The 72,089-nt window shown below is 39.9% G+C and overlaps 1 non-coding gene across 1 annotated transcript; it reads right to left on the minus strand.

Annotated features, from left to right (window-relative positions):
- Nucleotides 1-46,863: 46,863 nt before the first annotated feature.
- LOC147636308 (U5 spliceosomal RNA) lies at nt 46,864-46,986 on the minus strand. Its single transcript, XR_015266573.1, has one exon. It is a non-coding gene; the product is annotated as a U5 spliceosomal RNA (small nuclear RNA).
- Between the last annotated feature and the right edge of the window lie 25,103 nt (nt 46,987-72,089).

Below are 72,089 nucleotides of genomic sequence, written 5' to 3' on the forward strand. Positions count from 1 at the left end.
TCATAGTCTACTTAACCGGTTCCAGTATTGGATCCTTTAGAGGGAGTGGTTAGAGAGGTGGTAGATGTGTCTTCATTGGAGCCACTTTGGACACACTGAATCTATCTTCTCATTTACCTACCTTCTTCTTCTTCTTCTTCTTCATTAAGACACTTTGGACACATTGACTCTATCATCACGTTTACCCACCTTCTTCTTCTTATGGGTTTTGGTGCATCCCCATTTTGACACAATAATTCCTACAATATTGTAAGTTCACGCAAAGAAGTTGCAATAACTTTTGCTTATTATACTGAGAATGTGGTGGTGATGTGGGTGGATCAATAAAACTCACCTTAGGAGCCCACATTGGACACAATTCCACCTCACACTTATCACATATCAAAGTCCTTGGCCTATTATGTGTGTATTAAACTAAACTTTCTTATGAATTTTGAAACTTTGTACAGTCCTTGACAATGGTAGCACCATAGAGGAGCTCTTTGAGATATTAAGTTGATGTCTCTACCTTGCTTGGAAAATTGGTATCAAAACTTCTTGATGAGGCCAATAATAACTTGGGAAAGAATCTTGGATTTCCTCCACATATGGTGGATTTAGTTTTAAGTCAACTTCATACTTATAATTCCTCAATTAACACTTGATTGATTTGTGTGGCCTTCTACATTGTTGTGATGTTTGAATTTGATTAGTTGTGATGAGTCCCAATGGCTTACTGTGCATATCTTACATTATCTCATGCATCTCAAATTTTGAGTTTTGGTCCCAAATTTTTCAACAATACTACAATAAGCTCATGAATTGATATCTGAGCAATTAGTTACTTCTTGGGAGACGGATAAGCTGCTTAGGTAGAAGGTCACTAAGGAGTAAATATCACCAAGTTACTTACTGTAGAAGTTTTTCCTTATGTTCTAAGTAAAAGGCCCCTAAGCAATAAATATCACCAAAAACCTCACAAAAATCTACTCCATAAACTCAAATTTTGGTTGCCCAAGAAGGTGTAAATAGACCGCAACAACCTCTCCTCAGTTGTTGGGGAAGCCACAAGAGCTGTGTGCAAGATAAGGGCAAACAAATGGTAGTCTACCCTGAATAACTATGCAACCAAAACATATACCACACCACAAGAACATGTGCACATGAGGGCAACACTTCATTCACCCATCATGACTTGACCATCGAGCCCTCTCAACCTCCCTAATATTAATAAGTACAAAAAAGATAGTAACACTGCAAGTGCTTAGAAGACTTTATCCATGTATCTAAGCAATTGTTTTAAGAGGGGGGTTGTGTGTGCGGCATCAAAGACTCTAATACTACATCACTACATAGTTATAATGGGGCATTAAACTTAAGTGTCATTGCTATGACAACATCTCAAGCCTCACGACGATAAGCTAAATCATCATGGGATTTGAATCATAGTAGCTCACCAAAAGCGTTTGTGTTTTTAAAGAAAAATGTGAAGGACATTATTCAAATGTCAAAGAAACCATTCAAATGCCAAAGAAATTAGAAAGTGATAGGAGAAAATGAAGATATAAAAAAGACAAGAAGATAAGAGAAGAGTAGTAAAGATAATAAAAATTGAGTTGGAGGATTAGAAACCAAACTTTGTACTCATTATAGCCCTACATTGTAGTAGCCTTGCACAACCTATCAAACATCTCACTACATCAACCTCATCACCTAAGTTCAACTTCATCACCCAAGTGTCAACCAACCATGGTCGTGTAGCCATTTATATGGTAGTGATGTGTGGATGTAGATATATGATGTACACTAATAATGGGCCGGACCACTTTTCCCTCCTTAGAAGGTCTTTTTCCTTCGAGCATGTGTAAACACTCTTAGGAGTGTGTGTGTGTGTAAGTGATATGATAAGTGACCTTATCATGTCACTTCACTTGTAATTCACTTATTATCAACAATCAATTTACTTTGATTGTTGTGTTTCTTTGCATCTATTCTTACTTGTTTCTCAGCTTTGATAAGGTCACTTATTATCAATCAATTTAATTTGATGTTGTGTTTCTCTGCATCTATGATAAGTGACCTTATCATGTCACTTCACATGTAATTCACTTATTATCAATCAATTTACTTTGATTGTTGTGTTTCTTTGCATCTATTCTTATTTGTTCCTCTTGGAACTTTATGAGGTACTGATGCTTGCGAGACGGTTAGAGCCACGCTTGAAGAAACGGAGGATATCTTGTCTAGAATCACAACTTCTACTTTGTCTATCACTTCCGAATTAAGCTCGTTCAAAACCAGCTAGCACATGTACATGGGAAGTGCAACTAAACACTTTCAAGTGTGCCAAATCTATTTTTTTGCAAGTAAACTTATGTCCAGGTGTCATGCCATGAATTGGATTGCTTTAGCCCAAAATAATGAGGCCTCTCTTTCTCAATCAATGCATGGATAACTTTTGTAATCTGCATGTTCTTTCTTTCTGCAATGCAATTTTGCTTTTGGGGTGTATTTGCATGTGAATTACCTCTTTATTCTATACTCTCTTAGATAATCACTGAGTTGGGGAAATATTTTCCCCCACCATGCGATCTTAGTGTAACGTACCCATCTTCACTAATAAAGAAATGTCCATGTAATTATGAGTTTTTATGGTATAAATATCAATGATTTTATTATTTGAGTCATTTCTACTTAGAATCTTCAAATTCTGAGCCCAAATTTGAAATTTGCGCGCGATTTTACCCTAATATAGGATTTTACAGCATCCAAAACGGACATCGGATCAAGCCTATACGCTAATTTCAATCATTTTAGTTAAAAAACGGCGACCTTTAAACCTTAATAAATGCACGACCGCACGTCCGATTGACGAACGGTTTGAACCCCTGCGACCAGGAGAACCTCCCTGACAAAAAAAATTTTCGCCCCCGGGGCGGTCCGGCACGCAAATCGAGGCGGGCGTCCCAAATTTGGGTACCCCGCCCCAAAATTTGGTCCGTACACACTTACTAGGGCGCCCCGTACAATGGCCGCCCAAGAACCAAAGGACAGCCGCCCACTGTATGGTCCACGCGTACCCTTAGGTGGACACCCAGCCCAGATAAGGTACATGCGTACCACTCCTTTCCCAGACAACCGACACCGTACCTTTCCCGTAGACCCATGCAGGCCACTGATCCATAGCCTTTGAAGGTACACCGTCCTTTCGTCCTTGCTTTGCGCAGCGCCCGTACCCTCACCCCTCAACTATATAAACCCCCGGGGTGCTCCTCAGTCGGCACGCATTTCTGTGTAGCGTATGCCCTGTTGTGTCGCCGTCCGTACCGCCGTATCGTACTTGCTGCAAGTACAGCCGCCCTTGCAGCCACCCCTCTCACACCCCCTCATTTGGCTCTTTTCAGATAAGCCAATTTTCCTCCATCCCCCTCTTGCTAGAGGCCAGTGTCCTTAACTCTTCTCCCCCCCCCCCCCTCGGTGTGAATAGACTTACAGAGAGGCTTGCAGCAACCCCTCCCAACCCTCTCCACGTTTTTGCCTTTGCCCTTAAGGACATCTCACAATCCCCCCCCCCCCAATTTGCGTAGACTTTAGTAAGGGATTTTTGACTCAAGCGAGGGTTCGTGCGCCATATTCTTTTGCTCGTACGGTGAGCAAACGAGCTCGGAATTCAGATCCGACTGAAGCTTTTCGATCGTAGCAGCGAGCTCTACAAGGCGACGTCTAAGATGGCCTCATCTCAGAGACGACAAAATATTGCCTCAAGAGGAACACGTAACAACGAGATGGGGGAAGATGCACCCAACGCGGCTCCAGTCCCCGCCCTTTTCAAGCCCCTCAAGGAAACGGTGGCCAGGTTAGCTTGGTTAATTTTCAAAAGAAGAGATTTTTCCTTAAATTAGTATTAATGAATGGTGTCTTTTTCTTTTAAAATGAGGACATAAAAATTTATATGAAGTTACGAATTATGTGATGTTGTATTCAATAAATTACGTTGAAATTGTCATCTTCACGAATTGTGAATGCTATATTTAGTAAATTGCATTGAAGTTGTTATCTTTAGAATTCAAGATTTTTTGGCTTCAACGCTAACTTCGTTCCGTGCTTGTGTAGCCGGGCGGCGTCGTTAGCAAAGCCCGGGAATGGCCCAAGGTATCCCTCATACCTTTGGGAGAATAAGGATTGCCGATTGAGGCGAGAGATTATGAGGCTGCCTAGTTCTGAGGGCCCAGGCTAGTGCGGTAAATAAGCCCACCCTAGTGTGCAGACATCCCTTTGAGGGGCGGGAGGATCGAGCGATGGAGCCTGAGAGGGCGTCAGGCCGGCTTGAGTCCTCGCCAGCGGCCGACGATGAGGTGTATGGTCCCGTAGGGTTTTGCCCAGCATGTAGAGGCTGGAAGGCCGAATTCTAGATCATCAGCAGAATAAGAATAAGAGAGCCAATTTGGCTTGTATGGAAATGGATTCATGTATAAACTTTTTATATAATTACATCTTGTCTTTGGTATGAGTGTATTGTGTAAGAAGGCTGTTTTAACGAACCTTGTGAAGAAGGGCCTTAATTAAGGAATATGTTTATTTATGTCAACAGTGTGGTAGTATTAATTAGAGAACAAATTGATGCGTGAGTAGGGTGGAAAGTGGGTGGATGGAATGCCCTGACGGCACCATCCTACGGACGGGTGGACCCGATTAGTCGGGTAGCTTTCCAACAGATTAAGTGAAAGCCCTACGTTAGATATTTAGGTTCTTGGGCAACTCTACTCTAGAGGACTAGGCCAGCGCCTGTGCCTTGCATAAAGATGAGGAAAAAAGCGTTGTCTCTAGAAATCAAGTCTAGTAGTTGCCCAATTTTTGATCAATTGCCCTATGGGTGATTTGATGTTTAGAAGATCACGCTCCCCCTGCAGGATAGAGCTAGGTCATACCTATAAATCGTATCCTTGAATCTCTACAGGTCAAGGTGTCGATGAATAGGAAAATTTTTCCAAGATAAGACTTAGCGGACTATCTTAAGTGTTTCTCCCATTTTTAAAGGGAGGAACCTTACAATTGGTATCAGAGCAAGTTTGGCTCCTAGGAATTGCAGTTTAAGGACTGTTTTGTAATAAATGTTTTACCTAACGTAATGCTAATTAGTAAAGACATCCTACTAAAACAAATAAGTTAAATTGATGTTTGAATGATTGTAGGAAGAGGAAGATGCCTACTCCAAATTTCTAGTTTTCCAATGCATCTTCGAGACTGCTAGTCACTCCTCGAATTTCGAGTTCCGCGACACCATGGTGCAGATATTAGAGAAGATATCCCTCCCTCATTTCTCTCGTATTCAAAGAGGATGGGGTAGAGATTTCTGGAGTCGTGGGCCGAGATACTTCATCATCCGAGCAGATCAGATTGGGAACCTCACCACCGACCTTAAGCGGATTCGTTGGATTGAGAAGCTGAAGATGATCCGCTTATTTTGGTTCATCGGTACCCCCAGGGCCGACACCTCAGTGACTATAGATGGGGTTCGCATACCTCAGGATCGTTGGGTGTATGACAAAGTGATGTAGGTCTTACCTGCTGATAGAGTAGCAGTGTTGGGACCTACCCCAATCCAGATTTTACCACCCTTACCATCAGTTTTTAGAGTCTTAGAAACTACATCGGAACTCCCATATTTCACCTATGTGGACCGCTCTACCCTTATGTCATAGTCAAGCCTAGGAATTTCCCTTCATAGCAAATAAGACTGATTATAGTCTCAGAACTTTGTAATAAAACTTGTCCTTGTAAATATTTGGAAATAAAATAATTTCAATGTTTTACTCTCCAAAAAATTAAGTGTTAAAGAATCTTGTAATCTTAAAATTGTTTTTACAATGATGGCCAGGACGACCACCCTCCACTTCCCAATGCGCTTTACACCGATACCCAGGAGAAGAAGCTCCTGCTCAAGCAAATGCAACCTCCCTCCTTTAAAGGAGAAGGTTCAAAGGTTGAGAAGGATGCTAAAGTCTGGATTGAGGCGATGGACGATTATTTCTCTGCTGCCAGTACTGGAGTAGCAAATCAGTCTATGCTCGCACGGTTTTGCCTCATTGGAGATGCTAAACTCTGGTGGAAACAGTGGTGCCGTGACAAGGAAGTCACCGAGCATTCTCAAACATGGGAAGACATCAAGCAGGCAGTGAAGGAAAGATATCTTCCTCCATCCCATGAGTCCATAAAGATGAATGAGTTTTTTAGTCTTAGACAGTGCAGCTTAACTCTTGAGGACTACTATTCCAAATTTATTACCCTTCGGAAGTATGCCCCAGCTATGACTACTTCCCAGCAAGTGGCTCGTTTCTGCCAAGGGCTAAATGAACCCCTAGATTCCCGCCTTGAAGCAATGAGGCCAAGCACATTACAGGATGCTCTCATACGAGCAAAGCCCCTTGTGAAAGAAATAAAGGCTAACAAACCAAAGAATCAAAAGAGATCTTACCCTGAGGCAAACCTTAGAGATCAACCCTACAAGAAACCTCAACAGAATTTTCCCTACTACAACAGAGGGCGACAAGGCAACTCTTTTGCCCCCCGCTCGTATGCTGCTTCTTCCAGAGAAGGCCCTCTGTGTTTTGAGTGCAATGAGTCGGGACACTTTAGAGCCAACTGTCCCAAGATGGCAACATCATTTCCCCAAAGTAACAGAGGAAATCAAGGCCGTGGAACCCCTACCCACCAAGGTGCAAGAGGCAGTGGCTGTGGGCAGAGGCCGCGGAGGAGCAGTTGCTAGAACTGCCTGTGTTATAAGTGAAGAACCGACCTTGGAAACGGCTGAAGAAGAGCGCGCCACCGTCCATGCGGCAGTAGAACACCAAGGTCCGAATAAACAATTTGGTGTAATCCAAACCCCCGCCACTCATCACGGTAAGCCATTTCAGCTTTTGATTGATTGTGGTAGTACCCATTCATTCCTTTCTCCTAGGTGCTTGCAAAAATTAAACTTGAGTCAAAAAACAGCCAGAAAAATGATTGTAGAGTTAGCCAGTGGGAAAGAAGTAGTATCTCGCCACTCTATAGGAAACCTTGATTTTGAGCTGGGTAATGAGCAAACTCATGGTCACTTTAGAGTCTTGCCACTAGGAATTTATGATGGAATCCTTGGGATGGATTGGTTAATTGCAAACAAAGCTAGCATTCATTGTAATCGGGGGAGTATCACTTTTGAAAATGAGCATGGCCAAGTAATATCTGTTCAGGGGATCACAGGAAAACCTAAGTCTAGGGTAGTCAAGGCAAAACATCTTCTCAAGGGAACACGTAAGGGTCAGCAAGTTTTCTTAGTCAAGCTCAACAAAGTCATTGAACCTAGTATGGAGACAGAACCCTCTTGGCTCCAAGAATTCTCTGACATCTTCCCTGACAAGCTTACAGGATTACCGCCTTCTCGAGAAGTCGACCATGAAATCAAGGTGATCCCTGGAGCTCAACCCGTCTCAAAAACTCCCTATAAAATGTCCCTTCCTGAAGCCATTGAGCTTAAGGAGCAACTTTCCCAACTCATTGAACAAGGATTTGTACGCCCCAGTAGCTCTCCTTTGGGGAGCACCTGTTCTTTTCCAAAAAAAGAAGGACGGGACTCTCCGCCTCTGCATAGATTATCGAGGGCTCAATCAAGTCACTGTCAAGAATAAGTATCCTATCCCTCGCATCGATGAACTTCTTGACAAGCTTCATGGGGCCAAAGTCTTCTCAAAAATAGATTTGAGGTCTGGTTACTATCAGATCAAAGTCAAGGAAGCAGATATACCCAAAATAGCCTTCAATACCCGTTATGGCCACTATGAGTTTACTGTAATGTCATTTGGGTTAACCAATGCTCCTGCAACCTTCAACCGCCTAATGCAAGATATATTCCGTCCTTACCTGGATGAATTTGTGCTTGTTTTCTTTGATGACATCTTAATCTACTCCAAATCAATGGAAGAGCATGAGGAGCATGTACGTAGAGTTCTACAATTGCTGCGCACACACAAACTCTATGCCAAGAAGAGCAAATGTACCTTCTTTACTCATCAAATTGAGTATCTTGGATTCATCGTCTCCAAAGATGGCATCTCAGTAGACCCTGCCAAAGTCAAGGATATTCTAGAATGGCCACCCCCTAAATCAGTTCGTGAAGTTCGTGGATTTTTGGGAATCACGGGTTGGTATAGGATTTTTATCAAAGATTATGCCTTGGTAGCTGCACCCTTGACAGATCTTCTTAAGAAGGATTGCAAAATAGTGTGGCTGCCAATCCATCAAAACAGCTTTGATCAGCTGAAAGTCATTATTACTTCTGCCCCAGTCTTAAAGCTTCCTAATTTCTCTAAGGAGTTTGAAGTGGTTATCGATGCTAGTAGTCTAGCACTTGGTGGTGTCTTAGGCCAGTCTTAAAGCTTCCTGATTTCTCCAAGGAGTTTGAAGTGGTTACCGATGCTAGTAGTCTAGCACTTGGTGGTGTCTTAGGCCAAGAAGGAAGACCAGTCGCTTATACTTCCTGCAAGCTGAAGCAATATGAAGCAAACTATGCCACCCGTGATTTGGAGCTCTTAGCAGTTGTTTATTGCCTCAAATTATGGAGACATTATCTCTTGGGAGGCAAATTCCAGCTTGTAAAACTGACCACAAAAGTCTAAAGTGGATCTTCACCCAGCCTAACCTCAACATGCGGCAAAGGAGATGGATTGAAATTCTACAAGAATATGATTTCGACATCAAATTTCGCCCTGGGAAAGATAATGTGGTAGCTGATGCACTTAGCCGTAAATCTTTCTTGAATGCAATTTCAATGCCAAATAATCCCATACTGGTCAAGGTGGAAGAAGTCTCATCTCATGACCCAGATTATCAGAGGATGATAAAGTTAGTAGAAGAAGGGGGACATTCAGAGAAAGAGAAGAATCTAATCAAGGGATACTCCACTCATGAAGGAAGCCTCTACTTCAATCACAGGCTATGTATCCCTAAGGATCCTGCTTTAAAGAAACTAATCCTCCATGAAGCTCATGATAGCCCTGCTGCTGCAGGACACCCAGGTTATGCAAAAACATTAAATGCGGTAAGAAGGAGTTTTCATTGGGCAGGCTTGAAAAATGATGTGCTTCGGTACTTGAAACAATGTCTCTCATGCCAAAGGATCAAAGCTGAAAGGGTCAAGATACCTGGAAAACTTCAACCCTTAGATATTCCCCAAATGAAGTGGGAATGCATTAGTATGGATTTTGTCACAAGTCTCCCCACTGTTCAAGGAGGATATGACTCCATTCTAGTAGTAGTGGACTTACTTACCAAAGTAGCTCACCTTATACCAGCAAAGAAGACCTTCAAAGCTTATGATGTTGCTCGAATATTCATCAAGGAAGTCCTCAAACTTCATGGTCTCCCAAAAAGGATAGTAAGTGATCGGGATTCTGACTTCACCTCAAAATTCTGGCAGTCTTTATTCCAAGCTCTGGGGACTCAACTTTGCTTTAGCACAGCTTATCATCCAGAGACCGATGGCCAGACTGAGAGAGTCAATCAAGTAATTGAAGACATTCTCAGAGCATACTGTGGACGGGAACCAAGAAGGTGGATTCAATACCTTCCTCTGGTAGAATTTGCCTACAATACATCTTATCATCAAAGCATAGGAATGTCACCATTCAAGGCACTCTATGGGCAAGAATGCCTGTCTCCTCTAAATTTCTCTGATCCAACCATAAGAGTTGAGGCATCCAGAAAAATGCTCGAAGAAATGGAGGAACAAACCAAGGCAATCCAAAAAGATATTAAAGCTGCCCAAGATCGACAAAAGCTTTATGCTGACAACAAGAGGTCTGAAAGGATCTTCAAGGAAGGAGACAGAGTTCTTCTACGAGTGCGACCCAAACGAAGTTCTCTATCACTTGGGAAATATAAGAAGCTCAGGTATTGTGGTCCTTATACAGTTATCAAGTGTCTAGGTAAAAGTGCCTATAAACTCCAACTCCCAGCCCATATCAAAGTCCATAATGTATTTCATGTAAGTTTGTTAAAGCCATATGTCCCCAATCTCGATCATATTCTTGATGATGAACAAGTTGTAATCCCTACTCAAGGAGTCCTTGAATTATAGCCCAGTAGCATCATAGATTCTAGGGAAAGGCAACTCCGAAATAGAGCTCTTGTAGAACATCTAGTTCAGTGGAAAGATTACCCTGAAGAGGATGCAACTTGGGAAGATGAAGCTACATTCTTAAAGGATTATCCCCAATTCATGACGAGATGAGGACATCTCGATTTCTTTAAGGGGGGAAGGATGTAACGTACCCATCTTCACTAATAAAGAAATGTCCATGTAATTATGAGTTTTTATGGTATAAATATCAATGATTTTATTATTTGAGTCATTTTTACTTAGAATCTTCAAATTTTGAGCCCAAATTTGGAATCTGCGTGCGATTTTACCCTAATATAGGATTTCACAGCATCCAAAACGGACATCGGATCAAGCCTATACGCTAATTTCAATCATTTTAGTTAAAAAACGGCGACCTTTAAACCTTAATAAATGCACGACCGCACGTCCGATGGACAAACGGTATGAACCCCTGCGACCAAGAGAACCTCTCGGACAAAAAAAAATTTCGCCCCCCGGGGCGGTTCGGCACGCAAATCGAGGCGAGCGTCCCAAATTTGGGTACCCCGTCCCAAAATTTGGTTCGTACACACTTACTAGGACGCCCCGTACAATGGCCGCTCAAGAACTAAAGGACGATCGCCCACTGTATGGTCCACGCGCACGTTTTTGCCTTTGCCCTTAAGGACATCTCACAATCCCCCCCCCCCCAATTTGCGTAGACTTTAGTAAGGGATTTTTGACTCAAGCGAGGGTTCGTGCGCCATATTCTTTTGCTCGTACGGTGAGCAAACGAGCTCGGAATTCAGATCCGACTGAAGCGTTTCGATCGCAGCAGCGAGCTCTACAAGGCGACATCTAAGATCCCGGAGACGACAAAATATTGCCTCAAGAGGAGCACGTAACAACAAGATGGGGGAAGATGCACCCAACGCGGCTCCAGTCCGCCCTTTTCAAGCCCCTCAAGGAAACGGTGGCCAGGTTAGCTTGGTTAATTTTCAAAAGAAGAGATTTTTCCTTAAATTAGTATTAATGAATGGTGTCTTTTTCTTTTAAAATGAGGACATAAAAATTTATATGAAGTTACGAATTATGTGATGTTGTATTCGATAAATTACGTTGAAATTATCATCTTCACGAATTGTGAATGCTATATTTAGTAAATTGCATTGAAGTTGTTATCTTTAGAAATTAAGATTTTTTGGCTTCAACGCTAACTCCGTTCCGTGCTTGTGTAGCCGGGCGGCGTCGTTAGCAAAGCCCGGGAATGGCCCAAGGTATCCCTCATACCTTTGGGAGAATAAGGATCGCCGATTGAGGCGAGAGATTATCAGGCTGTCTAGTTCTGAGGGCCCAGGCTAGTGCAGTAAATAAGCCCACCCTAGTGTGCAGACATCCCTCTGAGGGGCGGGAGGATCGAGCGATGGAGCCTGAGAGGGCGACAGGCCGGCTTGAGTCCTCGCCAGCGACCGACGATGAGGTGTATGGTCCCGTAAGGTTTTGCCCAGCATGTAGAGGCTGGAAGGCCGAATTCTAGATCATCGACAGAATAAGAATAAGAGAGCCAGTTTGGCTTGTATGGAAATGGATTCATGTATAAACTTTTCATATAATTACATCTTGTCTTTGGTATGAGTGTATTGTGTAAGAAGGCTGTTTTAACGAACCTTGTGAAGAAGGGCCTTAATTAAGGAATATGTTTATTTATGTCAACAGTGTGGTAGTATTAATTAGAGAACAAATTGATGCGTGAGTAGGGTGGAAAGTGGGAGGATGGAATGCCCTGACGGCACCATCCTACGGACGGGTGGACCCGATTAGTCGGGTAGCTTTCCAACAGATTAAGTGAAAGCCCTACGTTAGATAATTAGGTTCTTGGGCAACTCTACTCTAGAGGACTAGGCCAGCGGCTGTGCCTTGCATAAAGATGAGGAAAAAAGCGTTGTCTCTAGAAATCAAGTCTAGTAGTTGCCCAATTTTTTATCAATTGCCCTATGGGTGATTTGATGTTTAGAAGATCACGCTCCCCCTGCGGGATAGAGCTAGGTCATACCTATAAATCGTATCCTTGAATCTCTACAGGTCAAGGTGTCGATGAATAGGAAAATTTTCCCAAGATAAGACTTAGCGGACTATCTTAAGTGTTTCTCCCATTTTTAAAGGGAGGAACCTTACACTTAGGAATTTTATATGCATGCCTTTATTTTTCTCAAGCATTTTCTACTCGAGGGGTTGAAGCAAGCAATGGTGATGAATAAAGGTATGGGGTAAGACGAATGTGCCCCTCCCCCCTCCCCTACTTACTACTGGTTGGCCATGCTGGGTTTAAAATTGTGCAAATTAGCACACCACCTCTTTAAACCTACCTCTGAGCTCTGTTCTTTGCTGATTTCACCCTAAACACCAGTGTTTAACAACACCCCGCATTTTCAATGGTGTCGCTACTGTGACCAATTCCTGTCTTCCATCGCTCTTTGTTTCCTGATTTGCACATTCTCATAGGCCTTCCGCCTTCGAGTACAGATCAACCCTTCACACGCACTCACCTCATCAAGCCAAAAGGCTTCATGTATCCCTCAATTTCGGAACTTTTCAAGTGTGTGCGTGCTTGGAAGAGCTCAAGCTCTCTTCTCCCCTGCATCTTTTCATGGTATCAGAGAGCCTAGTTCATGCTAAGGGCTGAGCTGCAAGAGAAGCATAGGAAGCGATACGAGGGTAAGAGCTTCATCTACTCTTCCCTATTTGTGTTGGCAACTACACCCTTATCGGGAGGAGCTCTACGGGAGGCACTAACAAACGATCTCTGATTGAGGAGCTTTCTTCGTAGGAGTAAAGCTATAGGGTAACTATATTGTCCTATTGGATAGGTCCTATTATCGGACAGAATTTTTCGGACCAAAAACGCGTTTCAGGCGCGTTAGGACCTCCCTTTTTTAGAAAGCAGGCGATTTCGAGCACTGCAGGTAAGTCATTGATTCTATATGCAGTACTCTATTTTAAGAACTGCAAGAAGACAGATTGGTTGTGCAGACATTGTGTGTGCTGCAAGGAGGTCAATAGTTGCCATTGGGTGTATGTATGCACATTGAGGTCACTTCTTGTGACATTTGAGAGTGTGCAGAAAATACAACAGTTTGTGTAGGATAAACCAGAGTGCTGTTTCTGGTAAATTTGTGTGTCTGGCAAGATGTCAAATGATGGCATAAACCAGATTTTTGCTGAGAAGCTTGATAAGAACAACTTCCATGCTTGGAGGTTCAGGTTGACAAATTTCCTGATGGGAAAGGATTATTGGGACTACATAGAAGGTGAGCATAAAGAGGCACCGGAGATACCAGAGATCAATCTGACTACTGCAGATGTGAAAGAGTTTAAGGATTGGAACCAAGGAGCTAAAAAAGTTATGTATTGGCTCTTTATTAGTATACATGACACCATGATTGGGCACATACAGGATGCCAAGTCCCCCAAGGAGGCGTGGGACACCTTGGTAAAACTCTATGAAATGAATACCAAGGCACGAAAGATACAGTTGAAGAATGAACTTCATACTGTGGAGAAAAAGAGTATGTCTGTGAATGACTATGCATTGAAGATCAAGGGTATTGTGGAATCCCTTGCATCTATTGGCGTTTCAATAGATGATGATGATAAGGTGGAAGTCTGTGTACGTGGTCTTGGGCCACAATACAAGGCGTTCAAGACATCTATTCAGACTCGGGAAAACATTCCCAATTTCACAGATTTAGTGTCTATGTTGATTATAGAAGAGAAGAGCTTGGGTGAAGACTAACAGCCTTCACAGAACAAAAACAGTTCAGAGCAACAGGCCTTCTACACAAGTTCAAGAAGAGGACGAGGTAGAGGAGGCCGTGGACACGGCCAAGGAGGTAGCCGAACAGGTAATCAGAATTATGGCCAGCAGTAGCCGCAACAACAGTCCCAGAATTCACAATAACAACAACACGCAAGTGGAAGAGGCCAATTCAGAGATAGGGGAAAATTAGCAAAGGCAATATAATGATACACGTTGATGCTTTTATTGTGGTAAGCCTGGACATGTGCAGGCAGATTGTTATAAGAAGCAGGCTGACATGCAAAATGGGAAATTGCAGCAAAACAACTATGCATCCACAAGTAGAAACAATGAGGATAATGAAAGGTTGTTTGTTATGCAGCATGTCGTTAATGCCATGTCTGAAAATGTTGAAGCAGCACATAAAGATGATGTATGGTACGTTGATTCAGGTGCTTCGAACCACGTGACAAGTCATGGGGAGTGGTTCAAGGAGATGAAAAACCTTGAAAGACTAGGTTTTATGGAAACAGGGGATGACACTGCTCATCCAATTGCCCATGTTGGAGATGTACCATTGTCTATGCAGGATGGCAAAGTGAAGTACCTTGCAAATGTACTTCATGTTTCGAACATAACAAAGAATCTGGTTTCAATTGGCCAGATGATTGAGCAGGGTTTGTAGGTTCGATTTAACCGTGATGGTTGTTATGTTAAAGACTTTAAAGACAAGTGCAGGTTGGTTGCAAAAGGCAACAGAGTGGGCAGAATGTTTACATTGAATGTAAACATGCCTGAAGTGAGTGTTGCGATGTTTGCAAATGGTTCAGGAATTGTTGTAGACACACACATTTGGCATAAAAGAATTGGACATGTGAATGTGTGCAGAGGATGAAGTCTATGCAGACTAAAGGAATTGTGACAGGGTTGCCAAAGTTTAAAGTTGAAGGTATGTAGAAAATATGTGAAGAATGCCAATTTGGAAAGCAAACAAAGTATGTATTTCCACGTGACAGAAATGTGAGCAAAAATGCACTAGATGTTGTGCATTCAGATGTATGGGGTCCTACGAAGACCATGTCTATGGGAGGCTGCAGGTATTATGTGACATTTATTGATGACCACACAAGGAAAGTGTGGGTATACTTCATGAAGGAGAAGGGTGAGGTATTCACTCATTTTCAGAATTTTAGAGTTATGGTTGAAAAGCAAACAGGGAAACATGTGAAGTGCCTAAGGTCAGATGGAGGGGGAGAGTACTTCTCCAATGAGTTCTCTAAATTTTTGAAGAAGAATGGTATTCAGAGACAGTTTACATGCAGATACACTCCGCAGCAAAATGGAGTTGCTGAGCAGAAAAATAGGCACATTGCTGAGATTGCGCGAGCATTGATAGGAGAGAAGAATATACTGCATAGCTATTGGGCTGAGGCTATTTTTACAGCAGTTTACATCATGAACAGGACTCCAACTGCAGCCATACATGATGTAACTCCAGAGGAGAGGTTTACTGGGGCAGAAAACCTGATTTGTCTCATCTGAAAGTCTTTGGATGCATTGCATATGTGCATGTGCTAGATGAGCTGAGAACTAAGCTAGATCCAAAAGCTGAAAAATGTGTGTTTATTGGATATTCCCACTGAGCAAAAGGAATACAGGTGTTATAACCCTGCTACACGTGAGTTAAGGGTAAGCAGGGATGTTGTTTTTGATGGAATGAGCATTTGGTATGCTGCTTAAAAAGAAGCTATTGGGGCTGATGTGAGTGGAAATGTGGTTGCACAGAATGCAATTCAACAATCACGGTCTTTGAGTGGACTAGGAGAGTCCTCATCTAGTGGTTCAGTTGATAAACCATGGAGTGGCAGGCTGCATCATAATACCAGTCCTGCAAATGTGATTAGTACATCACATAAAGGCAAAGAGAAAGTGGTTGAGCCCCTTAGTATGCCTGACATTTTTGCAGGGCATTCTCATGTTGATGGAGAGTCTAGTGGCTCATTTATGAGCCTTGATGAGGAACTTGGGATACCAGCTATGAGAACACCTGGTGTAAAGAAGGCTATGGAAGCCATGAATGCAAAGCTGCGAAGATCTGGGAGAGTGAAGAATCCTATGTGCAGAGGTTTACCTCTGATGGTTATGTGGCACATCACTATGCATACATGGCAAAAGTTGTACAGGTTGTAGAGCCCACATGCATTGATGAGGCTATTGGAAATGTGTGTTGGGAGAAAGCTATGGATAAGGAGATGGATGCACTATATGGAAATGAGACTTGGGATTTAGTGCAATTGCCTGAAGGCAAGAAAGCCATTGGATGCAAGTGGGTGTACAAAGTAAAACATAACAGTGATGGAAGCATAAGCAGGTACAAGGCTAGATTGGTAGCCAAAGGATATGCACAGACATATGGCATTGATTATGAGGAAACTTTCAGCCCAGTTGCCAAGATGGCAACAGTGAGAGTTGTGATAGCAGTGGCTGTGTCAAAGCAATGGTCTTTACATCAGATGGATGTAAAGAATGCATTCTTGCATGGGGATTTGCAGGAAGAGATGTATATGTTGTAGCCACATGTTTATAAGGATGTGAGTCACCCCAAGCATGTTTGCAGGTTGAAGAAATCCTTGTATGGCTTAAAACAAACACCAAGAGCATGGTCTGACAAGATTTATGAATATCTTGTCACTATTGGCTTTCATGTAGCCAATGCAGATTTCTCACTGTATGTGAGACACAGTGATAGAGGGGTTGTGCTTGTTGTCATTTATGAGATGACCTAATCATTACGGGGGACCATGATGCAGAGATCTTTGATGTAAAGATCTTGCTTAGACATAAGTTTGAGATGAAGGATCTGGGGGAGCTCAGATATTTCTTGGGCATTGAGGTGATTAGGTCACCACATGTATTGGATTACTACAGAGACAGTATGGCTTGGACATGTTGTCCAAGTATGGTATGACAAGCTGTAAGCCTATCTCAATGCCATTGTATCAGAATGGCAAGTTGAGTCAGATTCAGGAGAAATTTTGGAGGATCCTACTATGTATAGGCGCATAGTAGGAAGCTTGATCTACATGATGATCACCAGGCCAGATTTGAGCTATGCTATTGGGTTGGTGAGTCAGTTTATGCAGGTTCCTCGGAAGCTGCATTTGGATGCATTGAGACGCATACTGAGGTATGTGAGGCCTACTTTGCATTGTGGACTATTTTATGAAATTGGGACAGAGATATGTGTACATGGGTACACAGATGCTGATGATTGGGCTGGTAGTATCTTAGATAGAAGATCTACTAGTGGCTTCATGTTTTCTTTGGGGAGTGCTGCTGTGACTTGGAGCAGGAAGAAGCAGCCTACGGTTGCTCTATCCAGTACAGAGGCCGAGTACTACAGAGGTGCTGCTATGGCAGCATGTGAGGTAGCTTGGTTGAGAAAGCTACTTGCAGATTTGGGTCTATCAGTGGATAGACAAGTTGTGATTTTGTGTGATAACATTAGTAGTATACAGTTGGCCAAGAACCCAGTCTTTCATGTGCTCTCATGAAGCATATACAGGTCCACTACCATTTTGTCAGAGAGAAGGTTTTGGCACGAGACGTTGACCTTGTCTATGTCAGCACACAGGATCAGGTCGCTGACATCTTCACCAAAGCATTGGGTACAGAGAAGCTCCGTAGATTCAGGGCTTCACTTTGGTGTACATGAGATGGAGTTGAGCTCGAGGGGGCGTGTTAAGATATCAAGCTCATCTAGTGAGGCGGTGGACACTGATGACCCGCTTGGGGGATAGGCCCACACTTACACCACTGGCATAGTTGGTGAGATCATGGGTGATATGCGACCAATGGGATGACAGGCTATGTGACAGCCATTCTAGAGACTGGCATAGTTATAGCACCAGCTCATTTAGTTGGGTTCACACTATAGAGAACCCTAGTATGTATTTGGTTGAGTACCTTTTCATATGGTGTGTACTCTTATCTTTGTATATGGTGTGCTGAGTGTTGTGTGAAGAAGAAGAAGATTTTTAGCCTCTCACCTTGTGTATTTTCTTTTAGGGTTTTGTGAGTGTGTGTGTGTGCTTGCAAGAGCTCAAGCTCTCTTCTCCCCTGCATCTTTTCAAGGGTGCCCACCAACAGCCTGGACAGTATGCGCATAGGTGACTAGCCTCCATAGGTGTGAAATGATGGGTTTTTATTAGCATTAAATGCTATTGTTGTTTGTTGTGAGCTTTTTTCAGGCTGCCCCCACCAACAGCCTGGACAGTATGCGCATAGGTGACTAGCCTCCATAGGTGTGAAACGATGGGTTTTTATTAGCATCAAATGCTATTGTTGTTGGTTGTGAGCTTTTTTCAGCAAAAAGGTTCCTGTAGAACTAGTCGACCAGCATTTTGAAGGGGTATATAAAGCCCAGCCATATATATATAAAGCCATGAAGGTGCTGTAGCTACTCAAGGGCCAGGATAGCCAAGGGAGAAGCTAACGCAAGGGTGAAGGTTTGAAGGTCAAGGGAAAAGATCTATCTCAGCTAAAACTAGTTCAGTTAGAATTTCATTTTTAGATTTTACATCATTCTAATAAAAGCAAACACACCATTTGTGGTGGGGGCCATACAGAGGGTATTCGAGACCCAATATTGTGTCCTCTTCTCCCTCCCCCCTCTCTCTCTCTCTCTCTCTCTCTCTCTCTCTCTCTCTCTCTCTCTCTCTCTCTCTCTCTCTCTCTCTCTCTCTCTCTCTCTCTCTCTCTCTCTCTCTCTCTCTATTTTTTGCACATCTATTTTCAGTTTTGTGTGTTATTCTCGTCGTGAAATGTTTGCTGATTTCTGAGCATTGAAGTTACTTATCTCCCCCAAAGCTTTTGCATGTTACACTTTTTGTCACCTGAAATAAATTCCCAATATCCCTTTCCCATGAGAAAGTTTCTCATCCTAAAATTACATGCTTGGATGTTGTTCTTGTCTAGCCTTCCTGGCCATGGCGGCTTCATTCTACTCGAGTTTGATGGTGAGGGCTTGTCCAAGAGTCTCTTATAGAACCCTAGCATTACATAATGTTTGAAGATGAGAAGGGGGGAGCCATATACATCATGCCTCCAGATGATGTGTCATGACCCTAAACCCTATACCATACCTCCCTCCCTCTCCCCTCTCTCTCTCTCTCTCTCTCTCTCTCTCTCTCTCTCTCGTAATATAAGATATACTACCAAAAATTATTTTACAAATGGCCACATGGCCCCCATATGATGTACTAGCTTTCCCTCATTAATTACTCCAAACCACACGTGTAGCTTAGAGCACTCTCATCCAATATATAGCCGTGTCATTCTCCACCAAATGAGTTGACCACAATGAAGAGACTTGCTACAATAGTAGCCCTTTTATATGACCTATGTGAGCTATAATACCCACTTTTACATTAAGTACAAAGTTATTGCTAATTAACTAGATATGACACAAACCTGTCCACCTGAAAAAATCAAGGAAAATTGAATGTTTTGAGTTATCCGGCCTATTTGGAATCTTGCCAAAAATTTTGTATTTAACCTTTATGGGCCTATTTGTCAATAGAATCCATATGTGAGAAAGGATATCCCACACCTTCTTTGCCACACCGGACATGAAATGAAAAGATGTGGGCATGTTTCCAAGCATGTAGTTTGAAATAGACAATTACCAGAAGCAATCCGTCGCTTTTGCAACTGGTCCCCCAATGGTAGGCCTCCAACTAGCATGCGCCATAGGAAAACCTTCCCTTGATATGGAATCTTAGACCACCAGCCCTGTAAGATTACTTCCTTCCACTAGGCCCTAATTCTTCTGATGTTCCATACCCTATTAGCCTTCTCAGTGATCCAACACTTATCTTCCACCATCATATGGTACACTTGATTTGTTGTATGCTGGACAATGTTATGAGGCTTTCTAAATGCCCAATCTAACCAAGGTTGCTAATCCTTCAACTGAGGAATATCACCAAATGGTGTAAGGCATGCCCTCACCTTCTTCCATAACTGTGCATATCCACGATATTGACGGATTTTTTGAAAAGACGATAAGCGGCCTCTATCTGGAAAAAAATCATTCATTATTCGCACAAGTCTCAATCAAGCCATTCTTTTGAATTTTGGCCACTCAACAAGTTTGTTAGGCCACTCCAAAAGTCGCGAAGTAGCCAACACCTCACCTACCATAGAATTCAATTGCAACCACCAATGATCTAAAGGCTTCCATTTAGTGTGTGCCAACACCTTCTTCCATGAGATCATTAAATGAGAAAGGAGAGGTGAAGCCACCACTCGAACCTGTTGGGAACCATTCACTACATTCCACCATGTACCATCAATCCTAGTATTACCATGCACAAGTGTGACCTCCTCTATGAGATCCTTAGCCATTACCACCATGGCTCTTGAGATAGACACATATCTTGCAATAAAGGCCATCTCCTAGTGACCATATATAATCTGACATCTAATAAGGCTGCTCCTCCACTCCTCTTCGGAGTAGTAACATGTTCCCAAGAAATCCACATCTGCCCTATGTTATTTCATGCTCTTTTCCATAGAATAAATCTAATTGGCTGTTGTATCTGATGCAAAGCTTTGCCCGTCCATGGAAATAAAGGCAAGAAAAAAGATATCATGCTAATCATAAGGATTGTGCCATTTTGAGCCGAACATGCATAGGCCAATCCTGAGTTTTCCAATACACAAATTTATCATTTATCCTTGCAGAAATCCATGCCAACCAAAACCTGTGAATTAACATCAACTCCAATCAGATAACCCAAGTGGCATGTGATGCATCCCCTTTGTATGACTTGCCCATTCCATCCCAAACCAAGCAAATCACTCTCAGTATAGCTTATCACAGCATATTTTTGCATATTAATGTATAATCCTAAAGCAAGACCAAAGTATGTCAAACAGCCATAGCTTTCTGAACATTATCTATTTGAGCATTAAGGAACATGAAAGAATTATTTAACCAATGCCTAGCTAACCATCTGCTCTCTTCTTGGAAAAGTAAGCCCTACAACTTAACCATCCTCTAATAGCTTATCCCACATCGAGATAAGATTGGATGAGTAAGAATTGTAAACAAGAGAGGGCTAAGTGGGCATCCCTGTCTGATCGATCTCCTCAAATGAATGGGCTTAATCACCCCACCATTAATCGTAAGCCTAGCCACTGCATGCTGGTTAGGCTTACGATAATATAAATCAAAGAAGACAAGCGAGGGCCAAATCCCATAACCTGCATAAGCTGTGAAAGAAATGACCAACTAAGACTTTTCAATATCTAATTGAATCATAACCAATCTTGCCTCAAATCCCTTGCATAATCAATTCCGATTTGTACATTCAGTATATTATGCAAAATATTCTGACCTTTAATAAATCCATATTGCCTTGGATGAATCAAAGTAGGAAGAAATCGTTGCAACCTATCAACCAAGAACTTTGCAAATATCTTATGCATGGCCCCCATCAATGTGATTGGTCTCCATTGACATAAATTAACTAGGGATGGAACTTTTCGCAATAAACATACAAGCCTAATCTTCCGACTTGCAAGCATGATACCTGTATTCCACACCTCCTGAAAAATAGAAGCGAGAGGGACCTTCAACTCATTAACATACTTCGTGGTGAGAAGCTCATTGGGGAACCCATACCATCCTAGATTTTTCCCTTTAGGCAAATGCTTCAACACATCTTCCACCTCATCCACATAAATATCTCTTTCCATTTCATTTGCAGAAACATCTAATACCTGGTGACAAACCAAGTGAAACAAAGACTCTCTAGTTGCAAATGACATCAGGAGACATGACCTCCGCGGACCCAACAAATGGTGATAAAAGTCCATACATACATCTAGAACACAAGTAGGATCAGTAATCAATACTCCTTGCCTATCTTGCATCCTGATAATATTCTCACATGCGCTCTCTCTCTCTCTCTCTCTCTCTCTCTCTCTCTCTCTCTCTCTCTCTCTCTCTCTCTCTCTCTCTCATGGGAGAAGAGAATGAAGAAGATTAAGAGCATATAAGCATAAACACTCTCAAGAGACAGACATTAATCCTACTCACATGCACTTAGAGTATAAGAACCAAGCAACACAATAGCACAAGAGAGATCAAACACAATCACATCAATTGAATTCAGTTAAAATAAGAGGTCTAGCCCCACATGATCAAAGTGCTTGCTAGAATATGAGAAGAGAATGAAGACGAGGAAGAGCATATTAGCATACACACTCTCAATTTATTCTTTTTTATCCTCTTCCATTATCAAACTCTTAATGCCAATGAAGGTGGGGTTTGGTTGATTCTTCAAAGTCAACACAAGTATATGAAATTCCTAGTATTCTCTTTAGTAGAATGGCTATTTCTCTTTGGCATGCTTCACATACTTTGTGTATTCTATCCACTTTTACTTTGGAACCTATAATAATGCTTTGGGCCTGCATTTTCAACTGTCGTCTCACTCAATATTGACATAATGAATACGCTTATGCCAAATGTCAATGTCTACACTCACACTTATATCATGTGTAAACATTATAGCCTTTACTTTAAGTATATTTACATCGAATGTAAACATTATGCCAATTATGTTGCCTTTTGTTAAATCTCACACTAAAGAACCTTGCTCAACCATTTGTCCAATAGACATCAGGTTCTTTATAATGTTTGGAACATGAAGCACATTAGCCACATACTTGATTTTGTCATGCTACATAGACAATGGCACTTACCAACATGTACAAGAGGATATGCAGTGTCATTACCAGTTTCCACATATCCTAGTTTTTCCTTTTTCTACATATCTCTAAACAACTCTCCATGAATATCAAGTGGTTAGAAGTACCCGAATCAACATACCATACATCTCCAGGGTTTCTTTACGTCTGTAGTCATAGAACTAAGCATAGGACATTGCATCACAAGAAGCTGCTCACTTCTATCTTTGGCTTGCTTGAATATGTATAGCTCCCTTACTATAGGCTTCCTACTTTTAGTGTCATTCTACCTTTTATAGTAATTCTTTGCCATATTACTTTGTTTTACACAATAATAGTACTCTGTGTTATTTTCATTGTGGTTTCTTTGTCGTCCATCTCAACCTCTCTGGCTCCCTCAACCTCTAGAGTGGCGTATTCCTCCCATTTGTATGTTAGATTCTTGTTGTTCCTGCCCATGATTTTGTTTCCAAAACAGCATATACCTCGGCCTCTAAATGATGAATTGCCTCTACCTCTAGTTGTGTCTATGTAGAAGGCCTATCCTAGCTATTTCTAAAAGATGATTTACTCTTGACATTCATCTCCTCAGTGTGATAAGAAGGCATGCTCGCATATTTCAAAAAGAGGATATACTCATGACATTCATCTCCTCAGTGTGATAAGAAGGGTTATAAGATTCTTAAAGTTTGTGAAGCTTTCAAATAGATGCTTGATGAAACCATACTCCTTGCCAAATACATTCAATCTGGCTCTAACACTATATTATCATCGGTTCAACAGGAGCTCCAATAGAGTTGACGGCTTCTGTAAGCCCTTTTAATGAGTAACACCGATACTTATTGAAACTAATCGTACTCCTTGTTTCCCAATCACATTCAATGTGGCTGACACTAGGTTATTGTCATTAACAAGAGCTCTAATAGAGTCAAGGGCATCTACAAGCCCTTTCAATGAGTAATCTGATACTCATCTTATTCCTTTGCACATTATACACTTCTTGTTTCTTTAACTGCATCTTTCTTGTTTTACTTGTGCTATACGGCTTAACCAAGGTATCCCATGCATCCTTAGGTGTCTCGCTGCATCCTCTATGACCAATCATGGCATCCAACATGCTAATAGACAACCAAAAGAGATTTTGTTGGCTATCTCATGCCACAGCTTACAAGCTGGAGCGCTTATTGAGGAGTGACATTTTCTTTCGAAAGCTATGGCTCTTTTTGTCACCATGCATCCTTAGGTGTCTCGCTGCATCCTATATGACCAATCATAGCATCCAACATGCTAATAGACAACCAACACATCTCTTTGTTGGCTATCTCATGCCACAGCTTACAAGCCGACGCGCTTATTGAGGAGTGACATTTTCTTTTGAAAGCTATGGCTCTTTTTTGTCACCGTGCATCTCGCACTTAGATGCCACGTGGACATATCTGAACAAGAAGGTGCAGGACTTGGAGTGGAAAACTAGTCCCATGTAAGCTCAGTCCAGGGAAGGATGAGTCAGCTAGGTTTCTACTCCATGCATCCGAGGTCAGGTGTGCATTGTTCTGCATATGCGTCCGAGGTTAGGTGTGCATTGTCTTGCACATGACGTAGTGCAAGTTTGTGCTGTGAGTCTCCCTTTGGAATGATGTCAGTGGTTCTATGTATCTGATATGATACTGGATGCCAGACCTTTGTGTAGACATGTAGCTTGCATGTAGAAGGGGGTAGCCATTAGAGTTACCCCAGAAAGGGGTATTATATCTCGTGAATGGACAAGGGATAGGCCCCCACAAGAGGCCCATGGCCTCTTTCCACCAGCCAAGGATGCGGTGGTTCTGTCGGCTAGGCCATAGAAGAGCCTGGCTAGCCAATCGCTTTGAAGGCCAGCCTAGCCAATGGACATGCTTTGAAGGCCAGCCTAGCCAATTGGCTAGCCCATGGGCAGCCAAGACTATAGGCAGCTAGGGCATAAGGGCTGCCTAGCAGCCTCGATAGTATGTGCATAAGTGGCCAACCTCGATAGTATGTGCATAAGTGGCCAACCTCCATAGGTGTGAAATGATGGGTTTTTAGTAACATTAAATGCTATTTCTGCTGGTCGTGAGCTTTTTTCAGCAAAAAGGCTCTTGGAGAACTAGCCGACCAGCATCATGAAGGGCTATATAAAGCCCAGCCCCATAAATTTAGTTCATCTCATAATTCACAAGGTGTTGTAGCTACGCCAAGACAGCCAAGGGAGAAGCTAACGCAAGGGTGAAGGTTTGAAGGTCAAGGGCAGAAATCTATCTCAGCTAAAACAGGTTCAGTTAGCCTTTTATTTTCAGATTTTATATCATTCTAATAAAAGCAAATACACCATTTGTGTTGGGGGTCCTATAGAGGGTATTCGAGACCCAATACTCTGTCCTCTTCTCCCTCCCTCCCTCCCTCCCTCCCTCCCTCCCTCCCTCTCTCTCTCTCTCTCTCTCTCTCTCTCTCTCTCTCTCTCTCTATTTTTTGCACATCTTTTTTTAGTTTTGTGCATTATTCTCATCGTGAAACGTTTCTTGATTTCTGAGCATTGAAGTTACTTATGTCCCCCAAAGCTTCCGCCACTTTTTGTCACCTGAAATAAATTCCCAATATCCTTTTCCCATGAGAAATTTTCTCATCCTAAAATTACATGCTTGGAAGTTGTTCTTGTCTAGCCCTTCCTAGCCATGGCTTCATTTTGCTCAAATTTGATGGTGAGGGCTTGTCCAAGAGTCTCCTATATATAACGCTAGCATTACATAATGTTTGAAGATGAGAAGGCGGGAGCCATATACATCATGCCTCTAGATGATGTGTCATGACCCTAAACCCTAAACCTACATCCCTCCCTCCCTCCCTCTCTCTCTCTCTCTCTCTCTCTCTCTCTCTCTCTCTCTCTCTCTCTCTCTCTCTCTCTCTCTCTCTCTCTCTTTCATAATAGAAGATATACTACCAAAAATTATTTTACAAATGGCCACACGAACGCCATATGATGTACTAGCTTTCTCTCACACTAATTACTCCAAACCACACGTATAGCTTGGAGTACCCTCATCCAATATATAGCCGTGTCATTCTCCACCAAATGACCTGACCCGCAATGAAGAGACTTGCCACAACAGTATCCCTTTTATACAACCTATGTGAGCTTTTTGCATCAAATATGAAGGCATTCCTAATTAACCAGATATGCCACAAACCTGTCCACCTAAAAAAATCAAAGAAAACTGAATGTTTTGGGTTATCCAACTTATTTCGAATCCCAAGGATACCCAAGTTTCCTTGGATACAATGTTGACTCTAGGAATAAGCATTGCTTTTTTCGATTCAAGTTTTTCCATAGGGAAATAAAGCCAAAATTAGAAAAGCACCTCAAATGAAATCATGGATGTCTTAATTTCACCTTTAGTTTTAGTTTCCCATTCACTTTGAGATTGAAGCATTGAATCCTCATTCCCTGGTTCACTCTCAAAGAGTTGGTCTAAAGCATGGTTTTCCTTAGTTTAGCTCTCAACATTCTCAAGATTATCCAATGTGGTGCTCAATGTATACAATGGCATTGTAGGTCCCCTTTTACTGTGCTTACTCTCTCTGAGACTTTTTTAGAAGCTTGTGAAGACCTTGGAGGTTTAAGTGTGGCAGCATAATACCCTTCTATGTACGTATAATTAGATTGGAGGGGTGTAAAGATGGAAGCTACATCCTTGATGCCACAGAGTCTCTAGATCTTTCAATCTCACTTAGTACTCACTTGTAGTATCATTTATAGATTCTTCTTTTGATTTATTCTTTTCATGGTTCGATGGATTAGTTTTGGTAGATAGTGCCTCTTCCTCTTGGAAAGGAAATCGGTACTCCTCTTCTTGTTGGTTTTAGGAAATCTTTCGGGTGTAACAAAATGTGGTTCAATGTCAACTAATGACCCCCCATTCAACAACTCAACAAATTTGATCATGGTCTCTTGAGCGTGTTGTTTGCTAGGGATTTTAACGAGAGTCGTGTCCCGTGGCTTAGTATACCAAATAGCATAGTGATGTCTCCATAACTCTAATCATGAACTGTATAGCTCCCATCATTTATTTTGCCCACTAGGCTTGCATTAGCAACAATGGTAGAGAATCACACATAAACTATTTGAATGCTTATCACACAAACAAGAATTTTGAGAGAGTGATTATCCCACCATTTTAGCAGTTGAGCACAACCTTACCAAATCCTTTCACTAGATATGAGGAGTTGTTTGCACATGTGAATATGTCTCCTTTGAGGAGAAACCTCAAGGGAGGAAAACAACCCAACTTGAGAAGTAATGTGCTTACTAACACCACCATGAGAACACTAGAAATGATGATCTATCACTAACATCATGCATACATAATGGATAGAGGGGTCATAATCATATTACACAATCAATTTCCAATCATTATGTGCATAGCTCACTGACTCCTTCTTTTAAGCACTCGATCAGTCATCCTTTCTTGACTCTTTCTTCTTCTCCTTCTCCAGTCTTTTCTACATTCATTGATACAATGGCATGACTTATGATGATAGTTGCATTTTCCTTTATTCTAAGGCTTATCACCCCTTTTCTTAGCATCCGCTAGAAGATTGGGATGATTCTTCCTTTGGCTTGTAGTAGCCACCCTGAAAGAAGGTAAAGGGTTTGCCCTTATCTTTTTAACTGTTAGTGAATGCATGATCACCCACTAAGCTCTCTTAAAAATATTATTATACACTTTTGCATAATTTGAGGATGCTTGGATTATCTTTGTGAGGAGGAAAGTGATCATGTTAGGTGCACTTTCAAAGCTACTTTACGTGCCCAAAGTTCCTACTGAGATTCACGAATTAGTTGAAAGGCGTTCACTTTCCAGAACTATGATAGTGGCAAGAAAGATGCGCGAATGTACTTGTAACCATTTAATTAAAAGTGCTACTTTGTGGTGGAATGTGATCAAGCAGGGCAAACATCGACCTACGACATGGAAGGATTTTTGGAAACTTTTAAAGAAACATTTTCTTCCTTCTCAATATATACAAGGCTAAAGCTCCTCAACAATGGGATACTTTATATGAGGTTGAGAAAAAGAATGTCTTAGCTTACGTTGACAAATTTTGGGATATTCTTACAAGTTCAAGAGATCCAGAAGGTCAGAGAAAGAGAGCACAGAAGAAAATTCATTGCCAATCTCAAGCCTACTATTAGGGCCGATGTTAATATGTTTCATCCTCATAGTCTTAGTTCTGCTATGGATCTTGCTCTAAATTTTGAACATAAAACTTCTATTTCTAGAGATTCTAGAATGCAAGAAAAGTCTTTTACGAAGTCTTCTAAACCATCTCTTCCTTCGAGTAATTTTGATAAATCCAGGATACATAAGGGTAAAAATGTAGCCAAAGGAGATGTTCAAAAAGACAATAACAAAAAACCCTCAAATGGTTAGTTGAAGAATCGTACCATCAATTGTTTCAAATGTCACAAGGAAGGTCACCTTTGCACCAGACGCTCGTCTCAATGTTGTTGAAGAGGACGACGATGGTTCTTCCAAGCAAGAGGGTAATTCTGACCTTGACTTTTTGGATGAAGGTAAGATTCCTATTCATGCTTTGTTGATAATTCCAAGAAGAATAAAAGGAAAACTGATTTCTATTTTGCATGATGATGATAGTTCCCCTGACTTCATTTTTTACAAGTCTTGAAAGCACTTAGCATAGATGCATCGTACTCTAGCTATAAAGTGAAAGCTACATTTCAAGGAACTAAGTACATTGAATTGGAAATGGATTCATTCAAAGAAAAGATAACATTTTTAGTTACTTCTTTACAAGGTGTTGATGTTATCTTAAGAATGCCATGGAGACATGAACATAATCCTCAGACTGATTATGACATCCATACAATATGGTTAATGAAAGATGACGAAGAAATTTGTCTCCAATATCAGACTAAGGGTAACTTAGGTTCTCTTTTAACTCACACCCAAGCTAAAAGAGCTACAAGGAAGAAGGAGCACATTTTTTATTCTTGTCAACCAATTTAGAGCTCAGGATTACTCTAAACCAAACATGTCTCATGATCCTTTCATTTCTAAGTTCTCTAAACGACTTCATAGATGACCTACCTCCTGGTTTACCTAATTCTCGTCCAAAGGAGTATATAATTTAAATAATCCTTGGAAGCTCTCCACAATGTAAAGCTCCTTATATCGAGTTAACATGTTTGAGCACAAAGATATTAAAAGACAAGTAGAAGAATTGTTAGAGAAAGGACTGATTAGACCTAGTAGTTCTCCATTTGGTACTCCAGTCCTTTTTGTTTAAAAAAATGGGACATATCAAATGTGTATCGATTATCGTGCGTATGTGTATCGATTATTGCTTTAAACAAGATAACTGTCAAGAACTAATATCTAATACCACGTGTAAGATTCCTCCCCCACCCCCTTTTTGATGTCTAGTATCTTTCCCTGTAATCAATCCCTCTTCAGAAATATAAAGACCTTATTTCTATCTGTTTTAGCCTAGAGAGAGAAAAATATTCTAGAGAGAGAATATTCAGATTTTGAATATTTTTGGATAGAAAAATATCTCTTCTAATTCAGATGAGTTCCCCTGAAATAGAAATTCAAAAAGAATTTTCCAATGTGCAATTGGAATTAATTGAAAATAGGTATAAAGAACCTTAGCCTAAGGGTCTAGATTTTCAGAAATCTTTAGACTATGGTCCAATTAAGGTTCCTATGGACCAATAGCATCAATCCATGTGTAGGGAGGAGATAAATCCAACTTGTAAAAAGAAAATATCCAAAAATGAGTAAATGCTCACATGAGGTGAAGAGTTGAAAATGTACAAGGTTTATTAGTAAAAAACTATGTGCAATATTAAAAATATGAGATATTTTGGGTATAATGATTTTATTATGACACATATGTAAGGAAGGGGAGTCCCTTAAATGCTCACATAAGATGAAGAGTTGAAAATGTACAAGGTTTATTAGTAAAAAACTATGAGCAATATTAAAAATATGAGATATTTTGGGTATCCAAAAATGAGTAAATGCTCACATAAGATGAAGAGTTGAAAATGTACAAGGTTTATTAGTAAAAAACTATGAGCAATATTAAAATGATTCCATTATGACACATATGTAAGGAAGGGGAGTTCTTTAAAGGAGGTGCATATTTCACATAAGATGAAGAGTTGAAAATGTACAAGGTTTATTAGTAAAAAAAACTATGAGCAATATTAAAAAGATTCCATTATGACACATATGTAAGGAAGGGGAGTTCTTTAAAGGAGGTGCATATTTCACATGCTTGAATGAGTTTTAAACTCATAAAAATTGAGATATTTTATCTCTCCTCTCTCCTCATTCAAGTCTAGTTCCAAAAAGTTAGCTTAACTGACCTAAAAATGGTCAAATATTGACCAAACTGATTTAGAAAATTCTAGAATCAGTTTGTTTGGTTAGGAGCTCAATTTTTCCTATAAATAGAAGCCTCCCCCTTGTTGAAAGATATATAGTGTTTATGCATCGTTACTCTACTCCACCTAAGCCAAGAACTGTGAATTCATTTAATAATTCACTAGTTTTTGGAGCTTCCCTCTTTCTTCAATCCCCATTAGTGGCTCCATCAACATACTTAACCAATTGATTGGTTGGGGGCCTCTACCGTGAACAAAGAATCAAGCAAGTTGTAAGGTAATTAGTGAATATTGATCTTTCTATAATTTCTCAATGTTTCTCTCTTCTCAACCCCTCTCAAGCTTGAGAAGTTTAATTGGTATGGTTTTTTTTTAAATGCTATTGAAGTTTGAATAGTAGTGAAGAGTTACATAATGCTATTGAAGTTAATTTTCATTTATGTTTAAATTCTAATGATTTTTATGTAAATTCTCTCCCTCACTCAAGAAATGGTCATACTCATGACCCATTCTCAATCCAAATCAAGCTTTTCATAAAGCTTTTCCTTAACCCAAGATAAAGCTATGCTTGAGGCCAAATTAATGGCTTTTTCTTATGCTTTTAGTTTATGTATATTGATGATTCAATCCATTATGGATTAAGGATCCAATTAGAGAATCATTTTAATTATTTCCTTAATGATAAGCTTTATCCCTTAGAAAAATTGAGATTTATCAGTCATAGCAGCGGAGCTATGGCAAAATTTTTATAAAAATTATGCATAAAAAATTTTCATTCAAAGCATAAAAAGAGGACTTCCTACCATATTCTAGGAATCATCATCCTAGATTAATTGAAAGAATTTCATTATAATCATGGAGAAATTGAATTTTAATATTATGCATAAAAGAAAATTTTTATATCAAAAGTGTTACTTTTATCATTTTTAATTTTCATGCATAGAAGTATGCATAAAGGAAAAATTTTTATATCAAAAGTGTTACTTTTATCATATTGGATTTCATGCATATAGGTATGCATAAAAGATATTCTTTTTATACTAAAAGTATGATTTTCCTCATAATTGGATTTTATGCTTAACTTAGATGCATAAGAGAAATTCTTTTATTCTAAAAGTATAATTCCCTACCAAATTGAAATCATGCATAAGAAGATGCATAAAAGATTGATTTTAATTTCGAAAGTGTTAGTCTCCTTAAATGGAATTTATGTATAAATAAATGTGTAGAGAAATCTTATATCAAATAAAAGAATTCTCTTTTTTTAAAAAAAAAAGATATGAAATGTGATAAGATGTGATAAGAGGTGTATGAGATGTGATAAGAATTGATAAGATGCGTATGGAAAGTGATAGGATGTGATAAGAGGTGTGATAAGAGGTGATAAGATGCTTATGAAATAAGTTAGGATGTGATAAGATGAATTAAGATGTGTATGGGGGAATGAGGTAAGAAGTGTATGTGATAGGATAAGATGTATATGGGCTGTGATAGGGCGAGAATGGATGTGATGTAAAAGATTAGATGTGAAGGTATATGGGGTTATATAAATGGGAATGTGAAAATGGATGTATGTATGTGGATGTGTGGATATGGAGATAGGAGTGTGGATGTATGAACATGAAAATGGATATATGCATGAAGATGTATATACATAGATGTAAATGTGGATGTAGATGTGGATGTATAGATGTGAATGGATGTGGATGTATAGATGTGAATGGAAATGTGGATGTGGATGTATGTGAATGTGGATGTAGATGTGGATGTATAGATGTGAATGTGGAATGTGGATGTGGATGTATGTATGTATGTGGATGTAGATGTGGATGTATAGATGTGGATGTATGGGAATGTGGATGCATGTATGTGAATGTGAATGTAGATGTGAATGTGGAATGTGGATGTATAGATGTGGATGTATGGGAATGTGGATGTGGATGTATGTGAATGTGAATGTAGATGTGGATGTATAGATGTGAATGTGGAATGTGGATGTGGATGTATGTATGTATGTGGATGTAGATGTGGATGTATGGATGTGTATGTATGAATGTGGATATGGGATGTGGATGTATAAATGAGGATGTGAAAATGGAGGTAAGCATGTAGATGTGGATGCATGTATGTGAATGTGAATGTAGATGTGAATGTGGAATGTGGATGTATAGATGTGGATGTATGGGAATGTGGATGTGGATGTATGTGAATGTGAATGTAGATGTGGATGTATAGATGTGAATGTGGAATGTGGATGTGGATGTATGTATGTATGTGGATGTAGATGTGGATGTATGGATGTGTATGTATGAATGTGGATATGGGATGTGGATGTATAAATGAGGATGTGAAAATGGAGGTAAGCATGTAGATGTGGATGCGTGGATATGAATGTGGATGTGGATGTGGATGTGGATATGGATGTGTATGTATGAATGTGGATATGGGATGTGGATATATAAATGAGGATGTGAAAATGGAGATAAGCATGTAGATGTGGATGTATGGATGTGAATGTGGATGTGGATGTGGATGTATGGATGTGGATATGGATGTGAATATATGATATGTGATGTGAAGGAATCTGAAGTGAAGAGATGGAAAAGGAGGTGATTGGATGAGTACACATATACATGGAATGTGGAATAAGTAATGTGGATTAATGAGGGATAATGTGGAAAAATGAGAGTTAATATAGAAACTGTATTTGTAAACTGTTTGTAAATGCTGTTTGTAAATGGCTGTTTTATGTCAAGAATGCTGGGGAAGCATTTTGACCGTCTTGTGATTAAGGTCGTGGAGACCTAACTGATAAAGTTGCAACTGCTGACGGAGAGTCAATGGAGGACGTCTCGCGTAGCAAGGTCGATCGAGGTCTTGACCAGCCTCGGTTCGATTAAAATGGTGAGCTTCCGGTACGGTGGATGAGGGACCAAGGAAGCGGCCTATGAGTGAAGCGCTAGGTCACCTGCGAAGGATCCTAGAGGGTGCTGACCATACGGTGCTCGGGCTCTGGGTCGCCTAGGATACCCACGCGTGCGTCGAGGAAGATATTGAAACAAGGAGTAAGAGTTGTTTTCTTGAACCGGGCATGGATCTGGTTGACTGACCTTGCTGGTCCTCAACGGATGAGTCCATGGCTCTTTTATATGGATCTGTTGGTTGATCTTGCTGATCTTCAACGAGAGTCCATCTTGATAAGTGATTATATTGTTGAGTATTATGGGCTAGGAACTATTGAAACGGCCCCTGTGTGGACAGGTGGTGAGCGTTCTAGTTGCCAATGATGCCATAGATACTCTGATGAAGGAATGAAGGGAAATTATGAATCAACTGGATAAATTGGGAGATTGTGATCAGTGGTACTATGGTTTCATTAAAGGATTGTTTTAAAGTTAGCTGATGCTAAGAAAAAGGCAATTTTCATATTGGGTGTGTAAGTGGTGTGGCTAGTTTTATGTTTGCATGAAATTCCGGCTAGGGGGCCTTGGAACTCTTTTCCTTGGTACCCGGGACAAAACCTAACCAAATTCCAAATTGGATCCCATCACTACAGTGGTTGGGCGGTTGGCTAACCCATGGGATCGGATGGGGTTAGGCTGGACTGATGGATCCGTAAACCGAGACTCAATTTCTGTTATTACGATAGATGAAGTAAGTCCCGGATAGTAATTGTTCTATGGATAGGAATCAACGGCTGTGCCTCTTGATGGGGAAAAAAGCGTTGATCCCAATGATCCAAGTGCAAGTTTCTTCCTTGATCCGACCGAGTATCTTTATAGGTGCAGTTGGATCAGCGTGATCAGTAATGATCTTGACTACGTTAGAGTAAAAAAATTATCCTGGTGGAATCGCCCGTGCTTTCCGGGTAAGGGAAGTTTTTCCGGGTTCGGTTTTGGAAAAACCGACGGATTAGTCTCTTGTCCGGATATCAATGGGCGAGGCCCCGAGTGTGAGACCCCTACCCACGCATGATGTGCTACTTCCGCTGCTAGTACCCCGAATCCGTTGCTCGGTGGGACCAGGGGGATCTCACAGTTGGTATCAGAGCATTTGGTTAATAAAGATCAACTGAGAAGACAAATATGTCAAAAATTTATCAAGAAGCACAAAAAGGTTGTAATTGTGTGATATAATTCATACAATTTGATATTCAAACTGAAATTCGTAATTTGGTAATTGGGTCTTCAGATGGAAGTACCGCAATTATATAGAATCCCTGACTTGCTTGAGGCCTAGACATGATGGTATTTACCTTATAATTCCAAGAGCCACGACTACCCGTATATACCGAGAGTATACTGCAGCTCTTTACTGACAGTATATACGAGTAAATCTAAGACTTGAAAGTATAAGCGTTAATGCTATCCAGATGATGAATTCGAATGTGGTTGATATGATTTTTAATTCTGTTTGAGAATTGATGAATTGAATTGGATTCTGATTGAAAATTCTGATTGAAAAATGATGATTTCTGAAATTAGTTGAAATATAAAAATCTGAACAAAACCACAATGAGGATGAATGGGACGAGTCCCAGTGATGATATTCATAACTGGAATGATGATAATGAATTCAGCAAATCACTATGAGATTAGTGGGTTGTGCTGTCAAATTGTTACTGTTAATACTTGATCAGTAGATCAAGTTAAGGGATGACAAATTGAGAACTTGCTTGACTGAAATTCCCGTGGGTGGAGGAATGTTCAGAAGGAAATTTTTCGGTCTAATGGACCATTATCATGTTAAAGATATGAATGATATGAGCTGAATATTAATGATGAGTTCTATATAAGGGATATTTATCCCAGTGTTCTGTTGGGTTGACCAGAATATAAGGAACCCCAAAATAAAATTGGATGTTAAGAAAAAGAGTTGTCCTCTACCTTGCGAGATGAGGACATCTCGCACTTTTTAAGTGGGGTAGAATGTAAGATTCCTCCCCAGCCTTCGAGGTATACAGGAGTAAGAATCTCCCTTTCTGATCTTATAATTATTCCCTCTCTAAAATAAAAGAAAGTTCTGTTTAACAAAGGAAGACCCTTTTTCTAGAATACTTCTCAAGAGTCCCACCAATTTTAAGGATTCAGAACAATGAGTTCAGAAGTGAGAATCGATGTTTTGGATATCAAGGTTTTGGTCTTCATTTGAGTACGGCCCAAAATAAGTTCTTTATCTCTTGGGGAGTATATGAAGTTATCCCCCAGATATTGTGAGCCTTATATCTGAATTCAATGAAAGTAGGTGACTTAGCCTACAAGCTTCTTTTATCTCTTCATCTCAAAATTCTTAATGCCTTCTATAGAAAAATGTGTCAAACCCAAATCATGGAAAGACGGTAAAACTTCAGTGGCAAGTTACCGTTGGCTTCTAAGTTACGCTAGCTCCTTCCTTTATATAAGTCGTAACTTTTACTTGTCGCTCACAGTAATCTTACTTCCATCGATCTCCTTTCTTTCTTAATCTCCTTCATGGCTTGGCAACAAGAACTAGTTTTATCCATAATGATTCCTCACCTTCAAGACGCAAGTGAATCTGTGAAGAAGGATTTTATAGAGCAGTATGAGCGCTCACTTTTCCCTCACTTGGGAACTTCTGTAGCGCAAACCAAATGGCGGACCTATCAAAACATAACTAGGGTAACACCCTGGGGTCAGCAGCACTTTCGTAACAATGTCCGCTTGGCCATGGTTATTGAAGCTTTGGGTTTGGGTCCCCGATACTACTGTGTCATGAGATCAAGGCATCTTGGGTTTTCTGAGCGGGTCTTCTTACTGGCATGTTTTCTTCCTCATGAGAAGATATGCCTTTATCCCGTTTTTGGCTTGCCTCTCAGGGGTCCTTTTGTTAGATCACCTCATACCACTGAGATAGGTGCAGCAATAACCAACAGAATTATTCCCATAGATGAGTTACCTTATACTTGTGCAGCTTGTGAAGACTGCTTTTGTGATCATATGATGGACGGGCTTATGGAAGTGTAAAGAGTTCTTCTATCTTTACTGTATAAGTTCCGAGAATGAATAAAGTTTAAATCTTGTTCTTATTTTGAATCTTGCTCTCTTTAAGACGTTTCTTGGTGGTTAATCTTGATTAAAATTTTTCTCTAAGTCTCATATTCGTGCATCTTGCGAAATTATCCCAGTTTGCGAGATGAGGACATCTCGCATTTTTTAAGTGGGGTAGAATGTAAGATTCCTCCCCCACCCCCTTTTTGATGTCTAGTATCTTTCCCTGTAATCAATCCCTCTTCAGAAATATAAAGACCTTATTTCTATCTGTTTTAGCCTAGAGAGAGAAAAATATTCTAGAGAGAGAATATTCAGATTTTGAATATTTTTGGATAGAAAAATATCTCTTCTAATTCAGATGAGTTCCCCTGAAACAGAAATTCAAAAAGAATTTTCCAATGTGCAATTGGAATTAATTGAAAATAGGTATAAAGAACCTTAGCCTAAGGGTCTAGATTTTCAGAAATCTTTAGACTATGGTCCAATTAAGGTTCCTATGGACCAATAGCATCAATCCATGTGTAGGGAGGAGATAAATCCAACTTGTAAAAAGAAAATATCCAAAAATGAGTAAATGCTCACATGAGGTGAAGAGTTGAAAATGTACAAGGTTTATTAGTAAAAAACTATGTGCAATATTAAAAATATGAGATATTTTGGGTATAATGATTTTATTATGACACATATGTAAGGAAGGGGAGTCCCTTAAATGCTCACATAAGATGAAGAGTTGAAAATGTACAAGGTTTATTAGGTCAGTTAAGCTAACTTTTTGGAACTAGACTTGAATGAGGAGAGAGGAGAGATAAAATATCTCAATTTTTATGAGTTTAAAACTCATTCAAGCATGTGAAATATGCACCTCCTTTAAAGAACTCCCCTTCCTTACATATGTGTCATAATGGAATCTTTTTAATATTGCTCATAGTTTTTTTTACTAATAAACCTTGTACATTTTCAACTCTTCATCTTATGTGAAATATGCACCTCCTTTAAAGAACTCCCCTTCCTTACATATGTGTCATAATGGAATCATTTTAATATTGCTCATAGTTTTTTACTAATAAACCTTGTACATTTTCAACTCTTCATCTTATGTGAGCATTTACTCATTTTTGGATACCCAAAATATCTCATATTTTTAATATTGCTCATAGTTTTTTACTAATAAACCTTGTACATTTTCAACTCTTCATCTTATGTGAGCATTTAAGGGACTCCCCTTCCTTACATATGTGTCATAATAAAATCATTATACCCAAAATATCTCATATTTTTAATATTGCACATAGTTTTTTACTAATAAACCTTGTACATTTTCAACTCTTCACCTCATGTGAGCATTTACTCATTTTTGGATATTTTCTTTTTACAAGTTGGATTTATCTCCTCCCTACACATGGATTGATGCTATTGGTCCATAGGAACCTTAATTGGACCATAGTCTAAAGATTTCTGAAAATCTAGACCCTTAGGCTAAGGTTCTTTATACCTATTTTCAATTAATTCCAATTGCACATTGGAAAATTCTTTTTGAATTTCTGTTTCAGGGGAACTCATCTGAATTAGAAGAGATATTTTTCTATCCAAAAATATTCAAAATCTGAATATTCTCTCTCTAGAATATTTTTCTCTCTCTAGGCTAAAACAGATAGAAATAAGGTCTTTATATTTCTGAAGAGGGATTGATTACAGGGAAAGATACTAGACATCAAAAAGGGGGTGGGGGAGGAATCTTACATTCTACCCCACTTAAAAAATGCGAGATGTCCTCATCTCGCAAACTGGGATAATTTCGCAAGATGCACGAATATGAGACTTAGAGAAAAATTTTAATCAAGATTAACCACCAAGAAACGTCTTAAAGAGAGCAAGATTCAAAATAAGAACAAGATTTAAACTTTATTCATTCTCGGAACTTATACAGTAAAGATAGAAGAACTCTTTACACTTCCATAAGCCCGTCCATCATATGATCACAAAAGCAGTCTTCACAAGCTGCACAAGTATAAGGTAACTCATCTATGGGAATAATTCTGTTGGTTATTGCTGCACCTATCTCAGTGGTATGAGGTGATCTAACAAAAGGACCCCTGAGAGGCAAGCCAAAAACGGGATAAAGGCATATCTTCTCATGAGGAAGAAAACATGCCAGTAAGAAGACCCGCTCAGAAAACCCAAGATGCCTTGATCTCATGACACAGTAGTATCGGGGACCCAAACCCAAAGCTTCAATAACCATGGCCAAGCGGACATTGTTACGAAAGTGCTGCTGACCCCAGGGTGTTACCCTAGTTATGTTTTGATAGGTCCGCCATTTGGTTTGCGCTACAGAAGTTCCCAAGTGAGGGAAAAGTGAGCGCTCATACTGCTCTATAAAATCCTTCTTCACAGATTCACTTGCGTCTTGAAGGTGAGGAATCATTATGGATAAAACTAGTTCTTGTTGCCAAGCCATGAAGGAGATTAAGAAAGAAAGGAGATCGATGGAAGTAAGATTACTGTGAGCGACAAGTAAAAGTTACGACTTATATAAAGGAAGGAGCTAGCGTAACTTAGAAGCCAACGGTAACTTGCCACTGAAGTTTTACCGTCTTTCCATGATTTGGGTTTGACACATTTTTCTATAGAAGGCATTAAGAATTTTGAGATGAAGAGATAAAAGAAGCTTGTAGGCTAAGTCACCTACTTTCATTGAATTCAGATATAAGGCTCACAATATCTGGGGGATAACTTCATATACTCCCCAAGAGATAAAGAACTTATTTTGGGCCGTACTCAAATGAAGACCAAAACCTTGATATCCAAAACATCGATTCTCACTTCTGAACTCATTGTTCTGAATCCTTAAAATTGGTGGGACTCTTGAGAAGTATTCTAGAAAAAGGGTCTTCCTTTGTTAAACAGAACTTTCTTTTATTTTAGAGAGGGAATAATTATAAGATCAGAAAGGGAGATTCTTACTCCTGTATACCTCGAAGGCTGGGGAGGAATCTTACACCACGAGCGGATGACTTGCTAGACAAGCACAAGGGAGCACAATTTTTTAGCAAAATTGACCTCAAGTCCCATCAGATTCGAATGGATGAAGGTGTTTTCAACCCTAATTTATTGTTTTTACATATGCCATTTGGTTTGACTAATGCCCCGTACTATAGGAAGTTCATTAGAAATTTCGTATATATTGCATATCCTTTAATCGAACTCCTTAAGAAATCTAGACATTTTGATTGGACTAGTAGATAGGACCATTTTGATTGGACTAGTAGACAAGACCATTCCTTCTCTAAGCTCAAGAAAGCATTGACTCATACACCCGTTCTTACATTACCAGATTTTTAATAAACGAGCATTCTTTGTGGTAGTAACTAATGCAAGTGGACATGGTTTTGGTGCTGTTTTGCAAGATGGACATCCCATTGCTTATGAAAGTTGTAAGCTTAAACCAGCAAAAACAAATTATAGTACATATGATAAGGAATTAGCTATTGTCGTTCATGCCTTAAGACTTTGGAAACATGGTTTAATGGGATCTAAATTTTTAATCAAAACAAACCAATGGAGTATTCATCATTTGCTAACCCAACCCTTTGATTTTTGAGCGACATATCAAATGGGCTTCATTTATCCAGAGTTTCCAATCCATGATTCAATATCAACAAGGGAAATAAAACGTTATAGCAGATGCTTTAAGTAGACGTCCTAGTGTACACAACATCTTTGTGATTCAAAGTGTACCTTTGAGTCCTATAAAAGAGTCTTCTACGAATGACCTAAATTTCTCTGAGGTGTGGATTAAGCTTAGAGACATTAATTGGAATCTTGTTGGTGATTACTCATGCCATGATGGTTATCTTTTCTTCCGAAAGAAATTGTGTATTACACATTTATGACAATTTATATTTGATATGCATCAACTGCCATACATGGGTATGCCATGACGGTTACCTTTTCTTCCGAAAGAGATTATGTATTACACAACGTTTATGACAGTTTATATTTGAGGATATGCATCAACTGCTATAAATGGGTCATTAAGGTGTTTTAGCTACTTTACAGTTAGTCTCTCTAGAGAATTCTTTTGGCCTTATCTTAAATTGGATGTAGCAAATTTATGACTAAATGTTCTATTTAAAGCTATAAAGGTAAGACCCAAGTATTTCTTACACCTCTACCAATCCCTAATGATGCTTGGGAACAAATATCAATGGACTTCATCACAGATTTACCTACTACATCCGGTCATAATGACATGATTTGGACTATAGTGGATTGTTTAAGTAAGCAACCTTATTTCTTATCTCGTAAGAAAACATTGACTTCTCAGCAAGTCACGACTATGTTTATCAAGAAAATCTTTGTGCATCATGGATTACTAAAAGTCATTGTTTCTGACAAAGACTCTAGATTATGCACTAATTTTTGGATCACTCTTTTCTCCAACTTAGGCACTAAGATAGATTTCTCCACAGCTTTCCTTGTGGAAATGACTAAGATGGACAAACTGAGACTACTAATAGCACTATCTCGGATGTGCTCAGAGCCTATGTTTCCCAACAACCTAATTCATGGGATAAGTACATTCATCTTCTATATCTTGCTTACAATAATACTCCTAATTTGGTTACTGGTCAAGCACCTTTTGAAATTGTGTACGGAAAACCTTTGCCTATTCCACTTACTAGGCTTTCCTACAAAATCGAAGCTGTTGATCAATTCACTATCGATTTGAATTATGTAAGACATTTTACTACACATGCTCAAGAGTAATATATTAAGAAAGCAAACCATAAACGTAAAGCTATCTCTTTTGAAATTGGAGATTATGTACTTTTGAGAATTGCAAAACGTAGACTTAAGAGTTGACAAATTCCCAGCTCTCAAGCTCTCCCCAAGATTTTATGGGCCTTTTAAGGTGATTCACAATGTTGCTTTTACAAACTAGAATTACCTTCTCATTGGCAGATTCATAATTCATTTCATGTGAGTTTGTTAAAATCTTTCAAGGAATCACTTCTCACTCATCCTCTATATGAGGATCCACCTCTTATTTTGAGGGTAAGAAAGAAGTTTAAATTCTCGATACTATCATTGACCAATAGATTACATCGACTCGTACACTAGAATCAATATATAAAATACTTGGTGAATTTTCAAAATAATCCTCATGAATATGGGTGCCTGATAAATATTTTCGTGCCTGAGATTCTCCATTTTTTTCAACAAACCCACAATTGAGAACAATTGCAAACTCAAGCAAGAGGGAATGTTTTGAGAATGTATTTTAAGCTCTCTTAAAAATATTATTCTAATCTCTTACATAATTTGTGGACGATTGGATCATCTTTACATCATGCCAAATCATGTTAATATCATGGGTGATGCCATTATAAATATTAATACGTTTGGTGTACATTGACTTGTGTTTGGAGCCTCAATGTTTAGTGTACATTAATACGTTTGGTGTACATTATAAATATTAATACGTTTGGTGTACATCAATACGTTTGGTGTACATTGACTTGTGTTTGGAGCCTCCAATGTTTGTTACAGTTGGTTTGTATGGAAGGGTGATTCTTGGGTTACTTATGCCTGGAAAATATTTGTGTGATGATAGTTTATATACTTATGGAATATTTGTTTATTAATTTATTGACCATATTAGGGAGTTTGGTAAAATTTCAGTTCCCATTTTGCAAGATTAAAAAAAGAGAGGACGCAATGAAACCCTTTAAGATTTTGTCAAAACCCTAATGTGACATATAGTTGAAAAGCTCTTGAAGAGTAGGCTCTAAAACCACATTCTCTGATAACTTTGGAATTGGTATACTCAAGATACACCAAAAGTTGAATAAAAAAGCTAACTCCAAAGTAATGGGATTTTCCCAAACTCCCTAATATGGTCTTGGTCAACGAAACTCAAGACTCTTAATAACCATGCTCGGAATTCATTTGGAATTGCAGTAAAGGGCCGTGCCAACCTTTTGACAAATTTAAAACCCGAATTCAATGCGGTTAAAGAGCTAAGTTTTCTGTCTTTATTTATTTATCTACATCATAAATTATATTTTCTTTATTTGTTTATTTGCAGTGGCCAATTTATCTACACAACCCACTATGCAAGAGTAAATTTTTACACTTTAAGAGCAAATTGCAAGTGACCGTGAACTCGAACATGAGTTAGAGTGACATATGAAGCGTTCTAAGCGTAAACGTAACTCTTCCAGCTCTATCGAGCAAGAAAGTGATCATGGTAGGCGCACTGTCAAAGCTACTTTGCATAGCCAAAGTTCCCGAAAAGACTCATGGATTAGCCGAAAGGTGTTCACTTTTTTGAACAATGATGGCAAGAAAGATACACGAGTAGTTATTGCATGGCTTAGTCAACTGGATGACTATTTTTCAGGGGCAAAAAATTCTCGAAAAAGCACAAGATTAAATGTGCTTGTGATCATTTGATTGGAAGTGCTGCTTTGTGGGTGGAATGTGATCAAGCAGGGCAAACATAGACATGCGACATGGAAGGAGTTTTAGAAATTTTTAAAGAAACATTTTCTTCCTTCTCAATACAAAGTTAAAGCTCGTCAATGTTGGGATACAATATGCCAGGTCGAGAAAGAGAATGTCCAATCTTACATTGGCAAATTGTGGGATATTTGCTCGATATTTGTAGGTTTAAGTGGTCGAGAAGGTCAAAGAAAAAGAGCAAAGAAGAAAATTCATTGCTAGTCTCAAGCCTATTATTAGGGCGGATGTTAATATGTTTTATCTTCATAGCCTTAGTTCTGCTATGAATCTTTCTATAAATTGTGAATGCAAAACTTCTATTTCTATAGATTCTAGAATGCATGAAAATTCTTGTATGAAGTCTTCTAAACCATATTTTGCTTCAAGCAATTTTGATAAAAAAATCCAAGATGCATAAGGGTAAAGATGTAGCCAAAGAAGATGTTCGGAAAGAAAATAACAATAAACCCTCAAATGGTCAGCTAAAGAATCATACGTGACGTGTTTCAAATGTCACAAGGAAGGTCACCTTGCACCAGATTGTCCAGAGAAGAAAAAGAACTACACTTGTGGCTCGTCTGAAAGAATAGAAGGAAAACCAATTTCTATTCTGCATGATGATAATAGTTTCCATGACTTCATTTCCGAAAAGGCATTGAAAGCACTTAACCTAGAGCATCGTGCTCTAGTTATAAAGTGAAAGCTGCACTTCAAGAAACTAAGTAGAGGTTACGAGTCTAGAATTGGAAATGGATTCATTGAAAGAAAAGAGAACATTTTTAGTTACTCCTTTGCAAGGTGTTGATGTTATCTTAGGAATGCCATAAAAACATGAACATAATCCTTAGAATAATTATGACACCCATATAATATGGTTAATGAAAGATGACAAACGAATTTATCTCTAATGTCAGACTAAGGGTGACTTAAGTCCTCTTTTAACTCACACCTAAGCTAAAAGAGCTATAAAGAAGGAGAAGAGATTTTTTATTCTTGTCAACCAGCCTAGTGCTCACGCTGACTCTAAACCAAACATCTCTCATGATCCTTTTATTTCTAAGTTCTCTAATTTCTTTATAGATAACCTAGCTCTTGGTTTACCTATTAGAGGATCATAAAAATAAAATAATGCCTGGAAGCTCTCCACTATGTAAAGCTTATCGAGTTAACATACGTGAACAGAAAAAGATTCAGAGACAAGTAGAAGAATTGTTAGACAAAGGACTAATTAGACCTAGGAGTTCTCCATTTGATGCTCTAGTTCTTCTTATTAAAAAGAAAAATGGGATATATTGAATGTGTATCGATTATCGTACTTAAGAACCGAAATTCAATACCACGAGTGGATGACTCGCTAGACAAGCTCAAGGGAGCTCAATTTTTTTGCAAAATTGACCTCAAGTCCGGTTACCATCAAATTCGAATGGATGAAAGAAATATTTTCAAGACTTCTTTTAAAGCCCAAACTAGTCTCTAATTTTAAGTTATGCCATTTCGCTTGACTAATAGCCTAGCTACTTTTAATAGAATGATGAATAGAATACTCTTGAAACGCCAAAGTTTTATCATAGTGTTTTTTGATGATATCTTAATTTTCAATAAGAATCGTCAAGAGCACGAACAACATTTGAAAAAAGTGTCAGCTCTATGTCGACGGACATATTATTTCGGTTGATGGTATTCAAGTAGACCCCAAAAAGATCGAAAGCATTGCCAACTAGCCCAAACCGTATGATATTCACGAACTCTGATCTTTTCTTGGAATCAGTAGCTACTATAGGAAGTTCGTCAAAAATAAGTTTACATATATTTCACATCCTTTAACTAAACTCCTTAAGAAAGCTAGACATTTTGATTGGCCTAGTAGACAGGACCATTCCTTCTCTGAACTTAAGAAAGCATGGACTCATGCACCAGTTCTTACACTACCAAATTTTCAACGACCTAGCTTGGACATGGTTTTGGTAGTGTTCTCATGCAAGATGGACATCCCATTGCTTATGAAAGTCATAAGCTTAAACCAACAGAAAGAAATTATAGTACATACGACAAAGCATTTGCTGTTGTCGTTCATGTCTTAGGACTTTGAAAATATTATTTAATGGGATCTAAATTTCTAATTAAAACAGACCAACAAAGTATTAGTCATTTATTAATGCAACCCTTAATTTCTGACCGACGTATTAAATGGGCTCCATTAATCCAGCATTTTCAATCCATGATTCAATATCAACCAAGGAAAGAAAACGTTATGGGCAGATGCTTTAAGTAAATGTCCTAGTGTCCACAATATCTCTATGATTCAGAGTGAAGTCCTAGCTTGGGAGAGATGGTGACCAAAGTGAGTTCTGCTGATAAAGAGAAGAAATTGAGTCACAGTAGAGATTCAGGTTTGCACATAATAGTGTCGGTGTGTGCGAGTGAAGGGTTGATCCGTACCCGAAGGCGGAAGGCCTATGAGAATGAGCAGATTGGGAAACAAAGAGCAATGGGAGACAGGAGTCAGTCACAGTAGGGACACGGTTGAAAATGCAGGGTGTTGTTGGACACTGGTGTTTAGGGTGAAATCAGCAAGGAACAGGGCTCCGAGGCAGGTTTGAAGAGGTGGTGTGATAATTTCCGCAATTTTCAACCCAGCATGGCCAACCAGCAGTAAGTAGGGGAGGGGGGAGAGGCGGATTCGTCTTACCCCATCCCCTTATTCATAACCCAGCATGGCCAACCAGCAGTAAGTAGGGGAGGGGGGAGAGGCGGATTCGTCTTACCCCATCCCCTTATTCATCACCATTGCCTGCTTCAGTCCCTGGAGCAGAAATGCAACCTTCATTCAGCCCAGAACAGCAGCAAGGAAGGAATCGTCAACTGGAGTAGGGTTGAAATCCACAGTCCGGTATAGGTACTTGCTGCCATGAGCCAGTGAGGAGAGAGAGAGAAAGAGAGCACGAGTGCAGTCGTTTAGAAAGGGAATGTACCACTCACTGCTGTGAGGCAAATGTATACTCACTCGCCATGGTTGGGAGCCCGGAGGTCTCAAGCAGCAGCCAAACATAGGGCAAGCTCTGGCAGGCGGCCCACAAAGATGCCTGTGTTTTAATCGGGCACGGCCAAAGAGCAGGCCGCCCCCGCCGTTGTGATGCAGTTGAGCTCTGGATCTCCACTGACGCGTCTGCAGCTATCAATCAGTAAGCTCCAGTTTTTCTAGAGGGAGGATGAGCTACAAGCAGCTAGAGGCCACAACCAGGCGAGTAGCCTACCTAGTGCTATTAAAATGCATAGAGCATCTTTACTTTTGGCATCATTTCTAGTATTTGGTGCAAACCAGTACAACCAGAGCAACCAGGCAAAAGTAGCCTACCTAGTGCCATTAAAATGCATAGCATCTCTACTTCTGGCATCATTTCTAGTATTTGGTGCAACCTGGTTTGAAGCTAGAGAGTCCACAAGTGTCCGAACCCGCTGAAAGAGCCTCGAGGAGCAGCACATCTAAACGAGAAACACACGAGCGGAAAAAGAAGAGGGCAGCAGCAAGCCAGAGGACTAAGGTTCTTCTAGCCCTAGTTCTCAGTGCATCTCCATTCCAGTCAATCCGCTCTGCCATGGGTAAAGTTGCTGTGGCCACCATAAGAAAATGAGGAGAGACCGCTGCTAAGCGACGAAGCACCTACCTGTGTCTGGGAGTAGGGAACCTTGCCTCTCTCAACTGTGCAATCAGACATAGGCTGCAAGAGAGCTCACTCGATCTAAGGTGGTAAAGTGTGTTTCTGCCAGGGCCATGCGGCTAGCCATTCCTCTGCTTCTTCTTCTTCTTCTTCTTCTAGGTCGATGATGTTGGTGAAGCTTTGGCTCCTTCTTGAGGATCCAAAAGACAGCCTTCGTCTCCTAGGACCCCCTGAGCCATCGATGGTGTGGTGCTGCCCATCCTTTCTCACAACAACCACATCGATGCTGTCTCAACCACGGCTTGTGCAGGCCTTCGTGCAATGAGGGCGTTGTCACGAAAGTGGACATACAAACCAGTGTGCTCATGTTGTGGCGGCCTGGTGGGCATCCAATCCAGGTCCATGGAGGTCCCCCATGTCCTTGACGACGGCCCGAACTAACCACCCATGGCGATGGCGCAGAACCTGCACAGTCAGGAGGACGAGAGCGACGGAAACAAACGAACAGAGCGTTACCTCTCACCTGCGAGAGCCGAGCGAGCGAGCGAGCGGAAGACACAGACGGAGACCTTGTTGTTGTTTTGGACGTACGTTTGGGGAGGAGCTCCTCTCCCTGGAGAGAGCAGCCCGCTGCAAAAATTGGGATATGGTGCTTGTGTTGGGCCGAGCACACGGTATTCTTTAGTAAAAGGCGAAAGAATAGTTCGCTTTGTGCTCAACCCGCACCTTCCGTGAGAGGAAGGGGAACCAACCAGGAGCCTTTATACCCTCCACGGGGACCTCCCTCTTGCGCTGGGGAACCAATGTGGGATAAGTGGTGCAAGGATGGTTGAGTAGACGCTTTTGTAGATCTTGGGAGCCATTTATTACTATAAAGCCTTTTTTGTTTTAGTAGTTTGCTAACACATCTGATTTAGAGAGAAGAACTCAAGGCCATGCATCGGCCCTAACATTAACTCAACCTTGAATTTCCAAGTTTGAAGTTTGAGCATGGGCTCATATGAGAGGCCTTCTATGCAAGAAGCTTGGCATGATGCGAATGCAAGGATGGTTAAGTAGCCTATCTTACTAGAACCAGTTATATAGAGTTAAGAAGTTAGACAATTTTGTGGATATCGGGATTCTCGCCAAGCCATTATAAAGCCTTTTTGTTTTAGTTTGCTAACTCAACTGGTAGGGAGAACTCAACCACGCATCAGCTTCAGCCTTCAATTGCTCTCCTCTTATATACTATCTTCTTCGATGAAGCTTCTCTCGGAATGCCTCTTGTTTGTGAATCGAGCCTTCGGTTGCTCTCCTCTTATATATCATCTTAGCTTGGGAAATAAAAGGGTTTCTCTTCGAATTGAGGTTTCAGTTTAGTGTCCTTAATATTTTCTCTCTTCCTTCTAATAATTACTCTTGTACAAGAGTTGCCAGCAAATTATAGTTACGTAAATAAACCCTAAACCTTCGTCATTACAATTACAATCATAGTAAAGGCTACTGCTCACATATGCATAAGGGTTGTTTGGGAACTCACCATTAGTCCGCATAGAATGTGGCTAACCACAACGAGCTGATCTATCGCTTCCCTCGGCATTGTCATGCCACTAAGGGCTCAATCACCCCAACAGTAGAGACCGAGCAGAGCTATATAGAGATTTACTCCACCTTGCCTACTATGCCTCCTTATATGAATCTAATAAAAAGTTATGGGAAGCTGTGAGAAGCTCATTCATTACGTCTCCCTCTTATTCATATGCTCGGACTTTAAGTGCTTACATAAGTAGGCCACATATGCCTCCGTACGTATATGTGCCTCGTCATGCATCTCGTAAAGTAGAGCAGGTGCATCACTAGCCTACTTGGCAGTATTACATGTGCCTCCTTACACACATGAGCCTCGTCACGCACCTCGTAAAGCAGAGAAAGTGCATCCCTAGCCTACTTGTTGGCGCAGTATTACATGAGCGAATAGGACGAATAATGTTCCTTTTTATGAAAAGTGCCACCAATGCATGTTCCTATGCATCCTTGCCATCCCACCTCGCTTGTTCCACATTGAGAGGTGCGGAGACACATGCCACAATTACATTTGAACTAGTATCACCATTTGAATTACCTGTAATATCCTATGCTAGCGAGGTAGGGCATTCCTTGATGCTTGTAACAACATTCGAAAGCCCATTGGCAAATCAATACATGATACATCATTCGAAAGCCCTTTGGAAAATCCATACATGCTGATGAAGTTGATGATAAGCTCAAGATGCAATGTCAATGATGACCATGTAACACTTATGACACATGCACACAATGGTTACACACTAACCTAAAATTGAACAAAGCCAATTCAAACTGACAATCCCCTAGGATGTCATGGAAACTTACAACATGCGAATGGGCCCCAAAACATGCCTACCAACGCTGGAACAATGAAGCATATTCAAGATAATAGTCATTGAGTTTACTCAACTGGCCCATTGAAAATTGGGGGGGGACATCAATCACCCATTACATGGTACATTTTTGTTATTTTCAAGTTGTTATAATCTATATGTATTTATAATATGTATTTATATACACTCATGTAATTTCTTGTTTCTAACATATTATTTACGCTCATGGATCACATTACTTAGAAAAGTATAGTTCCCTCGACATGTGGAGCACCCAAGGGATGGAGAAGTCACATTATAGGGCAAAGAGAATCTATTTCAAGAACACTCGTCTCACAGTGGAGGGTGACATAAACAAATTACCTCATTGAAATGTTGATTTGGTTTTTTCGATACACAATGTGGAGTACCCAAGGGATTGGTTTTTTCGATACACACTTCTTGTAAAATAAATCCTAGACTATCGTGTGCAAAGGCTTGCCTTGGGAACTTTACGAGAAGCTACAGAAGCTTTTTTGGTGACCTTTTTTGAGGATGCAAACCTCTGTGCTATCCACACGAAGAGGGTTACTATAATGACGAAGGATCTTAAATCAGCTAGACTTTTGCATTGCCAAGACTTGTAATCAATAGTGCTACTATGTAAGAATTTATCTTTATCAATAGAAAGCTCAACTTTTTTTGTCTTGTCTCATTTTAAGGTTATATAGTCATGGATTTTTGTTTGGAACACATTTTGAAATATGTAAGTTTGAAATATATTTTATTAATGTACCATGTGTAAAATTGAACTAGACTGCACCAATTTTCTCACAGTAAGTTATAAAACACATAAGTGCAATTTTTTGTAAATTCTTCTAAAGAGTTTATAGATTTATAAAAATTATATATTCAATTGAATTACAAAATTGAATTCTGAATTTGTAACAAAACTTTTCAAAAAAATAGAATTTTTTTTCAAAGAATCCAAAACATTTTTTTAACCCTTTGTAGGTCTTACAAGCTTGCATTTTGTACTTCCTCAAATTGAGTAGTAGGTGTTCTCGAACGTCTACTATGCTCCATTCTTTGCTAGCGTTAAAGGTTAATGGTGCTATTGGGTAGTTTGATCGGTAGTTCTATGGGTGAATTTGCACCCTCAGATGACTGCAATGGTATCCACTCCCCATTTTTCTTCATCCATCGCTTGTAAAAGAATCAGATGTATAAATTTGAGCGTGCTTTCAAGTATTGAAGTGTGATACTTAAAATCACAACTCTGCAAGAATATACATCTCCCTTATGTATCCCTTTCACTATATCCCATACATTTCCAAATAAACCATTCATATGCAATTTCTTGCAAATGAACATTGCTGGAGTGGCTTGTGGCAAGAGCTTAAAAACCACGTGCATAAAAAGGTGAATGCGAGCATACTAACTAAGACCTACTGAACAAATGAACATTGCTGGAGTGGCTTGTGGCAAGAGCTTAAAAACCACGTGCATAAAAAGGTAAATGCGAGCATACCAACTAAGACCTACTGAACAAAAGGGCTTTGTAAATTTTAAAGAGGATTGGATATCAATCATCATCTTTTGTATGAAGGCATCTACACTTCATTTGTGTGGGATTCGCCACTCATTGCTACCTAATGAGGGAAATAGAAGCTTTTCAAGTCTTCCATAGTCTTTAGGCCTAGAGGGAACTATGTAAGAGTGTGTGAAAAAGAATATTCTACTGCCAAGAAGTGTCCTAGGGTTCTTGTTGGGAAATAAAACCTCACCTATGGTGGAATGGAAAGTATTGAAGGTCCCTGTTATGTTCTTCAATGGTTGTTCCTCTATGTAACTTGATGGGAATATATCTGCATACACAAAACCACAAAAAAAAAGTGAACAACAAGGGTATAAGAGTGATCTACACTTCATTTGTGTGGGATTCACCACTCATTTTGTTTGAAGGCATCTACACTTCATTTGTGTGGGATTCGCCACTCATTACTACCTAATGAGGGAAATGGAAGCTTTTCAAGTCTTCCAGAGTCTTTAGGCCTAGAGGGAACTATGTAAGAGTGTGTGAAAAAGAATATTCTACTCCCAAGAAGTGTCCTAGGGTTCTTGTTGGGAAATAAAACCTCACCTATGGTGGAATGGAAAGTATTGAAGGTCCCTGTTATGTTCTTCAATGGTTGTTCCTCTATGTAACTTGATGGGAATATATCTGCATACACAAACCTCACCTATGGTGGAATGGAAAGTATTGAAGGTCCCTGTTATGTTCTTCAATGGTTGTTCCTCTATGTAACTTGATGGGAATATATATGCATACACAAAACCACAAAAAAAAAAGTGAACAATAAGGGTATAAGAAAATGATTTCAATAGAACCACATTAGTAATAAAATACTTAAAATTACAAGGAAACTTGGTTTTTGCTATTCACGAAGGAAGATGAATGTTTGAAGCCATGTAGATATGTTGAACCACTGCCACCATGCCTTCATTTTGAGTTTTCTTGAAAGCTAGGAATCTTCCCTTCCAATGATGTTCCAAATCACCACAAGTTTTGACTCTATGTGGCCCTCTTGAGCTTGGCTGTAAGTAAACCCACTCATTAACCCTGAATCTCTCTCCAACCCACATACCTTACTCATTCCTAGATTTGTTAAGAACATACTCAGAGATGGAATCACTAGGTCTCCTATTCGATGTTTCAATGACTGAAAACTTGCTTACAAGAGGATAAAGTGAGTTAAGTGGGATTAGAGGAGGAATAGGGAGGTTAGAAGGTTGCTAGAGGATTAGACAAGAGGTTAGAGAGCCATTAAACCTTGCAACAAGATTTACAAGTGGTTAGAGAGGGATTAAAGAGGTTATAGCAAGATTAGGAGAGATATGGAAGCTTGCAAGAGGATTAGAAACTTGTTGCAAGATTAAGGAGAGATTAAAGACACATAAGAGGATTAGAGAGAGATTACAAGCTTACAGCAAAGATTAGAAACTTGTTGCAAGATTAAGGAGAGATTAAAGACACATAAGAGGATTAGAGAGAGGTTACAAGCTTACAGCAAAGATTAGAAAGAGATTAGAAGGCTGCAAGCAAGATTAGAGAGGTTATAGCAAGATTAGTAGAGATATGGAAGCTTGCAAGAGGGTTTGAAACTTGCTGCAAGATTAAGGAGAGATTAAAGACACACTAGAGGATTAAGGACACCCAAGAGGATTGAAGAGAGATTACAAGCTTAGAGAAAAGATTAGAAAGACATTAGAAGGTTGTAGACAAGATTAGAGAGGGATTAGAGAGCTCTAGGACTAATGGTTTACATGTGTAATTAGTTTAAGAGTATAAAAAGGGGCTAGAAAGCTTGGAGAATCCTTTTTTCACTATAGAATAATATGGAAGCACTTTTTTGGGGATAAAATCAAATTTTTGGAGGGAAACAAATTTTTTAAAATTTTTAGGGTTACTTTTTGGCTGTGCAGGTCTAGTGAGGCCCAAGGGAGGTGAAGTGACACTAGTGGAGCTACTAGATAAAAAAGGTGATGTGATTGGGGTAACTAGGGGGACAAGCCTAAAGTATATCAATAAATATCCCTACTTTAGGTCCTAAAGCTAGTGGATAGAATGTGCACTCCCCCCCTCCCATTGGTCCAAACTTGATTAAAATGTCATTAAAATTAATCCTAAAGGGTCATTTTTGTAGTCCATATTTCCCCTAATGAAGTGAAGTGACATGATAAGGGAAAAAGTGCCTTGGTCCATTATTCGCTTATACCCACACATCACTACTATATAAATAGCTACAAACGCCCCCTGTAAGTGATGATGTGAGCGTGTAGAGGGATCATGTGGCTAATCAAATCTCGAAATGGAAATAATCCCAAAGCTTTACAAAAAGCTTTAAACTTCTCTCGCGTGAGAGAGTCTTCATAAAAATATGTTTGTAATGTTATCGTGTGTAGAGACATAAGGCGGGTTAATCTCTCGTGCAACATGAGTCTCTCCCCAACATTGTTGTATGTAGAGACGTAAGCTAGGCTAATCTCTCTTGCAACATAAGCCTCTCCCTCACATAATGATAATGCACCTCAATGTGCTAGAGACTGAGCTTAGCACCCATCTGTACACTAGCATAATAACTTACAGTATTCTCTTTATAGTACCAGAGCTCCAATTTATATGAGAGCTATGGAGGCAAGAAAGAGGCTAGCAAGGAAGCAGTATGCAACTAATGGTATTTCCATCTCTTTCCCTCTTTGATTTTGGAGCAACACCTTCGGTAGGTATGAGAGCTATAGGCAAATGGAAAGTCATTGTCTCAAATTGAGGCATCCTCTTGTGGGTGAAGGAAGAAGACCATATTGTGTGTATTCAACTAAATGACTTGAGTTTGTGCATGTTTCAATGCAAATTGAGCACATTTCAGGCATGGTTTGGCTCTGTAAGATGCCACTCTATGAAAGTGTCGAGTTTGAGTGTATATGCTCAATTTCTCGTCGAAGCAAAGTTGTAGCAGAAATTTGGTCACATGATAATCTGTGTAGAGTCTCTAAGTGTTGCAAGTATTTGTGGATGTACGTTTATGTGACATACAGTGACATTATAAAAACAAGTTTACAGCACCACTGTTGAAGGTTACAGATTTGCTATAAGTTTAGATGCTTTTTTTTACAAGCTAATCTATCACACATTGTGAGCAAGAAGCTAGACAAGACTAACTTCTAGGCATGAAAGTTTAGGATAACCAATTTCCTTATGGGAAAAGGATATCAGGAGTTCATCATTAGGTGATGAAAAGGAGCTAGAGATTGCTGAAGAAAATTCAACCTCATAGAGCAAGTGTAGGCATAAAGAGCATGGTATGAAAGAGCCAAAAAAGTGTTGTACTAGTTATTTGTCAATGTGATAGATTCTATGATTATGCATATACAGGAAGCACAAATGCCTAAGGAGGCTTGTGACACCTTAGTGAAGATGTATAGCACAAACACCCAAGCTCAAAAGATATAGCTAAATTAGGAGCTGCATTATGTGACTAGAGGAAAGTTGAGTATAAATGATTACTTAGGGAAGAGTAAAGGGCTTATAGATACCCTTGGTTCTATTGGATTACCAGTAGATGATGATGATGAGTATAAAAATGATTACTTAGTGAAGAGTAAAGGGCTTATAGATACCCCTGCTTCTATTGGTATTATTAGTAGATGATGATGATATGATTTCAGTGACCTTGAATGGCCTTGGCAAGGAATACAACCAATTTCAGACCTCTATTGGGTTCAAGAGAAATTTATTGATTTTTAAGAACTAATTTTCATGAGGAGATTAATATTGGGAGAAGTTCATCCTCTGGAAATACAAATGAGTATGCCTTCTACGCAGATATAAATAGAGGTAGAGGCAGATCGTCATCTCAAGTCCGAGCTAGAGGCCATTTGGAAACAAAAATCATGGACAACAACAAAAATAGGAATCAAATGTAACAAAACAGGTGGAAGAGGCTACCCTAGAGGCAAGGGGAGCCAAAGAGATTGGGGTGGCTAGCAAAGAAATCAAAATGCAAATAGCATAGACTGCTATTAAGTTATGGAAAACTAGGGCACCTGGCAAATGACTGCTACAGAAAACAGAATGATACCAAAAGTGGAAAGTTACAGCACGGTGATGATAGAAGTGAGCAAGCTGGCTGTCTGTGATGCAACATATGCTCAACTCCACGACATGATATATTTCAAGATTAAGAGATATTTAGTATATGGATTTTGGTGCCTCTAACCACATGACCAGTCATGGTAAGTGGGTTAGAGATATGCAAAAAATGGAAAAACCATGATTTATAGAAACTCCATGATAGGAGATATGTCAAGATCAAGAGATATTTGGTATATAGATTCTCGTGCCTCTAACGACATGACTAGTCATGATAAGTGGTTGAGAGATATACAAAAAATGGAAAAACCAAGATACGCGAAAACAAGTGATGATACTGCATATTCCATTGCACATGTTCGTAAAGTGTGATTGTCTATGTAGGATGGCAAAACTTGGTATATATACTTCATGTTCTAAATATTATCAGAACTTGGTTTCTGTTGGACAGATGGTTGACCAGGGTATAAGTGAGGTTTAATCCTCAAATATGTTTTATGGAAGACTTTAAAAATTAGTGCCGCTTGGTTACAAACGCTTGGTTACAAAGGATAACATAAATGGAAGGATGTTTAGTTTGGATCTGAACATGCCTATGGTGAAGGAAACCATGTTTATGCATGGGATAGGTGTCATTATAGATATTGATATATGGCAGAAGCACATTGATCACGTGAATATACACAAAAAAGAATTTTGAAAGAGTGGTTGTCCCACCATTTTAGCAGCACGAACTTACCAACTCCTTTCACTAGATATATGAGGAGTTGTTTGCACATGTGAATATGTCTCCTTTGAGGAATAGACTCAAGGGAGGATATTCCAACTTAATGTAACTATAAATCAAATGCATATTTTTCTTTTGTGAAATAACATACACACTTATATTGCCATACCCATTTTAAGCTATATTCAATATTGTCTTCTCCATGGACACTATAGTTAATATTTACATATGTATAGTATAACTAATGTAAATATTTTCTAGACTTTAAACCTAACTAAACTTATGGAATACTAACTATATAATATACTAGCTTTACTAAATACAAACTTATTATGCAGATATTATACTTAATAGTATACTAAATACTAAATATAAACTATATTATGTTGGATATTATACTCAACACTATAATAAATACTCAATATGCTAAATATAAAATATGTTATTTTGGATATATCAATGCCATATTGTATGCTGAAGTCTCATGTTTGTATAGCTCCCATTACGAGGAGTAGATATGGTTGATTCGCCCACTGCCACCACCGGATGCCTAGCATCCTCATATTCACATGGGAAGGTAGCCTAGGAGGCCATATGGTCTAGATACGACTTACATTAGATTTGGCACATTACCATATAGACTACCTTCACATGGGAATTACCATATAGACTACCTTCACATGGGAAGGTGGCCTAGGAGGCCATATGGTTTAGATATGACTTACGTTAGATTGGGCGCACTACCATATAGACTGTTGAGATATCGAGCTCATCTAGTGAGGTGGTGGACACTGATGACCCGCCTGGGGGATAGGCCCCACACTTACACCACTGGCATGGTTGGTGAGATCATGGGAGATATGCGGCCAGTGGGATGACAGGTTGTGTGACAGCCATTCTAGAGACTGGCATAGTTATAGCGCCAGCTCATTTAGTTGGGTCCACACTATAGAGAACCCATGTATATATTGGTTGAGTACCTCAGATTGTGACTGAGAAGCTTGACAAGAATAACTTCCATGCTTGAAGGTTCAGGTTGACGAATTTCCTGATGGGAAAAGGCTATTGGGACTACATAGAAGGTGAGCATGAAGAGGCACCGGAGATACCGGATATAAATCCGACTGCTGCAGATGTGAAAGAGTTTAAAGACTGGAACCAAGGAGCTAGGAAGGTTATGTATTGGCTCTCCATTAGTATACAGGACACCATGATTGGGCATATTCAGGATGCTAAGTCCCCTAAGGAGGCATGGGACACCTTGGTAAAGCTTTATGAAACAAATACCAAGGCACACAAGATACAGTTGAAGAATGAACTTCATACTGTGGAGAAAAAGAGCATATCTGTGAATGACTATGCACTGAAGATAAAGGGTATTGTGGAATCCCTTGCATCTATTGGTGTGTCAGTAGATGATGATGACAAGGTGGAAGTCTGTCTATGTGGTCTCGGGCCACAATACAAGGCGTTCAAGACGTCTATTTAGACTCGGGAAAACATTCCCAACTTTACAGATTTGGTGTCTATGCTGATTATCGAAGAGAAGAACTTGGGTGAAGACCAACAGTCTTCACAAAGCAAAAACAGTTCAGAGCAACAGGCCTTCTACACGAGTTTAGGAAGAGGACGGGTAGAGGAGGCCATGGACGTGGTCAAGGAGGTGGCCGAATAGGTAATCAGAATTATGGTCAGCAGCAGCAACAACAACAACAGTCCCAGAATCAACAACAACAACAACAACAACAACACGCAGGTGGAAGAGGTAGGGGGAGTCAAAGAGGCCGTGGAAATTGGTAAAGGCAATATAATGATGCACGTGAATGCTATTATTGTGGTAAGCCTAGACATGTGCAGGCAGAATGTTATAAGAAGCAGGCTGACATGCAAAATGGAAAAGTGCAGCAAAACAACTATGCATCCTCCTCAAGCAGAAATAATGAGGATAATGAAAGGTTGTTTGTTATGCAGCATGTCGTGAATGCCATGTCTGAAAATGTTGATGCAACACAAAAAGATAATGTATGGTATGTGGATTCAGGCGCTTCGAACCACATGACAAGTCATGGGGAGTGGTTCAAGGAGATGAAAAACCCGGAAAGACCAGGTTTTGTGGAAACAGGGGATGACACTGCTCATCCAATTGCCCACGTTGGAGATGTGCCATTGTCTATGCAGGATGGCAAAGTGAAGTACCTTGCAGATGTACTTCATGTACCAAACATAACAAAGAATCTAGTTTCAGTTGGCCAGATAATTGAGCAGGGTTTACAGGTTCGGTTTAACCCTGATGGGTGTTATGTTGAAGATTTTAAAGACAAGTGCAGGTTGGTTGCAAAAGGCAACAGAGTGGGCATAATGTTTACATTGAATGTAGACATGCTTGAAATGAGTGCTGCGATGTTTGCAAATGGTTCAGGAGTTGTTGCAGACACAGACATATGGCATAAAAGGATTGGACATGTAAATGTGCAGAGATTGAAGTCTATGCAGACAAAAGGAATTGTGAGACAGGGCTGCCAAAATTTAAAGTCGAAGGTATGCAGAAAATATGTGAAGCATGCCAATTTGGGAAGCAAACAAAGCATGTGTTTCCACGTAACAGATATGTGAGCAGAAATGCACTAGATGTTGTGCATTCAGATGTATGGGGTCCTACGAAGACCATATCTATGGGAGGCTGCTGCTGCAAGTATTATGTGACTTTCATTGATGACCACACAAGGAAAGTGTGGGTATATTTCATGAAGGAGAAGAGTGAGGTGTTCACTCACTTTCAGAATTTCAGAGTTTTGGTTGAAAAGCAAACAGGGAAATATGTAAAGTGCATAAGGTCAGATGGAGGGGGAGAGTACTTCTCCAATGAGTTTTCTGAATTCTTGAAGAAGAATGGTATTCGGAGACAATTTACATGCAGATACACTCCGCAGCAAAATGGAGTTGCTGAGCAGAAAAAAGGCACATTGCTGAGATTGCGCGAGCATTGATGGAAGAGAAGAATATGCCGCATTGCTATTGGGCTGAGGCTGTTTCTACAGCAGTATACATCATGAACAGGACTCCAACTGCAGCCATACATGATGTAGCTCCAGAGGAGAGGTTTACTGGGGCAGAAAACCAGATTTGTCTCATCTGAAAGTTTTTGGATGCATTGCATATGTGCATGTGCCAGATGAGCTGAGAACTAAGCTAGATCCAAAAGTTGAAAAATGTGTGTTTATTGGATACTCCCTTGAGCAAAAGGGATACAGGTGTTATAACCCTGCTACACGTGAGTTGAGGGTAAGCAGGGATGTTGTTTTTGATGAGATGAGCAGCTGGTATGCTGCTGAAAAAGAAGCTATTGGGGCTGATGTGAGTGGAAGTGTGGTTGCACAGAATGCAGGTCAGCAATCACAGTCTTTGAGTGGACCAAGAGAGTCCTCATCTAGTGGGTCTATTGATAGACCATGGAGTGGCAGGCTGCATCATAATACCAGTCCTGCAAATGTGATTAGTACATCACGTAAAGGAAAAGAGAAAGTGGTTGAGCCCCTTGGTATGCCTGACATTTCTGCAGGGCATTCTCATGTTGATGGAGAGTCTAGTGGCTCAGATATGAGCCTTGATGAGGAGCTTGGGATCCCAGCTATGAGAACACCTGGTGTAAAGAAGGCTATGGAAGCCATGAATGAGAAGCTGCGAAGATCTGGGAGAGTGAAAAATCCTGTGCAGAGATTTACTTATGATGGTTATGTGGCACATCACTATGCATATATGGAAAAGGTTGTGCAGGTTGTTGAGCCCACATGCATTGATGAGGCTGGAAATGTGTATTGAGAGAAAGCCATGGATGAGGAGATGGATGCACTATATGGAAATGAAACTTGGGATTTAGTACAATTGCCTGAAGGCAAGAAAGCCATTGGATGCAAGTGGGTGTACAAAGTTAAACATAACAGTGATGGAAGCATAAACAGGTACAAGGCTAGATTGGTAGCCAAAGGATATGCACAGACATATGGGATTGATTATGAGGAAACTTTCAGCCCAGTTGCCAAGATGGCAACGGTGAGAGTTGTGATAGCAGTGGCTGCGTCAAAGCAATGGTCTTTACATCAGATGGATGTAAAGAATGCATTCTTGCATGGGGATTTGCAAGAAGAGGTATATATGTTGCAGCCACCTGGTTATGAGGATGTGGGTCACCCCGAGCATGTTTGCAGGTTGAAGAAAGCCTTGTATGGCTTAAAACAAGCACCAAGAGCATGGTCTGACAAGATTTCTGAATATCTTGTCACTATTGGCTTTCATCTAGCCAATGCAGATTTCTCACTGTATGTGAGACACGGTGATAGAGGAGTTGTGCTTGTTGTCATCTATGTAGATGACTTGATCATTACGGGGGACCATGATGTAGAGATCTTTGATGTAAAGATCTTGCTTAGACAGAAGTTTGAGATGAAGGATCTGGGGGAGCTCAGATCCTTCTTGGGCATTGAGGTGATTAGGTCACCACATGGTATTGGATTACTGCAGAGACAGTATGGCTTGGACATGTTGTCCAAATATGGTATGACAGGCTGTAAGCCTATTTCTGTGCCATTGGATCAGAATGGCAAGTTGAGTGCAGATTCAGGAGAGATCTTAGAGGATCCTACTATGTACAGGAGCATAGTAGGAAGTTTGATCTACATGACGATCACCAGACCAGATTTGAGCTATGCTGTTGGGTTGGTGAGTCAGTTTATGCAGGTTCCACGGAAACCGCATTTGGATGCAGTGAGACGCATACTGAGGTATGTGAAGTCTACTTTGCATTGTGGACTATTCTATGAGACTGGGACAGAGATATGTGTACATGGGTACATAGATGCTGATTGGGCTGGTAGTATCTCAGATAGAAGATCTACCAGTGGATTCATGTTTTCTTTGGGCAGTGCTGCTGTGACTTGGAGCAGCAAGAAGCAGCCTACGGTTGCTCTATCCAGTACAGAGGCCGAGTACAGAGGAGCTGCTATGGCAGCATGTGAGGTACCTTGGTTGAGGAAGCTACTTGCAGATTTGGGTCTATCAGTGGATAGACAAGTTGTCATTTTCTGTGACAACATTAGCAGTATACAGTTGGCCAGGAACCCAGTCTTTCATGCTCGTACGAAGCACATAGAGGTCCACTACCACTTCGTCAGAGAGAAGGTCTTGGGTGGCAGGAGATCTTGACCTTGTTTATGTCAGCACAGAGGATCAGGTAGCTGACATCTTCACCAAAGAATTGGGTACAGAGAAGCTCCGCAGATTCAGGGCTTCGCTTGGTGTACATGAGATGGAGTTGAGCTCGAGGGGGAGTGTTGAGATATCGAGCTCATCTAGTGAGGCGGAGGACACTGATGACCCGCCTGGGGGATAGGCCCCACACTTACACCACTGGCATGGTTGGTGAGATCATGGGAGATATGCGGCCAGTGGGATGGCAGGCTGTGTGACAGCCATTCTAGAGACTGGTGGCATAGTTATAGCGCCAGCTCATTTAGTCGGGTCCACACTATAGAGAACCCATGTATGTATTGGTTGAGTACCTTTCATATTGTGTGTACTCTTGTTCTTGTATATGGTGTGTTGAGTGTTGAGTAGAGAAGAAGAAGATTTTCAGCCTCTCACCTGGTGTGTTCTCTATTAGGGTTTTGTGAGTGTGTGTGTGTGCTTGCAAGAGCTCAAGCTCTCTTCCCCCCTGCATCTTTTCATAGACTACATAATGCTACATTGGGACTCTCATTTCATAATGGTAATGGACCAAGAATTTACTCTTGCACACTCTATTGTGACATTGTGGCTATGGCATGACATTGTGGGCTCCAAGATCAGTGCGATGAGCTAGAAATTACAACTATGTAACAATTTTTAGTTTGATGCCCTAATCTCACCATTGCACCATTGATTTGCCTTTTGTAATTTCCCCATGCTTTTATTACTTCCTCCAATTCACTAATATGTAACAATTTTTAGTTTGATGCCCTAATTTCCCCATGCTTTTATTACTTCCTCCAATTCATTAATATGTAACAATTTTTAGTTTGATGCTTTTATTACAACTATGTAACAATTTTTAGTTTGATGCCCTAATCTCACCATTGATTTGCCTTTTGTAATTTCCCCACGCTTTTATTACTTCCTCCAATTCATTAATATTATATTGTTGACTCATAGCATTATGACATTTTGCAATTCCCTTCAACGTGTTGGGCTAGAATGCTCTCTCCTATTGATGATGGTAAAACTTAGCTCCCCTATCTTCCTGCAAAGTGGTCATCTCTTTACTACTATGTTTTTATTCTATTTCATTGAGGCTTCCCCATCACTTGTAAGCAGTCAAACCACACACTCGAGGTCATGGACATCTTCTTGCACCTTGTCCTAACCCTCACATTGTTTCCCTAGATATTTCACCACACTTGAACAAGATACCCTCATTGAATTTTTCTGGTTCTTTTATTAGACGAATTCCCAAACAAAAATATACAACCAATTAGTCTTCAACATGATAAAATATTATGTTAATGCCCAACATGATAAGCAGGAAGTATTTTTATCTTGGTTTAGGTAGTTCTTTACAATTCTTTTTTTTCTTCCCTTATTAGGACTCCATATGATCTAGCTTTTGAGAAATTATTTCAATTTCTTACCATAAGAATAATCTCCCATGTGCTTGAAGCAAACCGGGTCATCAAGTCCTACCAAAGAAGTCTTGGAATTTCATCTAGCCAAAGCACAACATGCTTACACAAGGCATTCCAACAAAACAAAGGGCAATTTCCAATTGTTGAAAGGGGATGGGATGTACTTCTAAATAATGAAGCAAATATTAAAGCAAGTGGGCAAGCAATGATTAAAGCAAGTGGGCAAGCAATCACCTCACAATTTTATATCATTTTCAATTATGAAGAAAATTAATGACATCTCCATGAAGCTCTGACTTCAACCAGTTAGATAATGCATGATGTTTTCCATGTTAGTTGTTGTTGTTGAAGCCATACGTAAGTCCTTTGGAGAAGGTGCCCTTTTAAAGCTATGTTTTGTTGACACCTATTTGTTGGTTTTGATATTTTAGGGATTTTTTGAGAAATAATGGTGTTGGCTAGCATGTGGCATTTTTTGCTAGCTTAGCTTGTGTGGTTATGTAAATACCTTAGCTTGTGTGATGGCCATGCAGTATATGAAGGATAATATGTGTATATGTAGCTTTACCTACAAAGGGGATATATAATATCTACAAAGTATTTTTGAAAACGAAAATCCGTACATAAGCCCTACTATGTCCAAGGTTTTGAACACGCTGAAACCAGAAGTGATAAAAATTGTGATTCCAGAGAAGATATTCCTTCATTTATTCAAGCATGGCTCTAACTGTCTCGCAAGCATCAATACCTCACAAAGTTCCAAAATTGAGGGACATATGAAGCCGTTTGACTTGATGAGGAGGAGAACCCAACATTGTTAACGGACTACCTAGATGCAATGTAACTCTTGTCAACAAGCTAAGCAAGAAGGAATATCATGTGCATCCCCGCACTTGGATGCTACATGAACATACTATACAGACAAGTTCAAGGACCTAAGGTCGGATATTATCCTTGTCTTTCGAGTGGTCAGTTAGTTGTGCAAGTCTCACATAAGCCATACCAAATGTAATCCTCTTGTATAATGTAATGATATAAAACTTTCATTTATTAGACCTAAACCCACACAATGAGCCTAATTAGAAGTCAAACTCAGTGTTTATCCAAAGTGGGGTGAATGAGAATCCATTGTCAAGGCATTATAACAACACCCTAGGGGATAAGGTAGGATGCTTTAGGGCTTGCTATAGGCTATGGACAAGGGTGGCCCCATGGGTAGCCCATATTGTCCCCAAGGCCTTTCCCAAGAAGCCTAAGGTAACATGAACCCCTATACAAGGGGTATTTGGGGGGGCTAATTCCTCCACCTCATGCCTACAAGAACCCATGCATAAACGTAGCCAAAGGTAGTATTTTGTGCAAGGAAACACAATTGCATGTTGCACAAGGACGAAAACGACATGTTTTGTTAACATCCATAAATACAAACATTTAGAGGGTTATTTAAGACCTAATCATGGCTCTCTCTCTCTCTCAACACACACACACACACACATACTCATACTGAAAATATAAACAAAATATTATCTACACAAACTAACAAGTTAAAGTTCTATCAAATACAAAAGAGTATGCCTTCATAGTAAGAGAGATAACAGAGCCAATGCTTAGCAAGCAAGGTAAAAATTAAGAAGATGCCTTTATGAAAGTGTAGAATAATTGGCTAATCTTTTTCAAAGGGTGCTTGGAAAGTGTTGATAGTTGGGCGAATGAAACTTCGTATAAAGATAAAAGTAGTATTAGCCCTTATGTAACTTATGGTAAGTGTGAGCACAATGTAGTCTAAACTTGAGTCTTGCAATTCACTATGAGGGTACCTACTAGTAAGGAGATGAATTGTAACCTCCTCTTGGTCAGTCCACCACTCACATCATTAGCTTGGTGCCCAGTGCCCAATTCATGTGGCCACATCTCTTATTAGTCTAAATTTGAAATATATCATCTTTGGTTTTCCCTCTTATCCCCCCACCTTTTCTTCCTTCAGCTATGTCCCAGGACCCATTATGATTATCGCTTTATTGTCCATGTTGGCATTTGGCTTCCTCTAGTTGCCCATCCCTACTACCATAATAGTCCCTAGAACATCCCTAATGGAGGACATCTTCATGCACATGTGGGTTCTCAGCTCCTTTCAAACTTGGCACACCATTAGAGTGATGAGGAGGATGAAAGAAAACCAATCTCAGGCCACCTCCATGTAAATCTGCAAGAAATATGGGCAAGCAGGGCCGCATCATAGAATTTTGACTTCATGATGACCATGGCTTCATTCTGCTCGAGTTTGTCAGGAAGGGTGGGCCAAGAGTGTCTTAAAGAGGACACCCTAGCATTACACAATGTTTGAAGATGAGAAGGGGGGATGCCATATGCATCAGTCCTCAGATGCTTGTCATGACTCTTCAGACCACATATTGTCTAGCTTGGGAGAGATGGTGACCATAGTGAGTTCTAATGATAGAGTAGAAATTAAGTCATAGTACAGAGCACATAATAGTGTAGGTGTGTGCATGTGTAAAGGGTTGATCCATACCCGGAGGTGGAAGGCCTATGAGAATGAGCTAGAGTTATGGCATATTCATAGCGCCAGCTCATGTAGTCTAGTTCACACTAAGGACTAACATTTGTATGTTATAGTAGGAGAGTACTTTTCCTTATTGTATAGTATTGTTATCTACATGTTATAGTAGGAGAGTACTTTCCCTTATAGTGTAGCACTCTTATCTATATGGTATGGTTGTAGAGAAGACAAGACAATACGTTACAGTTGGTGCAACGTGGTTTGGTTTTATAGACTATAAGACTATTGCTACACCAGTAGAGGTAGGTACACTCAATCTCCAGGATGCAAGTGAACCATTTGATGCATCACTTTATCAGGTTGTTGTGTTCAGGTTATTGTTGGGTGCCTCATCTATCTACTTTGATGCAAGGCCAAACATTCAATTTGAGGTCTCCCAGTGGTTGAGCATGTTTATGCACAATCCGAGAATGAGCACATTAGTAGGGCTACCAAGCGAGTATTTTGATACTTATAGGGCACTCATTTCTTTGGGCTATTCTATGCTAAGAGGGTTGACATTCATCAGTTAAATGCTTTCAGTGACTCCAATTGTGCTAGATGTCATGATATGCGAGCATCCACTAGTAACGTTTGCTTTCATCTTGGTGGTGATTCATGTATATCATGGCTCAACAAAAAAGAAGTAGCCAACATTGGGCCACTTTGAGTTGTGAAGCTGAGTATGTGGCACCTTCCACAATAACTATGGAGTGTGTATGGCTTAAATTCCTTTTTGTAGATCTTATTGTTGGACTATAGGACCCCACCTCCATCTTTACTGGCAGCAAGAGTACGTTGGCAGTATGAGTGTTTCATGCTCATACAAACATGCTCATACAAAGCACATTAAGGTGCATTATCATTATTATGGGGAGAAGTTCATTTTTAGGAGATAATAGCCTAGCTTATGTCCCTACATATGACAATGTGGTAGATATGTTCACGAAGGCTCTCTCCTCCACGAGAGAAGTTAAAAGATTTTCATAAAGCTTTGGGCTTTCTACCATTTGGGGATTAATGAGCCACATGATCTCCCTATATATGTTGACATCAATGTAACCATTTATATGGTGGTGATTTAAGGATGTAGAGACTAATAATGGGTTCCCTCCTTAGGAGGTATGAGTGAGTATGTAAATGTTTCATTTGTACTCATTCTCATGAATCTACTTCATTTATACTTCACTCATTCTAATGAATCTACTTTTGAATGTTGTGCTTCTCTGTTCTCTATTTTCTCTTTCTTTACATGCTGCAGATGTGTGTGTGTTGCTACCTTTATCACACCACTCCAACGTACACATGATCCATAGACCAATATTGCATAAATTTAGATTTTGACATAAATGATCGGCCCAAAATGGCATCATAAGAGTTTGGTTTGCTTAAGAAAGTTCATCACCACACAAGTGTGACAATGCATAATTGAGAAAATATTAACTCTCAAGCATAAAGTATTCCCATTGGTCTGGTAGCAGTACCATCACCACGTGTGACAATGCATAATTGAGAAAATCTTGACTCTCAAGCACAAAGTATTCCCATTGGTCTGGTAGCAGTACCATTACCCATTTTGAGCTTAGTTTATTGTAAAGGAGGTCTTTCCCATTTCTAAAAGTATACATAAAGTTTTCCATCGGTCTAGTAATAGTATTATCACCCATTTTCACAATGAACTTAGTCTATCCTAAAGGAACCTTCCCTATTTCTGCTAGTAGTGCTTGGTAGCTATCGTCTCATAGTTGCACCACTATCCATGATGCAAACCCTTATAAACCATGATCCTTAGAAGGTCTTTTTCCTTCCAGCATGTGTAAACACTCTTATGTGTGTGTGTGTGTGTGGGTGTGTGTGGGTGTGTAAGTGATATGATTCATGCCACTTCACTCTTATGAGTGTGTGTGTGTGTTTAAGTGATATGATTCATGCCACTTCACTTGTAATTCACTTATTATCATCAATTTACTTTGAATTTTGTGTTTCTCTGCATCTATTCTTCCTTCTTTCACATGTGTGTATGTTGCTACCTTTGTCTCCACTCCAACAACTAGTATCAGAGTAGGTTTTCTTGGCTCTCACCTCCATCCTTATCTCTCATCATCACTTCCTAGTGCTACCCAACAGATTAGTAGAGATTGAGCTATCCTCTTAGGTGGAGAAGGTAAACCCTATAGTGTTTTGTTAACTTTCTTAACAACAAATTTTTGTAACTTTCGGGCCATTTTGGTGGGCGTGTTTTGGGGCCTGTTCACATGTTATAAGGTTTCCATAGACATCCTAGGGGACTAATGGGATGGAATATGCATGGGTGTAGGTCACCATCCTAAGGCAACACTCAAGGCATGGAGTAGACATGGGTGTAGGTCACCATCCTCTCTCTCTCTCTCTCTCTCTCTCTCTCTCTCTCTCTCTCTTTCTCTCTCTCTCTAACTTTCATTATTGTATGTTTTAGGTAGCTACACTGTGAACACACCTAAATTATATGAATTACTTTCACTATTGTATGTTTTAGGTGGCCATAGTGTGAACATACATATTACTTTCACTATTGTTTGTTTTAATGCGGCCATAGTGTGAACATACATATTACTTTCACTATTGTTTGTTTTAATGCTTTTCCCTGATGTTTGTGTCAGAGATTCATTATTTCCAAGCTAAAATGACAAGTAATGATATGTTTGGGATGCTTTTCCCTGATATAAGAGAATAAGCTTAATGGGACCAACTACCTGATGTGGTCTTATATGAGGCATTATTTATTGACTGTTGCCAAGCTAAAATGATAGGCAATGATATGTTTGGGATGCTTTTCCCCACACTAAGAGGATAAGCTTGATGGGACTAGCTACCTGATGTGGTCCTATATGATGCATCATGTGTTGGTTTGTCAAAGGGCTTTGGAATAGTGTTATAAGCATAAATACATGCCCTACCTTGCTAGCACAGGATATTACAAGTACTTCAAATGGTGATACTAGTTGAAATGTATTTGTGGCATTTGTCTCTACACCTCTCAATGTGGAACAAGCTTGGTGGGATGGCAAGGATGCACATGGACATGCATTGGTGGCACTTTTCTTGAAAAGGAGCATAATTCCTCCTATTCACTCATGTAATACATGCTAGGGATGCACTTGCTTTGCTTTACCAAGTGCACGATTGGGCATATGTGCATAAAGGAGGCACATGTGGTCTACTTATGCAAGCGATTAAAGTCCAAGCATATGAATGAGAGGGAGACATAATGAATGAGTTTCTCACAAGGATCAAAGATCTTGCAAACAACTTTTATGTATTGTGAGGCCTATCCAGACTATTCTCATAGCTTTAAACAATTGTTTATCCGATTCATACAGGGCAAAATAGTAGACCGGAGGAGTAGATCTCTTTATATCTCCGCTCGGTCTTTATTGTTGTGACTAAGCCCTTGGTGGCATGACAATGCCGAGGGGAGCAATCGATTAACTCGTTATGGTTAGTTGCATTCTATGCGGGCTAATGGTGAGTTCCCAAACAACCCTTATGCATCGTCTTGAAAGGTTAGGATTTATTTAGGTTAGCAATAGTCTTCACTATAATTGCAATCATAATGAAGGTTTAGGGTTATTTATATAACTATAACTAGAAACTCTTGTAGAAGAGTAATTCTTAGAAGGAAGAGAGAAAATATTAAGGACACTAAACTCTAACCTCAATTCTAGGAGAATCCCTTTTATCGCCCAAGCCAAGATGATATATAAGAGGAGAGCAACCGAAGGCTCAATTCATAAGAGGAATTCATGAGAGAGGCCTCATTAAAGATGCTATATAAGAGGAGAGCAACTGAAGGCTCAATTCATAAGAGTCAATTCACGAGAGAGGCCTCTCATCAAACTTAGTCTAAGGTGAGAACCTTATTTTGGAGATTCTTATTTAAGATCATTAGCAAGGCATTCAAGACACACCATGATATATGGACACCCTACATACATAGTTCTTCTTACTACCACAACTTAAAGGTTGAGTTAATGTTAAGGTTGATGGATGGCCTTCAGTTCTTACAACTCTCCCTATTAGTTGAGTTAGCAAACTTAAACAAAAAGGCTATATAATGGCTTGGTGAGCATCCCAAGATCTACAAAATTGTATGCCTTCTTGACTATATATAATTGGTTCTAGTAAAATGGGCTACTTAACCATCGTTGCATTTGTATCGTGCCAAGCTTCTTGCATAGAAGGCCTCTCATATGATCCCATGCTCGAGCATCTTGCATAGAAGGCCTCTCATATGATCCCATGCTCGAACTTCAAAATTGTGGGTATGCATCCACACACGCACGCACCCCTCTCTCACACCTCGGCATATTGGGAATTCAAGTGGGAGTGGTGCTATCCTAATTTCGATGTATAACATCTCTCTCTCTCTCTCTCTCTCTCTCTCTCTCTCTCTCTCTCTCTCTCTCTCTCTCTCTCTCTCAATAACTTTCATTATTGTATGTTTTAGGCAGCTACACTGTGAACACACCTAAATCATATGAATTACTTTCACTATTGTATGTTTAAGGTGGCCATAGTGTGAACATACATATTACTTTCACTATTGTTTGTTTTAATGCGGCCATAGTGTGAACATACATATTACTTTCACTATTGTCTGTTTTAATGCGGCCATAATGTTTTAGGTGGCCATAGTGTGAACATACCTAAAGTATATGAATTACTTTTACTATTGCATATTTTAGGTAGCCACAATGTGAACACATGGACAAAGTATTTAAACACTATTTTATGGACATACTCTTATGCATAATCTAAAACACTCTTGGCTCTATCTTTGTGCGCGTGCGCGTGTGCGTGTGCGTGTGTGTGTGAGGGGGAGAGAGAGAGAGAGAGAGAGAGAGAGAGAGAGAGAGAGAGAGAGAGAGAGAGAGAGAGAGAGAGAGGCACAGTAGAGACATTCTATACGGCTAATGGTGCATTCCCAAACAACCCTTATGCATCTTCTCGAAAGGTTTAGGGTTTATTCAAGTTAGTAACAACCTTCAATTATAGTGAAGATTTAGGGTTTATTCAGGTGAACAATCATCGTCATCACAGTATAACTGAGTAATTCTTAGAAGGAAGAGAGAAAATATTAAGAAAACTAAGCTCTAACCTGAATTCTAGGAGCATCCCTTTTATTGCCCAAGCCAAAGCGAGCATGCCATAGCTCCACAACACTTATAGCACGGCATAGCTCCACAACACTTATAGCACGTCATAGCTCCACAACACTTATAGCACATGTGGACATGCATTATATGCTAATCTCTCATATATGTCCAACCTATAAAGCCCATGGCTTAGAGTATTGAATACCATAGTGATGTCTCCATCACTCCGGTCACATGAACTATACATCTATTATTAACAAATCTAACCAGTAGGCTGACCCTAACAATGGTAGAGGCTAGCAAGAAATTCTTTTTAATGCTTGGCACAAACAAGACTTTTGAAAGAGTGGTTGTCCCACCATTTTCGTAGAGCAGAGTGAGCACAACCTTACCAACTTCTTTTATTAGATATGAGGAGTTGTTTGCACATGTGAATATGTCTCGTTTGAGGAACAGACTCAAGGGAGGATATTCTAACTTAATGTAGGTATGGATCAAACACATTTTGATTTAGTTGTAGAGAAAATAAGAGAATACATTATGGTGGGTGCAACATGGTTTTATCTTATTGACTACTATAAGACTATTACTACACCAGTAGAGATAGGTACTATGCTCAATCTCGAGGATGGAGGTGAACCATTTGATGCATCACTTTATCAGGATGTTGATGGATGCCTCATCTATCTAATGTGATACAAGACCAAACATTCAATTTGAGGTCTCCCAACAAGTTTATGCATAGTCCTAGAAGTAAGAACATTCGCAAGGTTGCCAAGTGAGTATTTTGATACGTTTATAAGGCACTCATTCCCTTGGGCTATTCTATGCTAAGAGGGGTGATATTGATTAGTTACATGCTTTCAATGACTCTGATTATGCTAGATATCATGACATGCAAGCGTCCACTACTGGCTTTTTCTTTCATCTTGGTGATTCATGTATATCATGGCTCAGCAAACAAGAAGTCGATGATGGGCCACATTGAGCTGTGAAGCTGAGTACATGGCATATTTCACAACAACTATGGAATCTGTATAGCTCAAATGCCTCTTGGCAGATCTTATTATTGGACTATCACACCCCACCTCCATCTTTAGTGAACAACAAGAGTACGTTGGTAGTATGAGTCTTTCATGCTCGTACACAGCACATTAAGGTGCTTTATCATTATGTCAGTTGGAGAGGATTATTTGTAGGAGAGATTAACATGACTTATGTCTCTACACATGAGAATGTGGTAGATATGTTCACGAAGGCTCTCTCCTCCATGAGAGAAGCTAGAAGATTTTCATAAAGCACATTAAGGTGCATTATCATTATGTCAGTCGAGATGCTTATTTGTAGGAGAGATTAGCATGGCTTATATCTCTACACATGACAATGCGGTATATATGTTCGAGAGAATCTCTCCTCCATGAGAGAAGTTAGAAGATTTTCATAAAGCCTTGGGCTCATTGCCGTTTGGGGATTGATCAGCCACATGATCTCCCTGTCCATGTTGACCTTATCATGTTACTTCACTTGTAATTCACTTATTATCATCAATCTACGTTGATTGCTGTGTTTCTCAACATCTATTCTTACTTGTTTCACATTTGTGTATCTTGCTAACTTTTTCTCCACTACAATAATTGGTATCAGAGCAGGTTCTCTTGGCTCTGGCTTCCATCATTTGCTCTCATCACATCACTTCCTAGAGCTAATCTTATGATCATCTTAGATTGAGCTATCCTCTTAGTTGGAGAAGGTAAACCCTATAGTGTTTTGTTAACAAATTTTTTTTACAACTTTCGAGCCATTTTGGTAGGTATGTTTTGGGGCCCGTTTGCATGTTGTAAGTTTCCATAGACATCCTAGGGGATTGTCGGCTTGAATTAGCTTTGTTCAATTTTAGGTTGGTGTGTAACCATTGTGTGCATGTGCCATAAGTGTTACATGGCCATCATTGACATTGCATCTTGAGCTTATCATCAACTTCATCAGCATGTATTGATTTTCCAAAGGGCTTTCGAATGATGTATCATGTATTGATTTGCCAAAGGGCTTTCGAATATTGTTACAAGCATCAAGGAATGCCCTACCTTGCTAGCATAGGATATTACAGGTAATTCAAATGGTGATACTAGTTCAAATGTAATTGTGGCATGTGTCTCCGCACCTCTCAATGAAGAACAAGCTAGGTGGGATGGCGCGGATGCATAGGAATATGCATTGGCAGCACTTTTCATAAAGAGGAACATTATTCATCGTAATCGCTCATGTAATAATGCCAAGTAGGCTAGGGATGCACTTGCTCTACTTTATGAGTTGCGTGACGATGCACATGTGTGTAAGGAGGCACATGTAATACTGCCAAGTAGGCTAGTGATGCACCTGCTTTACTTTACCAGATGCATGATGAGGCACATATGCGTACGAAGGTATATGTGGCCTACTTATGCAAGCACTTAAAATCCGAGCATATGAATAAGAGGGAGACATAATGAATGAGCTTCTCACAGCTTCACATAACTTTTTATCAGATTCATATATAGGGAGGCATAGTAGACATGTGGAGTAAATCTCTATATAGCTTTGCTCGATCTCTACTGTTGTGATTGAGCCCTTAGTGGAATGACAATGCCGAAGGAAGCAATAGATCAGCTCCTTGTGGTTAGCTGCATTCTATGTGGACTAATGGTGAGTTCCCAAACAACCCTTATGCATATGTGAGCAATAGTCTTTACTATAATTGTAATTAAAT

This window comes from Cibotium barometz, chromosome 8 (assembly GCF_041138505.1).
Source record: "Cibotium barometz isolate CiBa-2024 chromosome 8, ASM4113850v1, whole genome shotgun sequence".
In the NCBI taxonomy this organism is placed as follows: Eukaryota; Viridiplantae; Streptophyta; class Polypodiopsida; order Cyatheales; family Cibotiaceae; genus Cibotium; species Cibotium barometz.